The 72,089-nt window shown below is 39.2% G+C and overlaps 2 protein-coding genes across 3 annotated transcripts; both read right to left on the bottom strand.

The window, feature by feature from the left end:
- Window positions 1-17,422: 17,422 nt before the first annotated feature.
- Window positions 17,423-42,619, bottom strand: LOC122099539 (zinc finger protein 420-like). Of its 2 annotated transcripts, XM_042670083.1 has the most exons (5): window positions 42,473-42,619; window positions 40,168-40,226; window positions 22,949-23,075; window positions 22,152-22,241; window positions 17,423-21,042 (listed from the first exon to the last, which is right to left on the bottom strand). In XM_042670083.1, the coding sequence occupies exons 1-5, from the start codon at window positions 42,477-42,479 to the stop codon at window positions 18,320-18,322; spliced, it is 3,006 nt and encodes a 1,001-aa protein (XP_042526017.1). In that variant the 5' UTR covers window positions 42,480-42,619; the 3' UTR covers window positions 17,423-18,319. The 2 variants fall into 2 exon arrangements, with proteins under 2 accessions (XP_042526017.1, XP_042526019.1); XM_042670085.1 differs by lacking the exons at window positions 22,949-23,075; window positions 42,473-42,619 and having other exon boundaries at window positions 40,168-40,198.
- A 20,366-nt stretch (window positions 42,620-62,985) lies between these two features.
- Window positions 62,986-68,186, bottom strand: LOC122099540 (zinc finger protein 2 homolog). Its single transcript, XM_042670086.1, has 3 exons — window positions 68,155-68,186; window positions 65,433-66,984; window positions 62,986-65,096 (listed from the first exon to the last, which is right to left on the bottom strand). The coding sequence occupies exons 2-3, from the start codon at window positions 66,971-66,973 to the stop codon at window positions 64,688-64,690; spliced, it is 1,950 nt and encodes a 649-aa protein (XP_042526020.1). The 5' UTR covers window positions 66,974-66,984; window positions 68,155-68,186; the 3' UTR covers window positions 62,986-64,687.
- Between the last annotated feature and the right edge of the window lie 3,903 nt (window positions 68,187-72,089).

Raw genomic sequence — 72,089 nt, 5'->3', positions numbered from 1 at the left:
CCCACTTATTTATTGGACAGTTTCTTTGAAGATTTGTTGTTGGGGGATTTAATTTTTTGAGTTCCAAGTATAGTTTAGATATGAGACTCTTGTCCGTTGTATGGCTAGTGAAGATCTTCTCCCAATCTGTGTGCTTTCTATTGATCTTTCTAGCTATGTTTTGTTTTGATTTTCTATTGTGAAAATAACCTATAGAGGGGTTACAATTACATGGGCAAGATAACGCATACAATTCTTATAAAGCATTGTTGACTCCTCCTTTGTTATCCCTTCCCCCTTCCCATTTCTTCCCATCGCCCCCCACAACCCCTTTCCCGTCCCCGGACCGTCCCTGGTCAAAGTTGCAACGTTCATTTTTTGACATAACAACTTGGAAATCTTGTTGTTGCAATGGGTCCACCTGTATCCCTATTTAAATCATTTGTTTTTTCCCTTCCCCTCCACAAAATATAGGAATATCAAATACAGGGTTATACCGTGGGGGAGGGACATACAAAACAACAATGAAATCACTTATAAACATATTAGAAACAATTGCATGAAAAAAAACATTTGAATAATTACCTTGGGGTCCATTTCAAATAACTTCCACATATCAGACCTTTTCTGCTTGACTCAGACAAATACTAGTTATTGCAAATAAGGGAAACCATGGGACATAATTTTTTCCAAGCCTTTCCATTTCCTAACAAATGGGGCAATGTCATTCTTTCTGATGGAGGCACAGAATGCCATTGTTTATATATACCACATTTTCGTGATCCATTCATTTACTGAGTTGCATCTGGGTTGGTTACATATCTTCAGTATGGTAAATAATGCTGCAATAAACATAGTCGTGTGGGTAGCTTTAGTGTGATCTTGTTTGTGAACGTTTGGATAAATGCCCAAAAGTAGGATTGCTAGGTCATAGGGGAGCTCTGTGTGGAGTCTTTTGAGGAACCTCCGTATTGCTTTCCAAAGTGGTTGAACAAGTTTACACTCCCACCAACAATGCAGTAAGGTTCCCTTCTTTGCACATCCTCCCCAGCATCTGTTGTTATTAGAGTTCTTGATTTTAGCCATTCTAACTGGGGTGAGGTGGTATCTCAATGTTGTTTTGATTTGCATTTCTTTTATGGCTAGGGAGGTTGAGCATTTCTTCATACGTCTATTGGCCATCCTTCAATCCTCTTCAGAGAAGTTTCTCTTTAAATCTTTAGCCCACTTATTTATTGGACAGTTGTTTCTTTGAAGATTTGATGTTGGGGGATTTAATTTTTTGAATTTCAGGTATATTTTAGATATGAGACCCTTGTCTGTTGTATGGCTATTGAAGATCTTCTCTGCTAGCTCTGTCCTTTGCCAGGTAGGAGCTCTGCAATTTCATGCAATCTCATTTGTCCAACCTTTCTTTGATTTGTTGTTTCTGGGTCTCTATTAAGAAAATTTTGGCCTGTGCCAAGGAGACCTAAGGTTTCTTTATCCCATCCTGTAATGTTTTCAGAGTGTCTGATTTGACTCTGAGGTCTTTTATCCATTTGGAGTCGATTCTGGTGCAGGGTGATATATAAGAATATAGTTTTTGTTTTCTACAAGCAGTTTACCAGTTTTGCCAGCACCTTTTACTGAAGAGGCTGTCTGTCTTCCATTCTATTTTTTTTTTTTTAGCTCCCTTATCGAAGATTAGATGGCTATATGTCTGTAGGTTCATTTCTGGGTTTTCAATTTTTTTGGGGGTTGTGTCATGGGCCTGAACTCTGGGCCTGGGCGGTGTCCCTCAGCTCTTCAGCTCGAGGTTAGCACTCTACCTCTTGAGCCACAGTACCAGTTCTGGCTCTTTTCTTTTTGCTTATGTGGTGCTGAGAAATGGAACCCTGGGCCTCATGCATGCAAGACAAACGCTCTACCACTGAGCCATATTCCCAGCCCCTCTGGGTTTTCGATTTTATTCCATTGGTACTGAGGTCGGTTCTTGTGCCAGTACCCAGCTGTTTTGATTGCCAGGGCTTTGTAGTAGAGTTTGAAATTTGGTATTGATATTCCTCCAGCACTGTTCTTTTTGTTAAGGATCATTTTTGGTATGCGGGGTCTTGTATTGTTCCATATGAATTTTTGGATTGCCTCTTCTATTTCCTTGAAGAATGAGGTTCGTTTATTGATAGGTATGACATTAAATTTGTAGATAGTCTTGGGAAATATTGCCATTTTCACGATGTTGACCCTTTCAGTCCAAGAGCATGGGAGGTATTGCCACTTTCTAAGTTCTGTTTTGATTTCCTTTTTCAGGTTTTTAAAGTTTTCATCATAGAGGTCCTTCACTTCTTTGGTTAAGTTAAAATTACATAAATTTTTGTGTGTTTTACTTTTTAAATTTAAATTTTTTGTTTTTCCATTTTTTCTTGTTTTCTTTAACCTCTTTCTTATCATTCTGTCCTATCCATTTTCCTCTCTGACAGTAGGACTTGGTTAAATTCACTCTACTTTTACCTCTCCATATGCCTCTAATCCTATTTCCCCCCACCTTTCTCCCTAAACCTAATAATTTCTGGCTTGCCAAATTCTTCTTTGCTGTTCTTAGCTCATTAATCCATCATTGTTCAATGATGAATATATTATGTCTGCTGAACTAGATTGTATCTGCAGCCATTTTGACTGTGCAGCTACAGGACTCTGGTTGATGCTTGCTTTAAAATAGTGTTCTAGCACAAAATTGGTGTTACTTTCATACCAAATGGGCAGAACAAGCAGGAAAAACTCAAGAAAAGTGACAAGTCCAGGTATCTCAACTCCCACTCATGATAATCAGGTGTTAATGAATAATCCAAAGGAGAGTCCCCCAAAGCTCTACAAACACTACTGGTAAACATGGTGAATAGAAAGATTGAAGACCTCAAAGGACTCAGTGTAAGTGTGATAGGGAGAGAGAGGAGGCAAACCAAAGATTAATACAGGAAACTTGTGAGCATGAGGAAGGTACTCAAAGACTGATACAGGACTATGGAGAGCGAGTTGAGAACAGTCAAAGAAAAAGAGGAATTGCGTGATCAGGCTGAGAACAGTGAACGAGAAAGACAGGAATTGCCTGAACAGGCTGAGAACAGTCAAAGAGAAAGACAGGAATTGCCTGAGCAAGCTGAGAACAGTAAAAGAGAAACACAGGAATTGCTTGACCATGAGGAAGCTAATCAAAGAGTAATACAGGAATTGGGAGAGCATGGTGAGACTACACAAACAGTAATAGAGGCATTCATAGAATCTCTAAACAGACAGCTGAAAGAATTAAGGGATACCACAAAGGGACTGCTGAATGGAGCCCAACAGAAGGAATGGGAGTCCAAACAAACCATAACTAATGAACTAAGTGATTTGAGAATAAACACTGAACACCAAATTAAGGAAGCAAAGAAGTTCATATAAGATCTAAAACAAAGCTCCAACAAAGAATTTGAAGCCATCAAAGTCGACCAATTAGAAGGAAAAGAAAGAAAAACAAAGTGGAAAGCCTTGACAGTAGGTTAGACCATGCAGAAGATGGAATCTCAGGGATTGAAGACAGCCTAGACATTATGGAGAAAGAACATTCAGGAGTTCTGGGAAGATGGTGGAGGAGAAACTGGAGGCTAAACAAGCACTAGCATAGAAAGCAGTTTTAGTGTGCCATCACAGTACAGAGAATTAGGCCAGAGAGGGAAAATCCAGGCAGGGAGACATTTCTGAGCACTTGCCAGCAGCCCCGGCTGTGGTGGCAGTGGCAGTGGCCGTAGCTGCTATACCTGCAACACAGAGAGTCAGGGACAAAGGTGCTAGACACAGAGGGTGAGCGAGTTCTACTCAACACCAGCAAGAACTGACAAGGAGCAGATATCTTCATCCTGCAGATTGCAGACCAGAGACGAACCAGGAACCAAAACTCTGGCGAGAGAAGAAGCCTGACATCCTCACTCCTTCTCAGGGAACAGAGGAGGGAAGGCCACCCCTCCCCCGCCCCACTATCGGAGATCTCCATCTTTGATACTGACAAAGGCCTGGCAGAGCAGCTAGCTCCAACTCAGGCCTGGGAAGAAAACAAGAGTCATTTAGCAGGTGACAGGAACCTAACCTGACCTGCCAGGCTCAGTTCACCCAAGGAAAAGTCACCCAGCCTAGGTCTTGCAAGCTCTGCCAGACCCAGGAGTGGCTTTCTTCACTGGGTAAACAGAGCCAGAGGCTGCCCCTCCCTACAGCAGCCTGGACAATCAATTGAAATTCAGTAAACATAAACCTTGAGAATGGCTGCAGGCTGGACTCTGTGAGTCAGAAGTTAGCCCCTCAGGGAAAAGCTGCTGTTTGCTGAAAGGCCTCAAATCTACCCAGAACCTAGGCTTATCACAGCATCTCCAAACTAGAGGAAACAGCCATCTTCCTCTTTTGTGATACTCAAAGCAGATCCCCCTTCCATTGAACTAGCCTGGGTAAAGCAGAGCATTTTTCTGCCTGCTCAAACAAACTGACTTAAGAAACCAACCAAGCCAAAGTAAAATCAAATACCACGAGCAGATCAGAGACTGTAACAAGAGACTGGTTATGGACACAAGGGAGAAACAGGATCTTTCCATCACCCCCCAAAAAAATCAAAGAGCTCTTTTTTTGTACCTTGTTTAAAAAAGTTTTTTTAATTTTTTTGATTTTTAATTTTCAATTTTAAAAACATTGTTTTCTATTTACTTATATTTCGTCCTCTTATATTTTTTATTTTAGGGGTATATGTGTGTGTGCTTTTTTTTCTTTTTTTCCTTTTTTTTTTTGTTTAGCTCTATGGACATTTTGATCCTTTTTTTCTTTCTTTCTTATTCTGTTCACTTTTTCTTCTCTTTCGTTCTTCTTTGTGTGATTTGATTGCTGTTTGCTCTTCCTCAGATATACTCGTAGTCGATTATTAGACCTTATCCCCAATTGTATACACACTTAATCCAAAAATGTATTACTCAATTCAGAACCTCTTAGACTTAAATTCCTTAATAGCAGTACTACCTCTTTATACCTATATAATATTTTAAGCATTTTTATTTTTAAGTTTTTCACCTCTCCTTTCTATCCCTCCCTTTCTGTTATATTCTCCTCGTTCTTCTCTGAATATTATGTTTTTAAATTTGAATAATTTTTGTGTTTAATTTTTCAATTTTGAATGTTTGTTTTTCTATTTTTTCTTGTCTCTTTTTCTCTTTCTTTTTCGTCTTTTTTCTCTCACTCTACTATCATTCTATCCAACCTATTTTCTGCTTTGAGAATAGGACTTAGTTAACTCTCCCTCTACCTTTCCACATCCCTCTATTCCTATTTTTACCCACATCTCTCCCTAAACCTAATTTTTATTTCTGGTTTGCCAAAATCTTTGTGGTTCGTGGCCAATTAATACATAGTTGTTTGATGTTGACTAGATATATCTGTTGAACTAGATTGTGTCTGCAGACTTTTGACTGTGTAACTGCAGACTTTGGTTGATGCTTGCCAAAAGATAGTGTTCTAGCATAAAACTGGTGTTACTTCATCCCAAATGGGCAGAACAAGCCGGTAAACACAAGAAAAATGGCAAGTCTGGGTATCTCAACTCCCACTCAAGATAATCAGCTGACAGAACAGATAATGAATAATCCAGAGGGGAGTTCCCAAAAAGCTCTACAACCACTACGGGTAAACATGTAAATGAAAAGATTGAAAACCTGCAAAGGACTCTGTGTGAGCGAGATAGGGAGAGAGAGGAGGCAAACCAAAGGTCAATACAGGAATATCATGAGCATGACAAAGCTACTCAAAGATTGATACAGGAATTGCTTCAGCAGCATGAGAACACACACCGAGAAATAAAGGAATGGCATGAGCAGGCTGAGATCAGTAAAAGAGATAGACAGGAATTGTGGGAGCTGGCCGAGAACACTCAACCAGAAAGTCAGGAATGGTGTGAACAGGCTGAGAACACTCAAAGAGAACTACAGGAATTGCATGAACCTGAGGAAGCTAATCAAAGAGTATTACAGGAAGAGAGAGCAAGATGAGAACACACAAAGATCACTAAAGGCATTCATGGAATCCATAAACAGAGAGCTGAAAGAAGTCAGGGAGACCACAAAGGGAATGCTGAATGGAACCCAACAGAAGGAATGGGAGTCCAAGGAAACCATAACCAATCAACTAAGTGATTTGAGAATAAACACTGAACACCAAATTAAGGAAGTAAAGAAGTTCATACAAGATCTAAAACAAAGCTCCAACAAAGAATTTGAAGCCATTAAAGCCGATCAACAAGAAGGAAAAGAAATATAAAACAAAGTAGAAAGTCTTGTAGTAGGTTACACCATGCAGAAGATCGAATCTCAGGGATTGAAGACAGCCTAGATATTACAGAGGAAGAACATAGAACTATCCAAGACAAATCCAAGAATATGATAGATCTATTCAACACTTGGAAGACACCATCAGAAGGCCTAATCTGAGGATAATGGGTGTAGAGGAGCACCTAAAGGCAGAAGTTATTGGTCTACCAAATTTGTTTAACAGGATCATAGCAGAGAACTTCCCAACTGTGCAAAAACATAGGTCTATTCAGATACAAGAAGCTTTTAGAACTCCAAATAGACCAGACTAGAACAGGACATCCCACCGTCACACTATAATCTTCACAGGATCAATTCAGACCCAGGAAAAGATCCTTAAACCTGTCAAGGAGAAATGATCAATTACCTATAAATGGAAACCAATTAGAATCACCTCAGATTTCTCAGCAGAGACAATCAAAGCAAGAAGAGCCTGGAATGTTGCCATGCCCTAAAGACAAACAACTATCAACCAAGAATACTGTACCCAGATAAATTATCCTTCATAACCGCAGATCAAATAAAAACCTTCCATAGCAAAGAAAAATTCAGACAATATATCTCCACAAACCAGCCCTACAAAAGATTCTTAAAGATGTCCTGCACATAGAAAACCAACAAGACAACAATAAAGGCCAATAAACCACACCCAACCTGAGAATCCAAGAACCATAGGAAGAACCCAGTTGCCACAGGCCCAAAGAAGGTAGATAAAATGGCATGCACTCCCAAAAACTCTCAGTCCTATCTCTCAACATTAACGGACTTAACTCTCCAATTAAGCGACATAGACTGTCTAGTTGGATTAAAAAGCAAGATCCTTCTATATGCTGCCTTCAGGAGTCACATCTTGCCCATAATAACAAACACATTTTCAATGTGAAAGGCTGGAACAAAATCTACCAAGCAAACGGCCCCCTTAAACAGGTGGGATAAAATTTACTTCAAATTAAAATTCGTGAGAAGAGATAAAGAAAGTTACTACATACTAATTATGTGATCTCTCCTTCAGGAGGATATTACAATTCTAAATATCTATTTGCCCAACAACGGAGCACCCACCCAAATTTATCCAAGAAACACTACTTTCCCTCAAATCCCACATAGATACAAAGACATTAACTGTTGGGGACTTTAACACACACTTTCCCCACTAGATAGTTCAACTCTGCAAAAACTCAACAGAGAAACTGCAGATCTAAACAACTGCATAGATCAACTAGATTTAAGAGACATCTACCGAATATTTCACCCAGCAGCATCAGAATACATGTTTTTCTCAGCAGCACATGGAACATTTCCAAAAATAGACCACATTTAGGCCAAAGCAAACTTGTTCAAATTCAGAAACATTGAAGTAATACCTTGCATTCTCTCAGACCACAAGGGAATAAAATTAGAACTCAACCCTAAAAGCCACCAAAGAAAGTCCTGTAACACATGGAGGCTGAACAACACACTGCTGAATCACGAGTGGGTCATGGAAGAGATTAGAAAGGACATTCAAATGGTCATGATATTCAACCAAAATGAACACACAAATTACCAGCTCCTCTGGGACACAGCAAAGGCAGTACTCAGATGCAAGTTTATAGATCTGAATTCCTACATCAACAAATTGGAGAAATCTGAAACCAACAATTTAATGAGACATCTCAGCCTCCTTGAAAAAGAGCAGCAAGATAAACCCTAATCCAGTAGACAGAAAGAAATAATTAAAATTAAACCAGAGTTGAATAAATTCGAATCCAAAAAAGCCATAGAAAGAATCAACAAAATAAAGAGTTGTTTCTTTGAAAGAATTGAAAAAATTGACAGACCCTTAGCAAATCTTATCAGAAAGAGAAGAGAATACACCCAAATAAATAAATGCAGAGAAGAGAATGGATACATCAACACAGAAACAACCAAGATTCAGAACATTATAAGAGAATTCTTCTCTAAATTTTATGCTAATAAGTTTGAGAACTTGGCAGAAATGGACCTTTTCCTAGCAAATATTGCCATGCAGAAACTAAACCAAGATGAGTTAAACCATCTTTACAGGCCCATATCAAGCATTGAAATAGAAACAGCAACAAGAGACCACCCATCTAAGAAAAGCCTGAGACCAGATGGTTTTACAGCAGAATTCTACAAGGCCTTCAAAGCAGAGCTCACACCAATACTCTTCCAACTCTTCAATGAAATTGAAAGAGAAAGTTCACTACCAAACTCATTCTATGAAGCTATCATAACCCTCATTCCAAAACCAGGCAGGGACTCATCAAAGAAAGAGAACTATAGACCCAGTTCTTTGATGAACATTGATGCAAAACTTCTCAACAAATTTCTGGCCAATCGACTTCAACAATTCATCCAAAAAATCATACACCACGATCAAACAGCATTCATTTCAGGGATGAGAAACTGGTTTAATATACGCAAATCAATTAATATAATTCACCACATCAACAGGAGCAAGGATAAGAACCACATGGTTATCTCAATAGATGCAGAAAAAACATTTGACAAGATCCAACACTCCTTTATGATGAAGGTTCTGGAAAAATTTGGAATCCATGGAATATTCCTCAATGCAATAAAGGCTGTATATGATAAACCTACAGCCAGCATTATACTTAATGGTGAAAAACTAAAGCCATTTCCTCTTCACTAAGGAAAAAGACAAGGATGTCCACTCTCTCCACTTCTCTTCAATCTAGTATTAGAATGCCTAGCTACAGCAATAAGACAAGATGCAAACATAAAGGGGATCCAAAAGGAAAAGAAGTAAAACTCTCCCTCTTTGCAGATGACATGATGTTGTGTTTAAAGAATCCCATGGACTCCACTCCCAAATTACTCAAGCTGATTCAAAACTTTGGCAAAGTAGCAGGGTATGAAAATTAACCCTCAAAAATCAATGGATTTGCCGGGCGCTGGTGGCTCACGCCTGTAATCCTAGCTACTCAGGAGGCTGAGATCTGAGGATCGCGGTTCAAAGCCAGCCCGGGCAAGAAAGACCGTGAGACTCCTATCTCCAATAAACCACCAGAAAACCAGAAGTGGCGCTGTAGCTCAAGTGGTAGAGCGCTCGCCTTGAGCTGAAGAGCTGAGGGACAGCGCCCAGGCCCAGAGTTCAAGCCCCACGACCGACAAAAAAAAAAAAAAAATCAATGGATTTTCTGTGTGCTAATAATGAGAAAAGATTGGCTGAAATTAGGAAAGCAACTCCATTCGTAATAGCCCCACAAAAAATAAAGTACCTATGAATTAACTTAACCAAAGAAGTGAAGGACCTTTATGATCAAAACCCTTTTAAAAACATGAAAAAGGAAATCAAAACAGAACTTTGAAAGTGGCAAAAACTCCCACCAGTCCTGGATTGGAAATACCAACATCGTCAAAATGGCAATACTTCCCATGGCTATCTACAAATTCAATGCGATACAATCAACATTCCAAACTCATTCTTCAAGGAAATAGAAGAGGCAATCCAAAAATTCCTATGAAACAATAAAAAAACCCCGAGTAGCAAAAATGATCCTCCACAGAAAAAACAGTGCTGGAGGAATATCAATACCAAATTTCAAACTCTACTAAAAAGCCATAGTAATCACAACTTGTTACTGGTACAACAACAGACATCAGGACCAATGGAATAGAATTGAAACCCCAGAAATGAACCCATGAACCTATAGCCATCTAAACTTTGATAAGGGAGCTAAAAAAGGAGAATGGAAGAAAGGCAGCCTCTTTAGTAAATGGTGCTGGCAAAATTGGTTAACTACTTGTAGAAAACTAAAGCTAGATCCTTATATATCAACTTGCATCAGAATCAACTCCAAATGGATCAAAGACCTCAGCATCAAAGCAGACACTATGAAAACATTCCATGATGGAATAGGAGGAACCCTGGGTCTCCTTGGCACAGGCCCAGATTTTCTTAATAGAGACCCAGAAACACAACAAATCAAAGAAAGGTTGGACAAATGGGATTGCATGAAATTGCAGAGCTTCTGCCTGGCAAAGGACATAGCTAGCAAGATCAAGTGAAAGCCCATGGATTGGGAGATCTTCACTAGCCATACAACGGACAAGGGTCTCATACCTAAAATATACCTAGAACTCAAAAATTTAAATCCCCCAACAACAAATCCTCAAAGAAACAACTGCCCATTAAATAAGTGGGCTAAAGACTTAAAGAGAAACTTCTCTGAAGAGGAAAGGATGGCCAATAGAAACATGCAGAAATTCTCAACCTCCCTAGCCATAAAAGAAATGCAAATCAAAACAACATTGAGATACCACCTCACCCCAGTTAGAAAGGCTAAAATCAAGAACTCTAATAACAACAGATGCTGGAGGGGATGGGGACAGAAGGGAACCTTACTGCGTTGTTGGTGGGAGTGTAAACTTGTTCAACCACTTCGGAAACAGTATTGAGTTTCCTCAAAAGATTTCACATAGAGCTCCTCTATGACCCAGCAATCCCACTTTTGGGCATTTACCCAAATGTTCACAAACAAGACCACACTAAAGCTACCAGCAGGACTAGGTTTATTGCAGCATTATTTACCATAGCTAAGATATGTAATCAACCCAGATGCACCTCAGTCGATGAGTAGATCAAGAAAATGTGGTATATATACACAATGTAATTCTATGCCTCCATCAGAAAGAATGACATTGCCCCATTTGTTAGGAAATGGAAAGACTTGGAAAAAATGTGAAGTAAGCCAGGCCCAGAGAAACATAGGTCCCGTGGTTTCCCTTATTTGCAATATCTAGTATATGTCTGAGTCAAGCAGAAAAGGTCAGATAAGTTGATGTTAGGGAAATGAACCATAAGATATGTATTCAAATGATTTTTTTCTTTTTTTTTAATCTTTATTTTTTATTGTGAAAATACTGTACAGAGGGGTTACAATTACATGGGCAAGATAGTGAGTACATTTCTTATCAAGCATTGTAGCCGCCTCCTTTGTTTACCCTTCCCATCTCTTCCCATACTCCTACCCCCTACCCAATCCTCCCCCCCCCCAAGTTGTAAAGTTCGTTTTTGACATGACAACTTGTACTTCTCATTGTTGCAACAGGTCCACCTGAATCCTTATTTAAACGACTTGTTTTTCCCCTTCCCCTCCACAAATTATACCGACATCAAATACAGTGAAAGCAGGGGTTTTACTGTGGGGGAGGGACATACAAAGCAACAAAGAAATAATCTTATAATTGCATTATAAACAAATGCATGAAAAAAAACATTTAAAATACATATCTTAGAGTTCATTTTCCTAACATCACCTTATCTGACCTTTTCTGCTTGACTCATACATATACTAGATATTGCAAATAAGGGAAATCATGGGACCTATGTTTCTTTGGGCTTGGCTTACTTCACTTAATATAATTTTTTTCCAAGTCTTTCCATTTCCTAACAAATGGGGCAATGTCATTCTTTCTGATGGAGGCATAGAATTTCATTGTGTATATATACCACATTTTCTTGATCCATTCATCTACTGAGGGGCATCTGGGTTGGTTCCAGATCTTAGCTATGGTAATCAAATGATTTTTTTCATGCGATTGTTTCTAACACATGTATAAGATTATTTCTTTTTTGCTTTGTATGTCCTTCCCCCACGGTATAACCCCTGCTTTCACTGTATTTGATGTAGGTATAATTTGTGGAAGGGTAGGGGGAAAACAAATTGTTTAAATAGGGATACAGGTGGACCCATTGCAACAATGAGATGTTATGTTGAAAACGAACTTTAGTACTTTGGTGCGGTGGGGGGAGGAGCAATATTGGCAGGGGGGTGGGGAGAGGATGGGAAGGGGTGGGAAGGGGAAATAAGGAGGAGGCTACAATGTTTGATAAGAAATGTACTCATTATCTTGCCCATATAATTGAAAGCCCTCTGTTCAGTATCTTCAAAATGTAAAAAACAAAACAAAACAAATTCGTTCTGATGTAGGCCCATGAGTAATAGTGCTGGATCCTATGATACTTCTACTTTTAGCTTTTTGGGAGACATTTATACCATTTTCCCTAGTTGATACACTAATTTAAACTCACACAAACATCGTCACCAGCAGTTACTCCTTTATGTGTACTTGCTGATTTCCACTCTGATGGAAATGAGATGAAACTTTATGTCATTTCAATTTGCATTTCTGTTCTGGCCTGGGATGCAAAACATTGCTTCATCTACAAATGTTCTCAGTTGTACATCTTGGGAGTTAAGTACACTCATTTGTCCTGCCAGTTCATTTATGTATTTATTAATTGGATTACTGGTTTTTTGGGAGGTTAGATATTTGAGTTCCCTTTCTGTATCTTGGTCATTAGTCTGTTTTCCAATATATTGCTGGCAAATATGTTTTGCCATTCTGCACTCTATTATGCAGTGTTTTAATCTACTTCTCAAAATCTGTGATGTGTTGAGAATGAGGCTCCATGATAGCATGCTTGCCATGCATGCATGAAAACCATGTTTGATTCTCCATACCACATAAACAGAAAAAGCTGGAAATAGCATTGTGGCTCAAGTGGTAGAATGGTAGTCTTGAGTAAAAGAAATTCATGGACAGTGCCAAGGCCCTGAGTTCAAACCCCAGAACTGGCCAAAAAAAAATACAATCTGTCATAAAATCATTCAAAGAACTAAAGTCCATATACTGTTACTTAATACACAATTGCTGGAGGATTTCTATGATACTAAGGCCTATACACTCTTTGTTCTCTAGATAGCTGATTTGTATGTTGAATTGGCTCATGCCTCTTTTATTTTTTTGCCAGTACCTGAGCTAGCACTCAGGTTTTGTGCTTCTTCACTTTCCTCTCTCCTAGGTCAAGGACATGTTAGCCATGCCTCCCACTCAGCTTTTTGCTGGTTAATTGAAGCTAATGTCTTGTCACCTTTTCGGTCTGTTCTTGCTCTACTCCTTGATCCTCAGATCTCGGCTTCCTGAGCATGTAGGCTTACAGGCAAAATCCATCAATACCTTGCGTACACAAACCACCAGAGCCTATATGGGTTTTTCCTTTTATGGCTGTTGCCATTTAAAATAAGATGAATTTTCAAATACTATAAAGTATGTCCCAATCTTTTGGACCATACATATATTCTAATTATATATTAACTATATATATTACAGAAAGTATATTATATATATATCGTTTTAGTTGGAGACACGCACAAATACACACAGATACATATATGAGAAAACTGCACACTGTCTGTTGTTTGACATCATCAGCAGATAAACCATGGCCATGAATATTCCTTACAAAAAACTAAAGTACTTTATGTTTATATGTATGCACCTATGTTTGTATATTAATATATAAACATATACACACATGCATATATACACACTTGCACACTCATGTATATATTATATGGTATATATTAATATATATTTATATACAAATGAGACAGAGACTTGCTATGTAGCCTATGTTGCTCTCAAAGAGGTGAAAATCCTGTCTTTCTTCACTATGTTTTGCATTTTAAACCTGCCGAAACATACCTATCTTATCCTTTATTTCAGATGAATACACTACTGTGCTCAAATGAGTTCCTAATTAGAAAGGAGGGAAAATGTTTAGAGGAACTAATAAATGAGCTAGCTTCATAACCCTATCATAGAAACCTATTTTTCTGTTTTAAGAGGATTCCTTAAAAGTGCATTATTACAAAATGAAGTTCAATTACTACAATGGCATTGATTTCTGTACATCAGTCAAACATGCAAATGTTAGCACTTGATCTCATTTCCTAGGTGCTGTTCTTGCTCTTCTTTGCTTAAGGCTAGTCCTGTACCACTTGAGCCACATATTTCTTACTTATGACCTTTATGGTGGTTAATTGGGGAGAAGAGTCCCTTGCTCATTTTGCCTAGTCAAGCTTCAAAGATTGATCTTCAGTTTTCAGAATTGCAAGCATGAGCGGCCTAAGCCCAGCAGCTTTACATATTGGTATTTACATGCCTTGATTTATTTCTGGTACTGAATAAGGGCTTCGATGTTTGTTTGCTTTTCTGCTGGTCCTGGGGCTTGAACTCAGGGCCTAGGTGCTGTCTCTACACTTGATTGCACATGACTAGTACTGTATCACTTGAGCCACATGTTCCCTTCAAACCTTTGGGTGAATTGGATATAGTAATTTCAATGACTTCTGCAGCTGGGCTGGTTTTGAACTATGATCCTCAGATCTCAGCCTTCTGAGTAGATAGGAGTACATGTGTGAACCACAGGTGCCCAGCTGCTTCATAAGTGTTCTGAGACTTCTTAAAATCAGCCAAATACTTTACACTGACCCAACAGTTTTCATCAGGTGAGTTTCAGACACTCCTCAGGGTGAAAGGGAGAAAAAAGCTGAGCTGGGGAACTAGGAATATTCTCAGGTGCTAATGTGTCAGAGAAACTATTCATGGGGAGATGAAATGTGTTTTTCTTTTATTAAGGAGGTGCCACGGACCGGCTCTGTCGGGACGACGGAGGACACCTAGTGGAGGTAACTGGAATAGGTGGGGAGATGGCCAACAGACAACTCACACACAAGAGGAGTGAATGCTGAATGCGATTTATTGCAGAGGATAGCAAGCTTTTATAGAAAAAGTCTCCATGAGAAAGGGCAAAAGGTTACACAATCTTGCTGCAAGGCTTCGTTCTTGGGTGGTCACCAGCTGCTCGCCGGATCTTGCTTTTTGCATGATGAGCTATGACAATAGGCACTTGTTTTCGGCTTTACCTCTATTTTTAAGAAACACAATTGGTTTCGAGATGTTTATCACCTATTAGCCATTAACCAGAGCATATGGGCAAGGTGCTGGACAGAAAGGCATGAACTCTAGTACTTTATTGTTACTTTTGTTTAGTTTTGTCCTTTATCCGTTTCAGATCTTTTCTAAGCCATTGTACTTCTTTGTCATTCTTTAGAGGGTCCCCAATTGGTGGCCAAAAATCATGATATTCAGTATACTTAGTTAAATCTGGCCATATATCTAATTCAAGCTCATAGTGTCTTTTCTGTAACCCTTTCACATAATCGTTTACTCTTTTCCATAGAGGCCTTAACTGTCTCATAAGATCTTTTTTGTTCCTTTTTTGTTAGTAAGCAACAAGGAGGCCTATATCTAGCAAGTCTCTCAGTAAATGCAAGAGAGTAATAGGAAGTTCTTTCTCCTAAGTAGTTTTCCCAACGGTTGCCATCCTTATCATACACACCTATAAAAGTTTATGGATCTGCGGGAAGTCTCTGGGGTCCTCTAGAAATTGGAGGATCCCACCATTTTCCTCTGATAACCTGTTGCCACCTTCCATCTACCAACCTTTTAGGAATCTTATTTAGCTTTTTGTCTAAATATCCTTCTACATCTTTCTTATCTACAGGATATCTATATGAGTCTATTGTATATGCTCCAGGATTAAAGGGAAGTCTCCAATAGCCATACACTCTGCTCTAGCAGTGCCTACAGCTTCTTGTAAATTTCTTACAAACAATTCCTTCTGCTGAAGTGATGTCATGAAACCACCAATACTTTTATACTTGCTTATGACTTGTCTAATAGCCTCCATAAGAGGGGCTTTCAGGGTAGCACTTAACTCTGGTGAGTTAGTCATATTCTCAGGACACTCATCAGTTGTTGGAGTCGTCAACACTTCCAAGAAAGAGCCCTGAATAAGGGAAAGTTGAGCATGAGTAAGTAGAGCAAGCAACAGGAGCAGTAAAAGATTAATAGGCACTCCTATACAGCGAAAAAAAGAAAAACAGGAACACATCTTTCCCAGGGGCTTGCCAGCCTTTTTGGGAGGTAGGCCTCTTTGAAGCCCCATTCTCTGAGGTAGACTTCTGTGAAGTCCCATTCTCAGAGGTAGGCTTCTGTTAAGCCCATTCTCTGAGGTAGACTTCTGTGAAGTCCCATTCTCAGAGGTAGGCTTCTGTGAGGCCCATTCTCTGAGGTAGACTTCTGGGGAGTCCCACTCTCAGATCTAAAAGCTGGTGTTCCATGATAAGCAGACTCCCCCAGAGTAGGCGTGGCAAGGAGGCTATTTTTATTTTTTTTGGATCCGGTCGTGGGGACTGAACTCTGGGCCTGGGCGCTGTCCCTCAGCTCTTTAGCTCAAGGCTAGTGCTCTACCACTTGAACCACAGCGCCACTTCTGGCTTTTTCCTTTTTGCTTATATGGTGCTGGGGAATCAAACCCAGGGCCTCATGCATGTAAGGCAAGCGCTCTACCACTGAGCCATCTTCCCAGCCCTGCTTTTATTTTCAATCAATGAAATTACTTTCCCTTTATTCCTCTTCTTTGTAAGTCTTCATTTCTTGGGTTTTGAATTCCAAATAATTTAAATAACCTTACTGCTATCCCTTGAGGACTTGATCATACAGTAAAGGAGTTTCCTCCTTTATGTGCCTGTATTTAGGTCCTGATATGGGTCTGTGTTCTGTTGCACCATGACTGCACCTGAGATAAGCTGGTTAGTAGAGCCAATGATTGTGGAAAAGATCTGACAAAATGAATAGTGCTATGGAGGGTTATGGATGGATTCAGGTGACTGGATGAATTTGTAGTGACATATATGTATATTTACATACATAGATATGCATACACACACACACACAAACAACGTAATCACCCGGTGACCTGCTGATGCATGCCTTCCCTTGTAATCTGTCACTCAAAGCCAAGAGGTTCACATTCATGAATCATTGGGACATTCTCAAGTATGTCTCTAAAATCCTCATAAGCTGTTGCTATGGAGACATGTTCATGTGGGGCTTCTGAATTCTGTTTTTACACATGGGATTGTGGAATGTTAAGTGTATATTCTTTTTTTTAAGCTCCAAGAATGGGGACTCAAAGCCAGTACATGATACTTTTGCTCACTTGCTAATGCTCTAAAAACTAAGCCATACCTCTATCCCTTAAAGTATGTATTTTGTCTATTCTGTTGTGAAAGACTATATGAATATATGACAAATTCTACCAGCTCTATAAAAATTATAGAACTGTTCATTTCCAGGGGTGGAAGAGACTGATGTTATAGAAGGTATTCTAGGTTTACAGAAAAATTTGAAAATTGCTTTCCACATAAAATCTGAATGGACTCTATGTCACTTTTATTGAATTTCACCACATATAAGTATTTACTAAATCAACTTTATTACTCATCCATAATTCTCAAATATTTCTCATTTTCAAATGTTACAAAATTCCATTAAATCACTCAATTTCTTTATAGATTCTATGAAACTACTTATTTTCCTAATTTATAACATTTCAGTTTTACTTACATAAGTTTTGTAAACACCTTTCAAGAAAGTAGACTGCTTCCCAATGATAGGAGTCATGATACTAAATACAACAACCTCAAAATTAGAGATGTGGCACAAAAGGTAGAGTGCTAAGCTTGAGAATAAAAGCCAAAGGGAAGTAAAGGGCCATGAGTTCAAATGAAACTAACAGCAAAGAAAAAGGAAAAAGGTAAATACCATCCTAGAATTTCATGAAACAGGAAATTAGACATAATCATCTTCTTGTAGATCTCCCAATAGAGAATGTTAGAAATGGAACTTGAGAAATTTTAGAAGATGGACATTCAGGGAAGAATGACAGAGTACTGAGAACATTTTTGAAAAACTTTCTACATGTTTTACATTGCTATGATTTCTCATGTGTGTGTGTGTTCAATGATGTACCCTGAGCTGTGCCTTCTGGTTGAAGAATTCCACATTTCTACCTTGATAAGGTTTGTATCCTGTGTGGGTTGTTCTCTATTGCAAACTGACTTCTCTTCCAAATGAAAGACTTTCCTTACTTGTTACATTCTAGAGATTTATCATTTGGGTGAATTTTCTTATATGCTAGGCTGTGGCCTCCTGTGGACGGTTCTTTCCACATTTGTTGCATTCATAAGGCTTCTCTCCTGTGTTGTGCTCTCTGATGAAAAATAAGGGTTGACTTCTGTGTGAAACTCTTTCCACAGCTGTTACATTCCTAAAGTTTTACTCCTGTGTGTTCTCCGATGGACAGTAAGGTTTCCCCTGTGGCTGAATGACTTTCCACACAGGTCACATTCAAAAGGTTTCTCTCCTGTGTGTGTTCTCTGATGGTCAGTAAGGTATACCTTCCTGGTGAAAGACTTTCCACAGCTGTTACATTCATAAGGTTTCTCTCCTGTGTGCATTATCTGATGGATGTTAAGGGCTGCCTTCCACCTGAAAGACTTTCCACACTCCATACATTCATAAGGTTTCTCTCCTGTGTGTATTATCTGATGTGATTTAAGGATCGACTTCTGCATGAAAGACTTTCCACACCAGCTACATCCATAAGGTTTTTCTCCCGTGTGTTTTCTCTCATGGAAAGTAAGGCCGATTTTCTTGGTGAAAGACTTTCCACACCTCCTACATTCATAAGGTCTCTCTCCTGTATGTGTTGCCTGATGGGCAGTAAGTTGTGACTTCATGGTGAAAGACTTTCTACACACATTACATTCATAAGGTTTCTCTCCTGCATGTATTGTCTCATGGATAGTAAGGTATGTTTTCCGGGCGAAAGCCTTTCCACACGTGCTACATTCATAAGGTCTCTCTCCTGTATGTGTTGTCTGATGGATCCTAAGGTTTCCTTTCTGGGTGAAAGACTTTCTACACACATCACATTGATAAGGTTTCTCTCCTGTGTGTGTTGTCTGATGGATTTTAATTTGTGCCTTCTGGGTGAAAGACTTTCCACATATATTACATTTGTATGGTTTCTCTCCTGTGTGTGTTGTCTGATGGACATTAAGGGTTGTCTTCTGGGTGAAAGACTTCCCACATTTGTTACATTCATAAGGTTTCTCTCCTGTGTGTGTTCTCTGATGGACAGTAAGGTATGCCTTCAAGTGAAAAGATTTTCCACACTTGTTACATTCATAAAGTGTCTTTCTTGTGTGAATTTTCTGATGAAAAGTAAGGTTTGCCTTCCGGATGAAAGACTTTCCACACACATTACATTCATAAGGTTTCTCTCTTGTGTGTGTTGTCTGATGGACAGTAAGGTGTGCCTTCTGGATGAAAGACTTTCCACACACATTACATTCGTAAGGTTTATCTCCTATGTGTATTCGGTGATGATATGTAAGTTTTGACTTCCGCATGAAAGACTTTCCACACAGGTTACATTCATAAGGTTTCTCACCTGTGTGTGTTCTCTCGTGAGCAGTAAGGTTTGCCTTCTGGGTGAAAGACTTCCCACACTGGATACATTCAAAAGGCTTCTCTCCTGTGTGTGTTCTCTGATGGACAGTGAGGTATGACTTCAGGCTGAATGACTTTCCACACAGGTTACATTCATAAGGTTTCTCTCCTGTGTGTGTTGTCAGATGGACAGTAAGGTGTGCCTTCTGGCTGAAAGACTTTCCACACACACTACATTCATAAGGTTTCTCTCCTGTGTGTGTTAGCTGATGGACAGTAACCTGTGCCTTCCGAGTGAAAGACTTTCCACACAGGTTACATTCATAAGGTTTCTCTCCTGTGTGTGTTGTCAGATGGACATTAAGGGTTGTCTTCCGGCTGAAAGACTTTCCACACACATTACATTCATAAGGTTTCTCTCCTGTGTGTGTCGTCAGATGGACAGTAAGGTGTGTCTTCCGGCTGAAAGACTTTCCACACACATTACATTCATAAGGTTTCTCTCCTGTGTGTGTTGTCAGATGGACAGTAAGGTGTGTCTTCCGGCTGAAAGACTTTCCACACACATTACATTCATAAGGTTTCTCTCCTGTGTGTGTTAGCTGATGGACAGTAAGCTGTGCCTTCTGAGTGAAAGACTTTCCACACAGGTTACATTCATAAGGTTTCTCTCCTGTGTGTGTTGTCTGATGGACATTAAGGGTTTTCTTCTGGGTGAAAGACTTCCCACATTTGTTACATTCATAAGGTTTCTCATCTGTGTGTGTTCTCTGATGGACAGTAAGATATGCCTTCAAGTGAAAAGAGTTTCCACATTTGTTACATTCATAAAGTGACTTTCTTGTGTGAATTTTCTGATGAAAAGTAAGGTTTCCCTGCCGGATGAAAGACTTTCCACACACGTTACATTCATAAGGTTTCTCTCTTGTGTGTGTTGTCTGATGGACAGTAAGTTGTACCTTCTGGCTGAAAGACTTTCCACACACATTACATTCATAAGGTTTCTCTCCTGTGTGTGTTAGCTGATGGACAGTAAGCTGTGCCTTCCGAGTGAAAGACTTTCCACACACATTACATTCATAAGGTTTCTCTCCTGTGTGTGTTAGCTGATGGACAGTAAGCTGTGCCTTCCGAGTGAAAGACTTTCCACACAGGTTACATTCATAAGGTTTCTCTCCTGTGTGTGTTCTCTGATGGACAGTAAGGTGTGTCTTCCTGGTGACAGAATGTCCATATTGGTTAGATTCTTTAAGTACAGGAGATACTCCAGGACTGTAAGCAGCACATATACCGTCAGGCTCGCCATGGAGAAGCATGTTCTGACACTGCATGAACTCCTCTGTCCTTATTCCTAAGGAGTTCCTATTATTCCTAATCAGCTCTGATTTAGGTTTTGATCTCAAATTAAAAGTTGTTATTAATTTCACATTTTTCTCCCCTGTGTTAGTATTCATGACTCCCACTTCAGACAGACAATCGTAGGGACTCTGCTGACAGGTCTTAGTCCTGTACTCCTTTTCTTGGATATCTACAATGAGATATAGAAAGACAGAGAAAAACAGAAATGAGACCTCAAGATTCCTTAATGTAACAGTAAAGGCATTTCCGTGCATCCTAACTTATGAGATTTATAAGATCAAAGCAGGAACTCTTTGATGCAGAATATAAGCTTTTCTCTGTAATGTATTAGTTAAGAAAGTAGTACTGACATTTTACAATGGTAAATAATGTTTTCCTGTTTCAGTTTTTTTCTGTTTTTCTCAAGGAATTAATTACTCAAATGATTCAACTACACACTATTAGTTATAAGCTGAGTACTAAACATTTGTCTTTAATACCCTCGAGGTTTGGTCATAAGGGAATAGCTATTATTTTTCTTTTAATTTGTGGAAATAATTTATATATTTTGCTGCTTTGCTTCTCAACCATTAGGTGAGGAACAGAAATACTGTCTAGATTTAGGGACCATTAGGGTGTTTGATACATCCCTACATCCCTTGGCCTTTCCGCTAAGCATGGAAGGTTCCTGAGAGTAAGGATTTATACCTCCATCTCTTCAGTTCTAACTTCTCACTAAGAATTACTTTAGGGATTGGTAGCATTGTTAAAATTGGTTTCCCTCACCCTTAGTCAAATTCTCATCAAATTTCCTTTTCTAACACTCCTGCTCCTTCACAACCATTAAAGACCAAAGGTACTGCAGCTCACCACCCAGGTAGTCATCCCCTATGAACCAAAAGCTTTGCTTCTGAATCTCACTCACTTCCACCATCACCAAGAAGCAATCTCCCTCATCACAGGATAGCAGTCCTGGCATACTCCTTATTTCCTCATACCTGCATAGGCCTTGTTTCAATGAAAATGAGACCTCATTTTCTACATTTCTCATTTCCTTTTTCTGTTTAAGAATGATTTCTACAAAGAAAAAGAAAATTGCTCACTTTAACTATACTAGGACACCGAAATCAGTTTGTCTCCATGTAAGTTCTTGATTGTCCTGTCCTTGAGACAAAGGATCACCTAGTTCTCTGCCACACATGACTCAGGGAACTAGGAACATTATTGCTCAGTACAGCTCATTAAACTTACCAAGTGGACTCTGGCTACAAAACCACCATGCAAGATGCTTTATCTCACCTGTGAGATTCTTGTCTGAGGCTTCTCTTATCCATGGTTCTGCACCTTGCTCCAGCTTGGCAATCAATTTAGGCTTAGGAACACAGTGTCCTGTTATTAACAAGTAGAGAAGAACTATTGGTATGCTGGGTCATCATTACTGTAAGGTCTTAGACATCATGTTCACAAAGTTGCTCCTAAACCTTGTTTCTCATTTCTTACCAACTTCCTGGTTGATATTCCCCAGCTTTCAACTTATTTTGCCAATTGGGTGGCTTGAACTCAGCTCTTTCGCTCAAAGCTAGCATTCTGCTAGTTTCAGTCCCAGCTACATTTGTGAGGGGATTTGGAGATAAAAGCCTCATGGTCACTTTTCTGCAGTTGCTGGCTTCAAACCAAAATCCTCACATTTCAGCCTCCAGAGAAGCTAAGATTACAGGTGTTAGCCACTGCACCCAGGATCAGGGTTGATTACAAATAACCACTTTCAACTAGTGATTTTCAGATCATACCTCAAATAGTGAGGTACTTTCTATTCTAGACTATATTTGCACCTACAAAAATCATCGCAAGTTTAGGAAGACAGTCTTCTTTCTATTAGTGGAATGCAGTTTAGATCTTGGGTCCAAGTGCTGGTTGGGTTTCTTGAAGACAGGGAATAAAATTGTCTCCAGTTACATAATCAAGTGGAAAAAATGGACAGGAATTTTATATTCCCACGGACTAGAATCCTCTACTGAAACAACATAAATATTTATATGACTACTTAGAAAAGAAAACAGCCTTTGATCTCGCATGTTCAAATGACTTTTGCTCACCTAAGGACAAGAGGTTGCTGTAGGTCTCCAGCATTACATCTCTATGCAGGGTCCTCTGAGCATGATCCAGGTCTTGCCACTCCTCCCAGCTGAAGTCCACAGCCACATCATCAAATGACACCAGCTTCTGTAATGGCACATTTGAATCAAGTAATTAGCCCAAGTCAGGAAGGTCTGTGGGACTCATCCCCAATTAATCACCAGGAGAAAAGCAGAACTGGTGCTATGGCTCATGTGGTATAGCACTAGCCTTGAGGGGAAGAATTCAGGGACAGTGCTCAGGTCCAGAAATCAAACCTCACAACCAACCAACCAACCAACCAACCAACCAACACACACACACACACACACACACACACACACACACACACACACACATGGTATGTCATAAGCAATCACAACACATTTAGGACATCACATAGAATACATAGCACATTATTGATTCATGAAAAGTAAGTGTCCACACAAATGTTAAAGGCAGTAACAGTACTTAAGAACGTAGCTAATGATGGATTGGCCCTTATAAGATCTGATTTACTTCCCATATATAAATATCCTATGTTAACTATTTTGTACTTTAAGTGTTAAATACTGAAGTATGGTCATAGATACCCTGATATTTCTTTCCTATGTAAAATAGAACTGCTAGAAGGAAGTTTTGTGAACTTGGCCTACCTTCTACAATCCACAATATAGTTGTGAGGGGCATACAATGTTCCCTGACTATATTTTCATTTAAATATGCCTTCATGGAAGGATGGAGGATGGATAGAGGCTTAAGGAACATTCAAGATGACAAAAAATGAAAAAAAGGACCACGACAAGCAAGACAGAGAAAAATTAGAAGAGGGATGTGATCTAAAAATACAGAAGAAAATTTACAAGTTGGAAGGAAAGAAGAGTGCTAATTTGTGTGCAGAGGCTAAGAGGAGAGGTTTTGGACTCCCACACGGAACCCTATTACAAATGATGAATGGCTAAGCCAGCCATGCTTGCCAATACCAGAGGTGAATGCTGACTAACACACAAAAGGGAAATATATATGTGAAGAATTGAAAGAAAATAACATTCAATTCACAATCCACTGGGCAGAGGATCTCTTCTAAAAATGTAGATTGAAGATACCATCAGGGAAAGAGAATTGATTAATTACACATCTGAATTATAAGAGTGTTACAAGAGAAGTGCTTCAAGAGAAGAGCAAAAGGAGTCCACATACATATACACATAGGACAAAGAAACTAAAATGGTAAATGTGTACGTAAGTATAAAGGAATATATTGGTCATCTATTTTATGTAATATCTGTAATAGTTTGTTGAAATAAAACTTATAGCACCATATGAATCACAATGCATGAAGATCCAATATATAAACTCATCACTTTATTAAAAGAAATGTATGTAGAATACTCATATGCATCAATAAATATTGCAATTACCAGGCAAATCGGAAGGCCTCAGTTCAAAGAATTAATTGTACCAAAAAAGAGGGGACTAGATTTAGGGCTGGGAATGTGGCTTACTCCAGAGTGCTTGTCTAGCATGCACGGGTTCAATTCATCAGTGCCATGTGAACAGAAAAACTAGAAATGGAGATGTGACTCAGGTGGTAGAGTGCTAGACTTGAGCAGAAGAAGTTCAAGGAAAGTGTGCTGGCCCTGAGTAAACTATAGAACAACACATAAGTAGAGATGGAAGAGAGTGATTGAGGGTGAGTAAGGGAATGGAACACTCTGAAAGAGAAGGAATGTACTTATTACCTGACTCATGGAATTTTATCTCTCTGTATAAAAACAGTAAATTAATTATAAAACTATTGCTACATGGAGTTGTGCTAGCATAATCCATTTGCTGAGTGAACAAAATCTCCCATAGTTAAAAGAACACTACAATTATTAGAAATAAAATGCAACACTTAATTTGAAACTGAAGTATTTGAGTTTAAGTTGAACATTAGTTCTACATGATCATCTTGTTTCATTGTAGTATATACTTAGTTGTTAATGTTAAATGTTCCAGACAAGAAAAATAAAACAAACCAGGGCTTCAGGCACAAGACTGTTCTCCTTCCCCAGCTGTGAAGGATCTGAGGTCTGGAAGCCAGCCGGGGTAGACAACTCTAATTAAGCATTTAGACAACAGGTGGGAGCTGGCTCAAGTGACAGCACCAACAGTGACTGAGGAAGCAGACCTGGAGTTCAAGCTCCAGCACTACACAACAAAAGCATGGTGGAGGCTAAAGTAGATGTGGCACATGAGTTTCTAAGATAGACACCAATTGTGGCAACACAGCAAGTCCTCATCTGACACATAAAGAGAAAAGAGAATGAGTGGAGGGCCGAGAGAAGGGGAACAAAAGGGCAGGGAAAAGAAGGAAGAAGAAAGGACAAGAGAGGAGGGGAGGAGAGGGAAAAAGAGGGAAAGGGAAAGGAGGAGGAGAAGAGTGGAGGGCAGGAAAGCTTCATGACATTAGACTTGACAGTTACTACTTGGATAGGACACAAAAAGTCCTGATGTAAAACCAAACAAGATTAAGTCCATCAAAAGGCATGATCAACAAAGAAGCAAAAGCATGGAATGAGTGAAAATATTTCCAAAGATCACTAACAATTGGAATGATTTCTAAAATATGAAGCAAAATTGTACAACAAATTGCCATACACAAAATCTGATTTTAAAATGGGGAAAACGATTGAAGACACTTTTAGAATAATCTACAAATAATTCATTGAAATATACAAAGCTCAGTATCAATAGTCAAGAGAAGAATTCAAATCAAAATTCTACAGAAATAACTACTCTATATATGTTACTATGGACAGAGTTTTAAATAAAAACAACAAATATCCTTCCAAAGTCTAACAAAGGCTGGGAAGGATGTGAATTCAATTTGAACCTTGGTGCATGTCTGACAGAAATGTAAAACAATCAAAAATGGTATGGACAGCGCTAAAAAGAACTAAATACAGAATTACATAGGAATATGGTCCAGCACTTCTATTTCTAGATTTGTACCCAGCAGAAGAGAAAGCAGGGATGAGAAGTAGTATTAGAGAATCACTTCACAGCAAATACTGACAAGAACCAAACGACAGACACAGGTAAAAGAATAGATAAAGACATTGAAAAGGAAGACAATTTTGCTACATTTTACAGCAGGTTGATCTTTGAATACATTAAGCTAAGTAAAATACAGCAGTCATAAAAGCACAGCCATGGTATGATTTCCCTTACTGAGCTTTCAAGGATCAACAAAGTCATAGAGCCAAAAAGTAAGATGGTTCCAGAGACTGGGGTAGAGAGGAAAAGGAGCTGCCTATTAATGATTATACAGCTTCATACATGGAAAATGAAACATGCTGTACATGGATGGAAGAGATGGCTGCACAACAATGCAGCCATATGAACTATCAGTGAACTCTGAATTGAAAATGGTTAATGTAGCCACACAGGATGGAACATACCTATGCACCCTGAATTTGGGAAATTCAAAAAGGATGACCAGCCAGGCTAGGTTCCATAACAATTTCAAGAGCATGCTGGACTACATATCAAGACCTGTCTTCAAAAGGAATAGGGAATGATTTGTATTGACCAAGCTCATAAAATTCACAAACTTTATAGACCATGACAATGACAATTTGCCTTCTTAAGGTGAAAATGTGTTTTTGACTTCAACTAAGCATCTCTGTCCCACAATACTGTGACATATGTGAAATTTATATAATCACTTACTCTCAATTTAAACAACAAAAAAAGAAAAGTTAGAGAAGGGGTGGTTAGGAGCAATGGGTGATAATGTTGTCAGACATCTTCTATTCACATATTGTTTTGTAGAATGGCAACTTCTTTGTACAAGCACTTCAACCTAATAATAAAATAAATTGTTTGAAAAAAGGAATATGGAAAAATCAAATTTTAGACTCTCTGAATTGGATCAGAGATATAAGTGCCATGTGTTTATTTTTCCAGTTGAAATAACAATTAAACTTTTAAGCCACATTTTAGCTGGAAACATACAACTACAAATAGCATTAATAACAAACACACATAGACCAAAAATGCAAAGTATTCTTTTTTTTTTTTTTTTGTCGGTTGTGTGGCTTGAACTCTAGGCTTGGGCACTGTCCCTCAGGTCTTCAACTAAAGGCTAATGCTCTACCACTTGAGCCACTGTGCCACTTCCGGTGTCCTGAGTGGTTTATTGGAGATAAGTGTCTCATGGACTTTCCTGTCCAGGCTGGCTTTGAACCAGGATCCTCAGCTCTCAGCCTCTGAGTAGCTAGAATGAGAGGTGTGGGCCACCGGAGCCTGAACAAAAATGCAAATTACTCTAATCTGTGCATCTTATTTTTAGTTTTTGTATATCTTTTCACTGACTATTTTTCAAGTGTATTTCATATTATTGAATCAGTTCTCTAGGTAGCTTCCCAAGGATATTTTGCCAAATATATTATCTAGTAGCGAGTTCCTCAGAGATCAAAGTCTATCACTGAGCAGATCTTGGTCACGTTTTGCTACCAGTGATATTTCAAATCTAAAATAACCTGGACACTGTATTGTTTATTATAAAAACCAGGTTCTATCTTATACTGGCAGTGAATGAAAATATTCAAATGGAGCAAGAAGAAAATATAAAACTACACTACCACATCAAATGAAGTTAGATCAGATAAACACAATAGGATCAGGCTCATCAATTTTTTTTGCTGTGAATTGATAGGTAGAAGGTTTTAATTATCTGTAGGGAATGCTGAAGCTGAGCTGAAAGTGGAAAAGGTTTGAGAGGTTGAACTCCACCCACACTGCACTTAGTACACTGAGAGCTGGCCTTGGAAAACTTAAAACAGACAACTCTGGAGCTGGTTAAGAGACTGGAGTGCCAACCCCCTGCCTCAGGGCTAGAAAGATTGGAGCTGAATGAACTTTGGATGCTGTTGACCTTGAAGGCTAGGTAAGATGGACTTCATGCCTAGAATATTCTGAGAAGCAGTCTCCTATCTCAAAAGTATAACACAGAAAAGGAGGAGGTAATGCTTCATAAGAAATACTTATTATGTACTGTAACCACTCTGTACAGTATTTTCACAATAAAAACCTTGTAAAAAAAATAGAAGTGTGGAGGAGAGTTCTGGGAAGATGGCAGAGGAGAACGTGGAGGCTAAAACAGCTCTCGCATACAAAGCAGTTTTAGTGCTCCAGTGAACAGTCCTAAGCCAGAGAATCACACCAAGTGTGCCATCACAGTACAGAGAGTTAGGCCAGAGAGGGAAAATCCAAGCAAGGAGACAGATCTGAGCATTAGCCAGCAGCTGGTGCTGCAGCAGTGGAGGCGGAGGCCTTAGCCACGATACCTGCAAAACAGAGAGTCTGAGACAAAGGCGCCAGTTGCAGTGGACATGCAGATTCTACTCAACACCAGTAAGAACTGACAAGGAGCAGACATCTCCATCTTGCAGTGCGCAGACCAGAGATGACCCAGGAACCAAGACTCCAGTGTGAGTAGAAACCTGACCTCCTCACTCCTTCTCAGGGAGCAGAGGAGGGAAGGCCACCCCTACCCCCCACTACCAGAGATCTCCATATTTGATACTGACAAAGGCCTGGCTGAGCTGCTAGCTCCAACTCAGGCCTTCGAAGAAAACAAACCTTACATATGTTTGTGCAAATGGAACAAAGGAATGTGTTCATATTGTTTTGAGAAAGGAGATGAGGAAAGGAATGTCTTGAAAATCCATCAAAACACAGTTAAAGGTGACAAAGGAACGCTCTTTACACTACTTACACCAGAAAGGGGGCCTGCGACTACTTTGTGCATGGCTGGGTACCCAGAACCAAGAGCAGGCTCAACCTCCAAGCCTCCAATGGGCAGCTCTGACCTTACTAGTTGGACTGCAAACCTCCTATTAGTCAATCTGAAAGTCTCCAAAGCTCCAATGCTGCAAATGGGGAGGCTTTTCCTTTTGCTTCCTTCCTCCTTCTCTGCGGGCCTCTCCACTCCACAGGCCTCTTTGCAGGCCTCAAGCCTTGCCACTTTCCTCTCCAGACACCTCACCAGAGGCTCCAGGCTTCTCCACAGGCCCTGATCTGCTGCAATAGGCTCCTCTTACTGTCCTTTTCTCTGCCATCTCAATCTCCACCCCAGCTAATGGGAACAAGCAGCTTATATATAGGCTGTGCCCCCTCCCCGCCTCAAACAAATTCATCTGCTATTCACCTCCTCCCCCAAGCCACCCACTCACAACCATTTTGCACACCTTACCCTTTCAGTGGCCCAGACCCTTAGGCGATGACTTCACCGCGGGTCTTGGCCTTCCCCCACATTGGTTGTTAAAGGAAGAGTATGAGTGTGCATTCACATACATAATGGAAATAGCACAATGAACCTCCTTTGTTCAACAAATATACGCTAATTAAATGTAAGGGAAATCATAGTTTCCCTTATATGCAAAAACTAATCTATGTCTAGGACAAGCAGAAGAGGTTAAAAGCTACGTATACATGACCATATAAGCTGATGCTAAGTGAAATGAAGCCCAAGACAGGGACACAAGAGATTTTATTTTTCTTGCTGTTCTTTTTGATGGGCTTATAATGTACTTTATGTTTTTTTTTGTTTCTTTGTATGTTCTTCTGCCATGACATAAACCTTGTTGTCACTGTCTTTGATTCTGGGGTCTTGCATCTTGTATATACATTTTTCTAATTGAGGAGGGGAACGGAAATAATAAAATGCTGATATAAGAATATAGGATGGCCCATTGTAACAATGACTTGTACAAGGAACTATGTTGAAAAGGAAGTTTACAACATGGGTGGGGTGGTAAGACTTGTGGAGGTGGGGAGTAACATGATGGTAGGGGAAAAACAAAGGAGGGGGAAACAAATGCTCTATAAGAAATGGACTCATTACCTTGCTCATATAACTGCAATCCCTCTGGACACTATCATATATATATATATATATATATATATATATATATATATATTTGTGTGTGTGTGTGCGTGTGTGTGTGTGTGTGTATGTATATACATAAATATGTCTGTGTGTGTTTCTGTATGTGGTAAATAACATATTCAAGATATTTTTTACAATGTTCAGTCAGCCAGGTGCTGGTGACTCATGCCTCTCATCCTAACTACTCCGGAGGCTAGGATCCAAGGATAATACTTCCAAATTATTTCTATTAGAAAAGCCTAGGCGACTCATATCTCCAGTTGATTATGAAAGGACACAAGACAAACAAAAAAGGTGAATGTTGAGCTATGACTTATCGAGTAGAGCACTAGTCTTGAGCAAAAAAAAAAAAAATCTCTGGACAGCTCTCAAGCACTGTAGGCCAAGCACACACAAAAATAACATTCAACATATTATAAAAATACCTGTCTCCCAGCCTCTTCAGTAAATGGTGCTGGCAAAACTGGTTAACTACATGTAGAAAACTAAAGCTAGATCCTTATATATCACCCTGCACCAGAATCAACTCCAAATGGATCAAAGACCTTGAAGTCAAAGCAGACACTCTGAAAACATTACAGGATGGAATAGGAGAAACCCTGGGTCTCCTTGGCTCAGGCCGAAATTTTCTGAATAGAGACCCGGAAACACAACAAATCAAAGAAAGGCTGGACAAATGGGATTGTATAAGGTTGCAGAGCTTCTGCAGGGCAAAGGACATAGCTAACAAGATCAATAGAAAGCCCACGGACTGGGAGAAGATCTTTACTAGCCATACAACGGACAAGGGTCTCATATCTAAAATATACTTGGAACTCAAAAAATTAAACCACCCAACAACAAATCCTCAAAGAAACAACTGCCCAATAAGTAAGTGGGCGAAAGACTTAAAGAGAAGCTTCTCTGAAGAAGAAAGAAGGATGGCCAATAGACACATGAAGAAATGTTCAACATCCCTAGCCATAAAAGAAATGCAAATCAAAACAACATTGAGATATCACCCACTCCAGTTAGAACAGCAAAAATCAAGAACTCTAACAACAACAGATGCTGGAGGGGATGTGGACAGAAAGGAACCTTACTTCATTGTTGGTGGGAATGTAAACTTGTTCAACCACTTTGGAAAGCAGTATGGAGGTTCCTCAAAAGACTCCACATAGAGCTCCCCAATGACCCAGCAATCCCACTTTTGGGCATTTACCCAAATGATCACAAACAAGGCCACACTAAAGCTACCAGCACAACTATGTTTATTGCAGCATTATTTACCATAGCTAAGACATGGAACCAACCCAGATGCCCCTCAGTAGATGAATGGATCAAGAAGATGTGGTATATATACACAATGGAATTCTATGCCTCTATCAGAAAGAATGACATTTCCCCATTTGTTAGGAAATGGAAAGACTTGGAAAAAATTATATTAAGTGAAGTAAGCCAGGCCCAAAGAAACATAGGTCCCATGGTTTCCCTTATTTGCAATATCTAGTATAGGTATGAGTCAAGCGGAAAAAGTCAGATAATGTGATGTTAGGAAAACGAAACCTCAAATATGTATTTTAATGTTTTTGTTTCTTTCATGCATGTGTTTCTAACGCATTTATAAGATTATTTCTTTGTTGCTTTGTATGTCCCTCCCCCACAGTGTAACCCCCGCTTTCACTATATTTGATGTCAGTATAACATGTGGAGGAGATGGGGACAAACAAGTCGTTTAAGGATTCAGGTGGACCTGTTGCAACAATGAGAAGTACAAAATGTCATGTCAAAACCAGCTTTACAATGTCGGTGGGGGGGGGGGTGGGGGGGTATGATTGGGTGGGAGGGAGGGGGGAGGCTGGGAAGGGAGGTGAAGGGTAAACAAAGGAGGAGGCTGCAATGCTTGGTAAGAAATGTATGCATTATCCTGCCCATGTAATTGTAACCCCTCTGTACAGTATGTTCTCAAATAAAATAAAATAAAATTAAAAAAAAAAATAAGCATCAAAAAAAAAAAAAAAAAAATACCTGTCTCCTATGAGACAGATGAGGATGGTGGATTGGTGTGAAGTCTTTGCTCTGCATGTGTGAGGCTCAAGTTTTGAAATTTATTGACACAAATACAAATATTGTAAGACAAGAATGAAGTCTTATCAATATGTAAATAATAGTGATTCATGCTTAACAATATCAACCTGAAATTTCAAAAATGAATTTGATATCATAGTTCATGATGTTACTTCATTAAAAAGGAACTGATGGAAGTTCCAGGAAGATGGCGGAGAAGTTGGAGGCTAAACAAGGTTTCGCATGGAAAGCACTTGTAGTGTTTCAGTGAACAGTCCTAAGCCAAAGAATCACACCAGGTGTGCCATCACAGTACAGAGAGTTAGGTCAGAGAGGGAAAATCCAGGCAAGGAGACAGATCTGAGCACTTGCAAGCAGCAGTGACTGGGGTGGTAGCGGAGGCCGTAGCCATCATACCTGCAACAAAGGCCCCATATGTGGTGTGTGAGTCAATTCTACTCAACACCAGCAAGAACTGAAAAGGAGCAGACATCTTCATCCTGAAGTTAGCAGACCAGAGAAGACTCAGGAACCAAGACTCCAGTGTGAGTAGAAGCCTGAAATCCTCAGTCCATCTCAGGGAGCAGAGAAGGGAAGGCTACCCCTCCCCCCACTACCAGAGATCTCCATCTTTGATAGTGACAAAGGCCTGGCTGAGCAGCTAGCTCTAACTCAGGCCTTGGAAGAAAACAAGAGTCATTTAGCAGGTCACAGGAACCTAACCTGACCTGCTAGGCTCAGCTCCACCTAAGGGGAAGTCACCCAGCCAGGGCCCGGCCCCAGCCCCAGGAGTGGCTTTCTTCACTGGGTAAACAGAGACAGAGGCTGCCCCTCCCTATAGCAGCCTTGACAATCAATTGAAATTCAGTAAACATAAACCCTGAGAATGGCTCCAGGTTGGGCTCTGTGAATCTCTCAGAAGCTAGCCCCTCAGGGAAAAGCTACTGTTTGCTGAAAGGCCTCAACTCTATCCAGAACCTAGCCTCTACATAGCATCTCCAAACTAGAGAAAACAGCCAACTCCATCTTTTGTGATACTCAAAGCAGATCTCCCTCCCATTAAATTACCCTGGGAGAAGGATCACAAACTCCTGGGTAAAGCAGAGCATTTTTCTGCCTGCCCAAACAAACTGACCTAAGAAACCAATCAAGCAACAGGAAAATCAAATACTGCAAGCGGATCAGAGACTGTAACAAGAGACTGGTTAAGGACACAAGGGATCTTCCCATAAGACTCCCCCCCCCCCAAAAAAAATCAAATAGTCTTTTTTTGTACCTTTCATAAAAGTTCTTTTTTCTAAAACTCTATTTTTATTTTTTTATTGTGAAAATACTGTACAGAGGGGTTACAACTACATGGGCAAGATAATGAGTACATTTCTTATCAAGCACTGCAGCTTCCTCCTTTGTTTCCCCTTCCCATCCTTTCCGAGCCTCCCCCCACTCCCTCACCCAGTCCTCCCCCCCCACCAAAGTTGTAAAGTTCGTCTAAAACTTTTTTTAATTTTTAACTTAAAAAATTGTTTTGTATTAACTTTTTTTTCCCTCCTCTTATAATTTTTATTTTAGGGGTATATGTGTATGTGCTTTTTTTTTCTTTAAAAAAAAATTTTTTTTTAGCTCTCCTGACCTTTTGATCCTTTTTTTTCTTTCATTCACATTCTTTTCACCTTTTCTTCTCTTTCATTCTTCTTTGCGTGACAATTGCTGTTCTGCTCATCCTGATATACCCTTAGTTGATTATTAGACCTAATTCCCCATTGTGTACAACTTAATCCAGAAATTTATTACTGAATTCCAAACCTCTTAGACTTGAATTCTTTAATAGCAGTACTCTTTATGCCTATATAATATTTTAAGCATTTTTATTTTTAATTTTTCACGTCTCTTTAGCCCTCCACTTCTCTCATTCTATCCACGTTCTTCTTGGAAATTATGTTTTTATATTTGCATAATTCAATGTTGCACTGTTTAATTTTTAATATTTATTTTTCTATTTTTTTCTTATCTCTTTGTTTCTTTCTTTCTCCTTTTTTAAGCCCTCTCTACTTTCATTCTATCCAATCTATTTCCCGCTTTGAGATTAGGACTTAGTTAATTCTCCCTCTGCCTTTCCACATCCCTCTATTCCTATTTTTACCCACATCTCTCAATAAACCTAATAATTTCTGGTTTGTCAAATTCTTCTTTGTGGTTCATAGCCCAAATACACAGTTGTTTGATGTTGAATAGTATATCTGTTGAACTAGATTGTATCTGCAGAATTTTGACTGTGCAACTACAGACTTTGGATGATGCTGGCCTTAAGATAGTGTTCTAGCATAAAACTGGTATTACTTTCATCCCTAATGGGCAGAGCAAGCCGGAAAAACACAAGAAAAATGGCAAGTCCAGGCATCTCAACTCCCACTAAGGATAATCAGCTGACAGAACAGATAATGAATAATCCAGAGGGGAGTTCCCAAATAGCTCTACAAACACTGCTTGTAAACATTGTAAATGAAAAGAATGAAAACCTGCAAAGGACTCTGTGAGCATGATACGGAGAGAGAGGAGGCAAACCAAAGGTGAATACAAGAATATCATGAGCGTGAGGAAGCTACTCAAAAATTGATACAGGAATTGCATGAGCACCTTGAGAACACTCAAAGAGAAATAAAGGAATCCATGAGCAGGCAGAGATCAGTCAAAGAGAAAGTGAGGAATGGCGTGAGCAGGCTGAGAACACTCAAGGAGAACTACAGGAATTGCGTGAACATGAGGAAGCTAAGCAGAGAGTAATACAGGAATTGAGAGACAAGGATGAGCATACACAAAGATCACTAAAGGCATTCATGGAATCCATTAACAGAGATCTGAAAGAAGTCAGGGAGACCACAAAGGGAATGCTGAATGGAACCAAACAGAAGGAATGGGAGCCCAAGTAAACCATAACCAATCAACTAAGTGATTTGAGAATAAACACTGAATACCAAATTAAGGAAGTCAAGTGGTTCATACAAGATCTAAAACAAAGTTCCAACAAAGAATTTGAAGCCATCAAAGCTGACCAATTAGAAGGAAAAGAAATAAAAAAACAAAGTAGATAAATCTTGACAGTAGGTTAGACCATTCAGAAGATCAAATCTTAGGGATTGAAGACAACCTAGATATTACAGAGAAAGAACATACAACCATCCAAGACAAATCCAAGAAATATGATAGATCTAACTTCCCAAACATGCAAAAAGATAGGCCTATTCACATACAAGAAGGAAATGGCCCCCATAAACAGGCGGGAGTTGCAAACCTAATACCAGGTAAAATAGACTTCAAGATAAAATTTGTGAGAAGAGATAAAGAAGGTCGCTACATACTAATTAAGGGATCTCTCCTTCAGGAGGATATTACAATTCTAAATATCTATTCACCAAACAACGGAGCACCCAAATTTATCCAAGAAATATTACTTTCCCTCAAATCCCACATAGATCCAAAGACATTAATTGTTGGGGACTTTAACACACCACTTTCCCCACTGGATAGATCAACTCGGCAAAAACTCAACAGAGAAACCTCAGATCCTAACAACTGCATAGATCAACTAGATTTAACAGACATCTACCAAATATTTCACACAGCAGCATCAGAAACACGTTTTCCTCAGAAGCACATAGAACATTTTCCAAAATAGACCACGTTTTAGGCCACAAAGCAAACTTGTCCAATTTCAGAAACATTGAAGTAATACCTTGCATTCTCTCAGACCAGAACGGAATAAAATTAGAATTCAACGCCAAAAGCCACCAAAGAAAGTCCTGTAATACATGGAGGCAGAACAACACACTGCTGAATCACGAGTGGGTCATGGAAGAGATTAGAAAGGACATTCAAATGGTCATGATATTCAACCAAAATGAACACACAAATTACCAGCTCCTCTGGGACACAGCAAAGGCAGTACTCAGGGGCAAGTTTATAGATCTGAGTTCCTACATCAACAAATTGCAGAGATCTGAAATCAACAATTTAATGAGACATCTGAGCCTCCTTGAAAAAGAGCAGCAAGATGAACCCCAACCCAGTAGACAGAAAGAAATAATTAAAATTAAATCAGAATTACATGAATTACAATCTAAACAAACTATAGAAAGAATCAACAAAACAAAGAGTTGGTTCTTCGAAAAAATTAACAAAATTGACAGACACTTAGCAAATCTTCTCAGAAAAAGAAGAGAACACACCCAAATAAATAAACTGAGATGAGAATGGAAACCACCACAGAAACAACCAAGATTCAGAACATTACAAAGGAATACTTCTTAAACATTTAAGATAAGTTTGAGAACTTGGCAGAAATGGACCTTTTCCTAGCAAATATTGACTTGCGGAAACTAAACCAAGATGAGTTAAACCATCTAAACAGGCCCATAACAAGCATTAAAATAGAAACATCTAAGAAAAGTCCAGGACCAGATGATTTTACAGCAGAATTCTATAAGGCCTTCTAAGCAGAGCTCACACCAATACCCCTCCAACTCTTCAATGAAATTGAAAGAGAATGTTCACTACCGAACTCATCCTATGAAGCCATCATAACCCTCATCTCAAAACCAGGCAGGGACTCATCAAAGAAAGAGAACTATAAACCCAGTTCTTTGATGAACATTGATTCAAAACTTCTGAACAAAATTTTGGCCAATCGACTTCAACAATTCATCCAAAAAATCATACAACACAATCAAACAGGACTCCTTTCAGGGATGCAAAGCTGGTTCAATATATGCAAATCAATTAATATTATTCATCACATCAACAGGAGCAAGAATAAGAACCACATGGTTATCTCAATAGATGCAGAAAAAGCATTTGACAAGATCCAACACCCCTTTATGATGAAGTTTCTGTAAAAATTAGGAATCCATGGAACATTCCTCAATACAATAAAGGGTGTATATGACGAACCTACAGCCAGCATTATACTTAATGGTGAAAAACTACAGCCATTTCTTCTTAACACAGGAACAAGACAAGGATGTCTACTCTCTCCACTTCTCTTCAATCTAGTATTAGAATGCCTAGCTACAGCAATAAGACAAGATGCAGACATAAAGGGGATCCAAATAGGGAATGAAGAAATAAAACTCTCCCTCTTTGCAGATGACATGATCTTATATTTAAAGAATCCCACAGACTACACTCCCAAATTACTCAAGTTGATTCAAAACTTTGGCAAACTAGCAGGGTATAAAATTAACCCCCCAAAATCAGTGGCTTTTCTGTATGCCAACAATGAGAAAAGTGTGGCTGAATTTAGGAAAGCAACTCTATTCATAATAGCCTTCCAAAAATAAAATACCTAGGAATTAACTTAACCAAAGAAATGAAGGACCTCTATGATGAAAACTTTAAAAACTTCAAAAAGGAAATCAAAACAGAACTTAGAAAGTGGCAAAAACTCCCATGCTCCTGGATTGGAAAGATCAACATGGTGAAAATGGAAATACTTCCCGAGGCGATCTACAAATTCAATGTGATACCAATCAATATTCCAACCTCATTCTTCAAGGAAATAGAAGAGGCAATCCAAAAATTCGTATGCAACAATAAAACACCCCGAATAGCAAAAATGATCCTCAACAGAAAGAACACAGCTGGAGGAATAACAATACCAAATTTCAAACCCCTCTACAAAGCTATAGTAATCACAACAGCTTGTTACTGGCACAAGAACAGATTTCAGGACCAATGGAATAGATTGGAAATCCAGAAATGAACCGACAGACCTATAGCCATCTAATCTTGAATAAGGGAGCAAAAAAAAAAAAAAAAAAAAAAAAGGAGGAAAGACAGCCTCTTCAGTAAATGGTGCTGGCAAAATTGGTTAACTACTTGTAGAAAACTAAAGCTAGATCCTTATATATTACCCTGCACCAGAAGCAACTCCAAATGAATCAAAGACCTCAGCGTCAAGGCAGACACTCTGTAAACACTACAGGATGGAATAGGAGAAACCCTAGGTCTCCTTGGCAGAGGCCAAAATTTTATTAATAGAAATCCAGAAACAAAACAAATCATAGAAAGGTTGGATAAATGGGATTGCATGAAATTGCAGCACTTCTGCATGGCAAAGGCCATAGCTAGCAAGATCAATTTAAAGCACACGGATTGGGAGAAGACCTTCACTAGCCATACAATGGACAAGAGTCTCATATCTAAAATATACCTGGAGCTCAAAAAATTAAATCCCCCAACCACAAATCTTCATAGAAACAACTGCCCAATAAATAAGTGGGCTAAAGACTTAAAGAGAAACTTCTCTGAAGAGGAAAGAAGGATGGCCAATAGACACATGAAGAAATGCTCAAATTCTCTAGCCATAAAAGAAATGCAAATCAAGAAGAAATGCTCCTCTTCTCTAGCCAAAAAAGAAGTCCAAATCAAAACAACATTGAGATAGCACCTCACCCTAGTTAGAATGGCTAAAATCAAGAACTCTAATAACAACAGATGCTGGAGGGGATGTGGACAGAAGGGAACATTACTGCATTGGTGGTGAGAGTGTAAACTTGTTCAACCACTTTGGAAAGCAGTATGGAGGTTCCTCAAAGAACTCCACATAGAGCTCCCCTATGACCCAGCAATCCCACTTTTGGGCATTTACCCAAATGTTCACAAACAAGACCACACTAAAACTACCCTCACGACTATGTTTCTTGCAGCCTTATTCACCATAGATAGGATATGGAACCAACCCTGATGCCCCTCAGTAGATTATAGATCAAGAAAATGTGGTAAACATGGGTGGGGAGAGGATGGGAAGGGGAAACAAAGGAGGAGGCTATAATGCTTGATAAGAAATGTACCCATTATTTTGCCCATGTAATTGTAACCCCTCTGTACAGTATTTTCACACACACAAAAAAGAATAACACAGGAAACGTCTCTCACAAACTCTGTTTGGCTCTAAATGTAATATTAATAGAGATTTTTAACTTTTTTTTTTGGATGTACTCATGGTAATCTTCCTTGTGTGAACCCAAATAAAGATGCTTAGTTGAAGGAATTCGGGGCACAACTGGCAGTGAACTTTAGGACCCCTGCTTCCTCCCTACCTCTCTGTCTGTGTTTTTGTGTTTTACTAATTTTCTTTAGCTCTGGACTCTTCATAGAAGTACCTCGGCTTACATTTCGCAACAAGTTTCCTTTATAATGGGTAAAAACATGTTATTTCTAAGAGTCATGTCAATAAAGGAAAAGTGATCAGTAAGAAAACATAGTTCTAGTTGGGCACTGGTGACTCATGCCTGGAATCCTAGCTACTGAGGAGGCTGAGATCTTAGGATCATGGTTCAAAGCCACCTCAGACAGAGAAGTCCGTTAGACGCATAGTTCTAATAAGGAACCACAAAACTGGACAAGGCACTGTGACTCAAGTGGTAGAGTACTCGTCTTGAGCTGAAGAGCTGAGAGACAGTACCCAGGCCCAAGACTTCAAGCCCTACAATGGACAAAAAAACAAAGAAAATAGAAATACTGCCTCCCAGATACAGCATTTGAAGCAAGGAAAAAAGCAAGAGACAAATGGAGGGAGGAGGGTCTGAGAAACAATGAGAAAGAGAGAGAAAAAAAGATGAAATGAAAGAGAAGAGAGAAAGAAAGCTAGAGAGCAAGAAACACAAAATGAATAGACAAAATTCAGAAAAAAAATCTAGTCAGGAATTCTTTGATAAACATGGAGGGATTTCTAGAAAGGATATAGACTATATGGTGAAATATAGCCTAAGTTTCAAGTAGAAAAAGCCTATGAAGCAGTTGGAGAACTAGTAATTTAAGTACATATATCTTACTCAGTACTCTTCAATAGTTGAAGGTATAAGTGACAACAGTTTTCAGCAAGTATAGTAAAATTTCATTAGGACAGTTTAATGTTATTCATGGGGATGTGATTTCTGACCAGTTGCTTCCATGAGAAGTCACCTCCTCTGTGTCAGTGAATCCCTTAACAAGTTTGACTACTTCTTCCAACATCAGAAAAACTAGAAACAAACTGAAGCAAATCTGTACTCATTTTAGCCAGAATGTCAGATTTATAATGTGCAAAACCTACAAGCCATCTTTATCTGATTCAGGAGCATGTTCCTGAAGTTGAATCTGTTTTTTCTGTTTTTCAATCTTGTCCACTATTAGGTTCACAAAATGCAATGTAAAACAGAGAAATCAAAAGCAACTCACCAGAGATCCTTTCATTCTTTCTTGCTGTTGACAATGGACAGAAGATTCTGGAAGCATGGCTGGGAGACAAGGCAAATGAGGTAGTCAAGAAAGAACCTGTGTGATTTTGCCCCAGATTATCCTGCTTAAAACATTACACATGGGCCGGAAAAGCATAAAGCCTTCTTATGGGAAAACAAGTATCATTTATGTCTGAAGTAGTGCATTAATCAAACACTCCACTAAAGATGAAGCCATAGTCTATTAACTGGTAGATATATAGTATAAAAGCAATTCATTTCTAGGTTAATATACATGTAGTACTAAAAAAATTAACATCCCACAAAAATAATTTTAAGAAAAACATACCACATTTCATTAAAACTAGTGTTTACTGAAATATACTTAGGAATGCATGAACTATTTTTTCTTTTAATGCAAAAGGATAATAGCACTCCACTGGGCATTTGTACTCCAACTCATTCATTTCCATATTCACACACCAGGGAAATCATGTATAGCATAGCTCAGCATTTTTCACAAAGGTTATACAGAAAACACATATGCAATGCATGTTTCTAGTGGTATAATGTTTCAGTAATGGTTGTGAAATGGCACATTTCCTTGTATCCAAATACTCAGAGCACCCTTATGCAAGGACTTGCAATTTGCCATTTAAGCTACTTTGGCCAAATGGACATCACTAAAGATATTATGTCAGTTATACTCACTTTCCTGAACAGTCATATGAAGAACCTTGGCCATAATGCTGAAGGTACAGGGCCTAATAAGATGAACATAAAATACTGGGTCATAGGAGAGACACAATTCCAATCAACCATCCTCAGGGAAGGAATTAGAAGATTAAAGTCTTATATGTGATTTAAACAATATTAACACAAAATAGCAAGTTGAGGGCTCCCCAAAATGTAGATCCATAAAACTTAAATAGGTATGAGAATTGTTTGGTACTTGTTGGTTGGTTTCTTACACAGGAAATGCTGTTATCCACTGATCATTTGTTTCTTTGCACAATTATGTAGAATTGCGTTTAAATTATATTATTAGATTATATATTAATTTAATTTTCTATATCATTAAATGATCTATCAAGTGTTTGGGAATGCATGTTTAAGCAGTCTCTCTCATTTTAAGTAATGTAAAATAGCCTCATTAGTATATGGAGAAATTGCTGTTTCTCAGAAACAAATATAGTGGAGAATATCCCTAAATTTTAAAGTTGCAGAAGCCATAGGACGTGAAGAGGATGAAAATAGGATCAATCTGTATCTATATGATATTTTAAAGGACTGTTTATGATTCACTGACTTCAAATGCCAAAAAGAATTTTCTATGTAAAATAATACTTCTTTGAGCAGATTTTGACAAAACGGGTAACACTAGCTAAAACTTTAGGACAGGTTACATGTATGCATCATATATCCTTGAGCAATATACACTACCTCCAACTTTTTTCTATATATTTTTCATAGAAGTCCAAAGTTTCTAGATCAACACTTCCTGAACGGCCAGGAAAAACTTAACATGTTACAAGTAGAGTCAGGAAATCCACTGATGAGACATCTGGATTAAGTCTGAGGGATCCCATACTAGAAATGAGAGTGGGAAGAGGTTGAATCAATCAGTGAGAATAGGATTAGGGATGTAGTACGTAGAGAGACACTTTCAGATGTGACACTTATCCCTCCAGCCCAAACCACAGTCTCATGCCCCCTCTGATTACTAGGCTTCGGCTTAATCCTCAGGCCAGATGCGGTCCCCTCCTGAAAGAGGGTCTAAACCTTCCAACAGAACCAAGTGATTTGAGAAGAGTTGGCGGAAAGAGTATCTCGTGAATCTTGTGCTCTGGGAAGGAGATTCCACAAGGTGGATTCCAAACACGTGTCAACTCCAGCCCAGAGTGCTAAGAAGGCTACCAAGCAGGGGCAGAGCAGAGACACCTCTAGCGGAAACAACACAGAAGCCCAAAAGGCAACTGCCATGGAAAGAGACTCAACCCTGGCACACACTTCACAAGTTCACGACAACCGTTTCCGTGCTCAGCTTACAGCTGGGCAAAGTGAATCAGGTCGCGTGGGTGCCGGCGGCATCTCTCAGTCGTGGCGTTCACACGCACAGCTCCCGGCTCTCCTAGTCTGGAGAGCCACCCAGCTTGCTCTTGGGGCTCCGGGAGCCAGGGTCCGGCTTCTGGAGGCTCGCGGGCCAATGGCAGCACAAGCACCCGAACCCCAAACAAATCACCAAGCCCAGACAGGAGGCACTCGTGGGGCCGACTCCGGTCCTGCACCCAGCTTGCCGTTCATACCTGACATCGGTTCCGCAGCCTGAGATTCCTTCAAGTTGCAGCTCCCAAGGTCCCCTGAAGAGCGGCTGGGCGCCTGCCTCGGGGCTTGGACCTCGGGAAAGCAACACCGAACTTCCCAGAACTTCTAGCAGAGGGGGAAAGGAAAGAACACGGAATTACTGGACAGAAAAAATCAACAGTGGGCGGGCAGACGCATGCGCAGAAAGAACTTCCCGCCCCCTTCCCCAAACCATCACTTTCCAAGGTCTGTGCCTCAACTAAGACTACAATTCCCACAATGCACGGCGCCCGGCGCCACCTGGACCAGGTTGGGCTTGGCCCTGGGATTCCGACCATGCCACACCTCAGGTCCCAGAATTGTATGGAGGTCTGCAGATCTTGCTCTCCTGGCAGTGGGAGCAAAGGCGAGTTTCTTCCTGAAAATTATTGTGTGGCTCCTGAAATATTCAACGACTAACCCGAAGATGGAAATGTGTTAGGAGCATTGCATAAGTTGGCTTTTTAATTCTTAGTTCTAATCATGCAATTGAGGTGATGAGACTGGCATGTTGTTTTCAGTTTTGTTCAGCTCTTATGTTCTCCTGAATATAAGTTACATCTCCGTTTTGCCTTCAATTTTTGAATATCTCTCCTCTCACTTTAAAACGGTATTCGCAGCCCCTAACATTTTCCACTGCTGTAATGTAGACGTTGGAATAAAATAGGTAGTTAGGCAGCATAATCCTTTTCTCAATTTAGATTTCTCAAAATCGATTTCCCTGAAACTCCCAAATTCCACCTATGAAATCTTAAGGAGTTTTTAGTTGTTTGTTTCTGAATTTTGTCTTTCCGCTTAGAAATTTTTATTTTCTTTTCCTTTATTTGCTGTTTGTCCTGTTGCTTGAACTCAGAGCTTGGGCACCATCTGTGAGTTTTTTCTGTGCTCCATTTGCGAGTTCTTTAATAATTTCTTCATTTAATTCGTGACACGTTCCCTCACAGGGCTTTCTTAGACCATGGATCATCACCTCCCTTGCTCTTCAAAGAGATGGTGGTTTGGGGGATCAGGAAGAATGTGGGTTTGGGTAGAGGAGTGAAGTTTAGGGTAGGTCTGTGTTGATGTGAAGTTTGATCATTTCCCCCATCCAGTCTGTTTTTGTGTTTCAATCCTTTGTTTTGAATTCCTATCTCTTCTGTGATCCTAAATGTTCCTTCCTCTCGGTAACTCAAGGCTACATACCCAGGAAACCTCAGACTGGTCTTCCCAGACCTTATCCATTAGACTGTGGAATACATCTGCTGTCTCCTTCCCTCACATCTGAGATCCTGTTCGTCTCTCTTAAAGGTTTACTGTGATATTTGCTGAACCTGTACATTGGTTCCGGCAAGGTTTAGGGAGGGAAACTTTTGTGCCTCCTATTCAGTCCTCCAGTGTGGGTTCTCCAGGACTCTTCCGTGGACCTCAGTTATTCCTCATGAAAGTGGAGATCATAGAACATAGATGGGTATATAGACTTCAACCTAAGTGCACATATAAAAATACAAAGAAAAAAACAATAAATATATTCTGTAAAAGTCAATAGGTTCAGAGGCAAGGAAATAAGGATCAAATAAAAACTGGAGTGCTTCCAAGACTAGCTTTGTTGTGTACTTTTCATTGTTCAAGATTACATTTGTCATCAATTTCTCTTTTATTCTCTTTCTTTTTTTCCTTCATTTTCCTTTACCAGTCATAGGACTTCAACTTAGGGCCTAGGCACTGTCTGTGAGCTGCTTTAGCTCAAGACTAGCACCTTACGCCGGGCGCTGGTGGCTCACGCCTGTAATCCTAGCTACTCAGGAGGCTGAGATCTGAGGATCGCGGTTCAAAGCCAGCCCGGACAGGAGAGACCATGAGACTCCTATCTCCAATAAACCACCAGAAAACCGGAAGTGGTGCTGTAGCTCAAGTGGTAGAGCACTCGCCTTGAGCTGAAGAGCTGAGGGACACCTCCCGGGCCCAGAGTTCAAGCCCCATGACCAACAACAACAAAAAAAAGCCTAGCACCTTACTATTTCAAGTCATAGCAGTGCTTTCTGCTTTTTCTGTGGATGTTGTACTGAGGAATTGAACCCAGGGCTTCATGTATGCTAAGCAAGCACCCTAACTCTAGCCACAGTCCCAACCCATATACGTATTTTTCATTTCTTTAAAGTAGTATAAATAGTCTTGACTTCCTACATTAATTTAAAATTGTTCATTGCTCACATATATGTCCAATTATTTTTATCCAAAAATTATATCCTGTTAGTGCATTGGACTCCACTAGTAACTATAATAACTTTCAGTGTATCCTTGTGATTTTCTTTTTTTTTTTTTTTTTTTAGGTAAGGGGTAGGTTTTTTCAGTAGACCTGCTGGGACCAGGCAAGGTTGGCACTCCACGTGGCTGGGAAAGGCCTGGGAAAGAGCAAGAGCTGGGAAAGAGAGGAAAGAGAGAGAAAAGAGCTAGAAAAGAGCACAGAGAGAGCGTGTCTGGGAAAGGTGGGAAAGAGAGAGAGCTAGGAAAGAGAAGGGAGCTAGAAAAAAAGAGGAAAGAGCTAGAAAAGAGCAGAGACAGCATCCTTGTGATTTTCTAATTAAAAATAATGTCAGCTTTGGGAGTCAGTGGCTGCTACCTGTCACCCTAGCTACTCAGCAGTCTGACTTCACAGCTTTGGTCTTGGAAGCCAGCCTGGGCCTGGAAGTATATGGGAGTCTTATTGCCAGTTAACCATCAGAAAGCCAGAAGTGGAGCTGCAGCTCTAGTGGTAGAGCTCTAGCATTGAGTGAAAAAGCACAGGGATAGCACACAGTCCCTGAGTTAAAGCCCCAGGATGGCACAAATAGAAAGTTAATGTTACCTGCACATAAAGATAATAACACCCCTTCCTATTTACATAGATACTTGTGTTTGTATTGCCAAATTGACCTTGCTAGCAACTGCAGTACAGTGCAACTTAAAAGTGGTGAGGGTAGATGTATTTATCTTTTTGCTGATCTTATGCTATAAGTATATATGATTTCACCGTTAAGTAGAATACTGGCTATCAGCTGCTCATGTAAAACCAAGTATTTTTATTAACATATTTTAGTTGCATAGAGGAGATTCATCTTGACATTTTAATAGAATACAATTTTACTTCATTGAACTCACTCAATTATTCTTCCTCATTCCCCCTCTTTCTTAAAATAATTTCAATAGTTTTTATTGATCTACTTATCTATATGCTTATATAGTACTTTGACGGAAGAAAAGAAACAGTTGATATTGATCATTTGAATATATGAAAACAATGAATCATATTAAAACTACCATATGATGTAGGGAATGTGACATTGGGGTGATGGTGAATAGAATCTATTACAAACATATATGGAAATATCACAGTGCAATCCGAAGTATAGTAGAATGTATACATTTTCTTGTGTTCTAGTCTCGGCAGTATTTCTGAACTGTTTATCTCCCGCAAGTCTTGCTGCCTACCACTTTGATCTCATCTCCACCTCCAGCATTTAGATTTGTTAATTGAAGACTAGGGTGTCATAGATTTCTGTGTAGACTGGCTATAATCCCTAATCCTCAGAACTCAGCCTCTTTGAGAGCTAGAATTACGGCATGAGCCACCAGAACATGGGTATGTATACAATTTAAATATATATACATTTTACACTCAATCACCCTCAACATTTTCCCTACTTCTACCACTGAGCTCATCTTCCAACTGAGACTATGTTGCCTGTATGTGATTATTATTGTCTTCTCTTTTCTTTGAAATCTTTCTTTTAAATATGATGTCTGGATCCACTCACAACAGCTACCTTTTCCCCTGGTTGTCATGCTAAGTGAAAATTTACATATCTCATACTTTTTAATAAAAATGAAATAACATAGTGTAGCAACTGTGGATAGGACTTGTTTATTTCTCTGCTTAATCAAGACCCTTGGAGAATTCTGCTTTGGTACAGAGCTGTTCCAAGGGCCAAACCTGAACATGTACACAGGCTCTTCAGGGTTTACCAGGCAAGCTGCTGCTTCTATTGCCCTCAGCACACTGAGAAGTTCCCCTAACACTAGCTGATTATTGTTTGTGAGAGGAAATGGGGGCCTAGGAAGGTGAGAGATGCCTGTTCCCACTCTTGGCAGGCAGACATCCCTACAATTACAGCTATGTGGAGGACTGCCCTGTGGAATTTCTGAATTGGGAGGATATAAGTGGTTATTTATGGTGCATAAATGATTTTTTTTTTATTTTCACCTATGTTCTTTAAATGCTCTCAAACAACTCAGGAGTACTTACCAACCTTTCGTGTTTTCTTCTTTTACTGTATGTCCTTAGGTTACTCCCTGTCAATAAATGGTATTTCTGGAATTGTATAAATATTGTGGTATGGCACATGTATTTCATAAACACCACAACCACCACTACTACCCTACTGATTCTTTCTACCACAACTGGGAAATGCAGCTCTGAGTCATTTCAGGGGGAACAAGTCCCTTATCTTGGACCTTCATAAGCCAGAGGAGGTATAATGGTTGCTTAATTATTGCTACTCTGAGATAAGCTCCCTGGTCTATTTCTTTTTTTTTTTTTTATTGTGAAAATACTGTACAGACGGGTTACAATTACATAGGCAAGATAATGAGTACATTTCTTATCAAGCATTGTAGCCTTCTCCTTTGTTTCCCCTTCCCATCCCTTCCCAACCTCCTCCCGCCTCCCCACCCAATCCTCCCCAACTCTCTCCCCCCCCCCACCAAAGTTGTAAAGTTCGTTTTCGACATAACGACTTGTACACCTGTATACACCTGTATCCCAATTTAAACGACTTGTTTTTCCCCTTCCCCGCCACAAATTATACCAACATCAAATACAGTGAAAGCAGGGGTTATAATGTAGGGGAGGGACATACAAAGCAACAAAGAAATAATCTTATAAATGTGTTAGAAACAATCGTATGGAAGAAAAAAACATTTGGATACATATCTTAGGGTTCATTTACCTAGCATCACCTTATCTGACCTTTTCTGCTTGATTCAGACATATACTAGATGTTGCAAATAAGGGAAACCATGGGACCTATGTTTCTTTGGGCTTGGCTTACTTCACTCAATATAATTTTTTCCACGCCTTTCCATTTCCTAACAAATGGGGCAATGCCATTCTTTCTGATGGAGGCATAGAATTCCGTTGTGTATATATACCACATTTTCTTGTTCCATTCATCTACTGAGGGGCATCTGGGTTGGGTCCATATCTTAGCTATAGTACATAATACTGCAATAAACATAGTGGTGCTGGTTGCTTTAGTGTGGTCTTGATTGTAAACATATGGGTAAATGCCCAAAAGTGGGATTGCTGGGTCATAGGGGAGCACTATGTGGAGTCTTTTGAGGAACCTTCATACTGCTTTCCCTGGTCTATTTCTTAAATGTGTCATTTTGTCTTCTAGGCTCAGACTAGTACCTGGCATTGAATGGTATATGTATCCATAATTGTTGAGTAAATGTTTGAAATGATAGTGCTTGACTGTAAATACAGGGAGTACAGTGAAAACAGAGAGACTGGACTGGAATATCCTAGACACATTATATTTTACTAGTGAGGGGAACCCTGCACCCAGTGTTTCTTTGGGTCTGGCTTGCTTCTCTTAGTATAATTGTTTTCAAGTCGTTCCATTTCCTTATGAATGAGCAATGTCATTTTTTCTGATGCAAGCACAGAAATTTATTGTGTATATATACCACATTTATTAATCCACTCATCTAATGAGAGACATCTGCATTTATCCATATCTTAGCTATGATAGGTAATGCTGTAACGATCATGGTTCTACTGTAGCTTTAGTATGTCTTAGGTTGTGGTCATTTGTATCAATGCTCAGGAGTGGGATTGTTGGGTTATAGGAAAGCTCTATATTTAGCCTTTTGAGGAATTCCCATGCTGCTTTTCAGAGTGGTTGAATAAGTTTACATTCCCAAAAGAATGTAGTAGTTTTCCAGTCTGAGCATACCCCCACTAGCATATGTTATTTGTTTTCCTGATAATGGCCATTGTAACTATTGTGAGGTGGAATCTCAGGGTTTGATTTCTGTTTTTTGTTTGTTTATTTTTTGTTTTTGTTTTTTGCCATTCCTGGCCACTGTTACTAAGCTTTTTGAGCAGTCTAGCACTCTATCACTTTAGCCAAAGTGCCAATTCTGAATTTTTCTGTTTATGTGGTATTGATCAATTTAACAGGGCTTCATGCATGCTAGGCAAGCACTCTACCAGTAAGCCACATTTTCAGCCCCATGTTGTTTGGTTTAAATTTCATTTATGGTCATCGATGTGGTACATTTCTTCCTATGTTTTCTCTTAGCTCTTTCATTAATGTGGTTGTTGAATATTGAGGACATGTTTTTGGGAGGGGATAATTTTTTTCATTTTTTTTGTTTTTTATTGTGAAAATAATGTACAGAGAGGTTACAATTACATGGGCAAGATAAAGAGATCATTTCTTATCTAGCATTGTAGCCTCCTCCTTTGTTTCCCCTTCCCATCCCTTCCAGCCTCGTCCCGACCCTCATCCAAACCTCCCCACACCCCCACCAAAGTTGTCAAGTCCGTTTTCGACATGACAACTTGTAATTCTCATTGTTGCAACGGGTCCACATGTATACTTATTTAAACGACTTGTTTTTCCCCTTTCCCTGCACAAATTATACTGACATCAAATGCAGTGAAAACAGGGGTTATACTGTGGGGGAGGGACATACAAACCACAAGGAAATAATCTTATCAATGCATTAGACACAAACCCATGAAAGAAAAAAAACATTTAAATACATATCTTAGGGTTCATTTTCCTAGCATCACCTTATCTGACCTTTTCTGCTTGACTCATACATATACTAGATATAGCAAATAAGGGAAACCATGGGACCTATCTTTCTTTGGACTTGGCTTACTTCACTCAATATAATTTTTTCCACGTCTTTCCATTTCCTAACAAATGGGGCTATCGTTCTTTCTGATGGAGGCATAAAATTCCATTGTGTATATATACTACATTTTCTTGATCCATTCGTCTACTGAGACACATCTGGGTTGGTTCCGTATCTTAGCTAAAGTAAATAATGCTGCAATAAACATAGTTCTGCTGGTAGCTTTAGAGTGGTCTTGTTTATAAACATTTGGGTAAATGCCCAAAAGTGGGATTGCTGGGTCATCGGGGAGCTCTATGTGGAGTCTTTTGTGGAACCTCCATACTACATTCCAAAGTGGTTGAACAAGTTTACACTCCCACCAACAATGAAGTAAGGTTCCTTTCTGTCCACATCTCTTCCAGCATCTGTTGTTATTAGAGTTCTTGATTTTTGCCATTCTAACTGTGGTGAGGTGGTGTCTTAATGTTGTTTTGATTTGTATTTCTTTTATGGCTAGGGAATTTGAGCATTTCTTCATGTGTCTATTGGCCATCCTTCTTTCTTCTTCAGAGAAGTTTCTCTTTAAGTCTTTAGCCCACTTATTTATTGGGCAGTTGTTTCTTTTAGGATTTGTTGTTGGGGATTTAACTTTTTGAGTTCCAAGTAGATTTTAGATATGAGACCCTTGTCCTTTGTATGGCTAGTGAAGATCTTCTCCCAATCTGTAGGCTTTCTATTGATCTTGCTAGCTATGTCCTTTGCCATACAGAAGCTCTGCAACTTCATGCAATCCCATTTGTCCAACCTTTCTTTGATTTGTTGTCTTTCAGCCCATGTTGTTTGGTTTGAATTTCATTTATGGTCATCGATGTGGTGCGTTTCTTCCTATGTTTTCTCTTAGCACTTTTATTAATGTGGTTGTTGAATATTGAGGACATGTTTTGGGGAGGGGATAATTTTTTGAGCTCTAAGTATATTTTAAATATGAGGCTCTTTTCTCTTGTACCTAGAAATACCACAAATCAATGAAAGTTTGGATACATGGGATGGCATTAAACCAGAGAATTGCTGAAGGCAAAAGACATAGCTAGCCGTATTAAGAGAAACCACACAGATTGGGACTAGATTTTCACTAGCCATGCAACATAGACATTATAGCTAAAATATACTTAGAGTTCCAAATTTAAATTCCTCCCCCTCAAAGAAACAGCCAACCAGTTAATAAGTGGGCTAAAGACTTAAAGAGAGACTTCTCTGAAGACTAAATAAGCATGGCCAATCGACACATGAAGAAATGTTCAACATCTCTGGCCACAAAAGAAATGCAAATCAAAACAGCATTGAGATTCCACTTCACCCCCATAAGAATAGCTATACTCAAGGATTCTAGTAACAACATATCCTGGAGGGTTGTGGCCACAAAGGAACACCATTACACTGTTGGTGGGAGTGGAAACTTGTTCAACCACTCTGGAAAGCAGTATGGAGGTTCTTCAAAAGACTACACATAAAGTTCTCTTATGATCCAGCAATCCCACACCTGGGCATTTACCCAAATGACTACAGACAAGGACATACTAAAGCTACTAGCACAACAATGTTCCTTGCAGCACTATTTACCAAATTGAAGATTTAACTAAAGCAGATGTGTCTCAAGAGATGAATGGATCAAGAAGATGTTGTCTCATTTGTAAGGAAATGGAAACATCTGGAAAAAATATATTAAGTGAAACAAACAAGTCCTACAGAAACATAGGTTTCATGATGTCCCTTATTTGTAATAACCAGAACATGTCTATGATATTCTTAGCAGGGGATCACAATAGCCCAATCCTTAAGTGCATAGGACCATATATATAAAGCATATGAAAATGAACTCCAGGAATTGGAAGCAAGAGGTTCTTATTATGTCCTGTATACAGATGTTTCTGTTTTTCCTTTTGTTTTAGTTTTCTATAGGTATCTGATCTATGGAAGAGAAAGGCAATCACAGAAACAGCAGGACAAAGGATGAACTAATGCAACAATGATACTCACTAGACACTATGTTGGAAATGAAGTTGACAATGTGGTGGAAGGGGAGTGGGGAGAGGGGAGAAAATGAGGGAGGGGTAACATCTTTGAAAAGAAATGTTCTCATTACCGTACTTATGTAACTGTAACCCTCTGTTCACAATAAATTTTATAATAAATTTTAATAAATAAATAAATTTACATAAAAGGAGTTGGTTGTGGATGTCCCATGTAGTAACCTTGACAAAGTGTTGAGAGGTCTGCAATGTAGACTTCATACAAAGAGTCTGATTTTACTTTTGGGGGTGGTCTGGTCATGGGCCTGAGCTCTGGGCCTAGGTGCTGTCACTCATATCTTCACCTCAAGGCTAGTGCTCTACCACTTGAACCACTGCGCCACTTCCGGTTTTTTTTTCTGCTTATGTGGTGCTGAGGATTCGAACCCAAGGCCTCATGCATTCAAGGCAAGCACTCTACCACTGAGCCACCTTCCCAGCCTGAGTCTGAGATCCAGAATACTGAACAAAATAATTTAAATGAACTTTAAAATTCATAGAAATTTAAGAAAAGAGAAGTTAAAAGTTAGACGCGGAAAAAAATGAACAGATAACATTGTGATAATTATGGGGCAGACAGATGGCCAACAGGTTGTCAAAACAAAGATAATGAGAATCCTGAAGGTAGTGCAGAGGGGCTTTGGGTGGTCCCTGAGGGTCTACAAAAAATACCATGATAAGAGACTTGTTCATTTTCCACTGAGATTAACATCCTCATTTCCAACCCTCCCAGAGACTCTGGGGTATATCATGTCAGGTGAATGTCATGAAGACAGGATTCCCCTACCTTTCTAGTGGGTGAAGATTGCCTGGGAACTGGAGCTCCTTGGTTGAATGCTTAGATCTCTGGAGAGCAGACCCTTCAGGCTCAGGACTTTGCATGGTATTAGGTGTCCCAGGTGAGGATGGCCCTCCAAAGATAACAATATCTTCTTTATCACCGACCAATGTAAGTGTCTGTTCATATGCTTTATCTTGTAACATTCATTAAATGATTGTTAGAGATCTGGAAATAATCTAGTATATAATTTGAATCTTTAATTCAAAGGCTGAAATATACTAAAGCTTACTGTTGGAAATTACTACAGGTTAAACTTTTGGTAGGCCCTTTGGCTTTCTGTAAATTACAGAACTCACACCAGTGTTAGTCTAGGTTAGTCTAGTGTTAGTGTAAGGTGCAGGTGTATCCAAGCTATAGTTCACGCGTTCCCTTCCTAGGATACAGGAGCTTTCACAATGAGCTAAAACTACATCTCCTGTCATTTACCCCTGCAAGTGGCCTTCAACTGAAGCGTGATCAGTAAGGGGAGAACAAAAACGTGCTATTCCACATCTGGAAAGATCAGAGTGAGAGGAGTGTTTCTCCTATATCTATGTGCCCACACCAGAAGAACATTGTCTCCAATGTTCAAATATATGCCAGAAAAGTTGTGACTAGCAGATTAGTCCCCAAAACTGAACATGAAACTTCTGATTTGAAGCATGTACCACCTCATAGTGACATATCTCATCATGGAGGACAGGCATGGGTAAGGGACTAATGTTTTTGAACCTAATGTATGACACTTGCAAAAGTAATGTGGAAATTATTGTAAGAAAAATACTGAAGTCTTACTTATTGTTTTCTGTGGTCTTAAATGATCACAGTTTGAGCCTTTCATTTATATGCTGTCATTTTAAAGTATACTGAAATATTGAGCCAGATTTTATGTGTTAGGATCTCTCTTCTAGGTCATCATTCCAGAACTTCTTGCTGTGGGCCACATTGTCCTCCATAGTAAGTTGCCCCTCTGCAAGGACTTCTGAACTGGTCGGTAATATAAAGCCATATTTATGTGTATTCACAGCAATGAAGCTACCAAACTCGTTGTGAAAATCTATCATAATCCTGGCTTACATGTCACTAGAGAAGCAACTTCAGTTTAGTGACGGTGATGCTATAGGATGGAATAACATAGAAATGTTAACTTCTCTGCAGGCATAGGCATACTCACGTGGGCCCTTGTTTTGTCTTTGAATTTACAACTTTGGTATGGTGGTTGTAAGTATCAATGTGTGAGCTTCACTTATTGATAAACTGAGACAACAAGCCAACCCCCAGGTGTATCTCTGGTGCTGGCTGGATGATATAATATATGTGCAGTATGTGCACAGTATGTTGATGATGGTGCATTTTATCTTAGGAAGATATTGAGGCACTTTTTCTGTATAGGATTCAAGTATATCCTAAGAAAAATAGATATCACAAATACACACAGGCATACACACACACATACACACACACACACACACACACAAACACACACATATATATATGTTTACAATGATCACACATACAATTACATCAATGTCCCCGTGGTCTTCAGGTATACAACCTCAAATAAACACTGATCCAACAAACAAGGAAATCATAATAAGTCTTTATCCAAACAATGAGCTTTTGTTCAAGATCTATACTATATCTGTAACTTCTGGTAAGCTAGAATTTGTGTTGCATTTCAAAAGATAAGCTATTAGTTTTACCGCATGCATCTTAGCATGTATACTGTTTTCCTCATTTAGTAAATCCAGAGCACTTACCATATTCCACTTGTTCTAGGGGGCCAGAAACTATAGCTATAATGTCATCATAATGATATTGTTGTGTTGTGACTTATTTGTCCATGGTTTAAATTTTTCTCATGAGTGTTGAAAACTATGAGAAACATTGGCAAGATAAAGTTCCCAAAGTAAAGAAAATGGCACATTTATTGAAAACTCATGAGCTTTCTTGGAGTTCTTATTCTTTAACTCAAGTTTGATCAAGTTTTTTGTTTTTGTGGCATTCATCCAGCTTTTACTCAGGGACTGGATAATGTCCCTGAGATTTTGTGCTAAAGGAACACAAGTGACAGCATTCTATCACTTGAATCACAGCTCCAATTTTTGCAAATTTGGTGGTGCTTAAGTGCAAATAATAGTCTTACAGTATTTTGTACCTGGTTGTGCTTTCAACTATGAACTTTAGCTCTCAGACTGGTACATATCAGCAGTGCTCTGTTAGATCATGAATTCTTAATTCCTTGTTCTAGCAGGACTCATTGTTTCAAGAGAATAGGACAGAAACATAACGCTTATACCACCATGGTGGCATTTGCAAAGGTCATTTTGCAATTAGTTGTAAAGGTGTATTTTTCTATCATTCAATAAACCATATTCAAATGCCCACATAGAATATTTTCAAGACTTCATTGTTTCTATTGTTCATGTTAGGGGTCCTCAGGTTTGAAATCAGGGGCCCACATTTTTCTGTTGGTCGTGGAAACTGAACTCTGGGCCTGGGCACTGTCTCTGAGCTCTTCAGCTCAAGGCTACCACTCTACCACTTGAGCCACAGCACCACTTCCAGCTTTTTCTGCTTATGTGGTGCTGAGACTCAAACCCAGGCGTCATGTGTACAAGGCAAGCACTCTACCATTGAGCCCCCTTTCTAGCCCCAGGGGCTCACATTTGTGAGGCTCCTTTTACCAATTAAAGACATACCAGAAGCCCTTCTGTATCACTCATATTTCCAATTAATGTCTTGCTTCTTCACTTGGGCTTTTCTGGACACTAATGACATAGGTAGCTGACACCAGATCCATGCTTTTATTTACATGAGATGGCTTAGAAACAGTGTTCTTATTATAGCTAACGAGTAGCTAAGATTATACACATGAGCTAGTGTAATTGGCTCTTTTTTGCCAGTCCTGGGGCCTCAACTCATGGCCTGGGCACTATTCCTGAGCTTCTTTTGCTCAAGGCTAGCACTCTACCACTTGAGACACAGGGCCACTTTTGGCTTCTTCTGTTTATTTGGTCCTGAGGATTTGAACCCAGGGCTTTATGCATAGTAGGCAAGCACTCTAAAATGAAGCCCCATTCCCAAGCCACTAATTGACTCATTTTAAATTGCTACTCTTAAGAGAAGGAAAGGGTACTTTTTCATTTCAGAGAGCAATCATTCCTCAAGGACTTTCCCAAATTTTCATTGACGACACAGAAATAGAAGTGGCACTGTCCAGTAACATGATCTGTGGTACCATCCCAAGTAGAGGAGAAAGGAAGTCTTTCTAAAAGACTGAAAAATGCTCTGGAGGATAAGTTCTAAGGATCACAGTTCACAACTAGCCAGGAGTGAACATTCAAGAAGTCTCCCCAAGTTCTCATTAGTTCTCCACGAAAAAGCAAGAAGTGGACCTGTGTCTCAAGGTGCAGAGAACCAACATTGAGTGTTTGTGTGTGTATATGTATCTGTGTCCATGTGTGTGTTTCTGTGTGTCTGTGGTGTGAAAGTAGAGGAGCCAAGGCTACATGTGACTGCTAATTCCCCTATTTTTGCTAAGGCTCAGTAGAAGGACAGTGGGGTGAACAGGGTACCTCGCGGGGATAAGCTAGCACCACAGCCAACTCTTGAAATGTAATATCACTGTCTTTTCCTTGTAAATGTAGATGTGACCAGGACTTAAAAGGCCCAGATGGAAACATTAAAATACACATTGGAATTATGGTAGGCCCAGGAAGCCTGAGGTGACACTCAGAATTAAACCATTTTTCCTGGTGAGAAAAGATTCCTCTAGCCTGAACCTGGAGCTCATGCTTTTATTCCTAGCTCCTCTGGAAACCAAGATCTGAAAATTGTGGTTTGAAAGCAGTCCTGGCAGAAAAAAATCAGTACTCATATCTCCAATTAACCACCAAAAAATCATAAAGTGGAGTTGGGCTTATGTGGTAGATTGATAGCTTTGGTTAAAAAAAGACAAAAGGTCAAGGATGACACTCATATCTGATTTCAAGACCTAGGATTGGCATGAGAAAAAAAGTACATGAAAGTGTGAGAGTAGTTTTTATTTCAAGCAAACAGTTCAGGCCCTTAAAGCCTTGGGCGTCCTGATCTTTATTTTTACTAGCTAAGCACTTGCTGAGATAACTCAGACAGGATGTATTTAATTACTTAACTATATAATGGCATCCACCTTGGTTCTAGAAATTCTAAACTTACGTCAATCTTTCTGTGTCTATGTAGATGACATAGACATTCTATACAACATTCTATACAATATCTGAACCTGTCCTTTATTTTCAAAATGATAAAAGAATTTCCTTCTTATAAGTGCCATTTTTCTTGAGCCCTACCTCTACAAACAATTCTCAGATTCACCAAAAATTAAGCATTCTTCTTTTGAATATTGTGTGCACCTACTGCTTTCTTTCTTTCTTTCTCTCTCTTTTTCTTTCTTTCTTAAAATATGGAATAATACCCCAGAGCCTGAGATCTGAGGATCACAGTTCAAAATGACCCATTGTAGTAACATCAGACAGTATTTCAAGCTTATATTTAATTCCTAAATAGGCAAAACTGGAGCTGGGTCTTCAGAATTAAAGCACCAACGTTGATTGTAAAACTGCAAAAAAAAACCCAACCCAAAACAAACAAACAAACAAAATACCTCTCAGGCTCTGAGCTCACTAATATACGCTCAGGAAAAAAGACAAAAATGAAATATTTTGCCAGTATATCTATTTATCTTCAATAAATGAAATATTATGGTTCTCGACTGTTATTCTAGGTCTAAGTAAGAGGCCTGCAGTCTCTGAAGCATCCTTTAGGCTTAACTAATGATTACCTGATTTGAAAAAATTATCTAAAGTATCTGAAAATATTTAGGGCCTTTACCTGTGCCTCAAGTTTAATGTATCTTTGTGTCCCCTGGGTGCTAAAGGGAAAATGAACAGGCTGTCAGAGAGAACTCAAATTACAAGAGTGAGAAACTTAAGTCTATAGCAAGATCGAATGGTTACAATCATATTAAATGAGGGAAAAGAAATGATTTTATGCACTTATTCTTATCTAGCCTACCAAATCCCATTGTGTTCAAAATACTAAGAACAAAATGTATGTGATGATGCTAGGTTGTGGGCAGGTGAAGTGTACAATAGCAAATTTCTAAGGAACAGCTGATGAATTGGGCCATCTCTCTGTGTGGTTACTGCCCTCAAGGGGACAGTGTGCTGTTGAAAGTGATCAAAGGAAACTTGTAAGTTTATATAGTGAATGGTAGGGAAAACGTTGAAAAAAATCAACTGGCAGACTTTTTATGTTCAATGAAGAAAGAAGCCTTGCAGCTGTGATTCATTGCTGTAATCCTATCTACTTAGGAGGCTGAGATTTGAGAATTTCCATTTAAAGCCAGACTAGGCCGGAAAGTCTATGAGACTCTTATCTCCAATACACTATTCAGAAAAATCCAGAAATTGTGCAGTGGCTGAAGTGGTTGACTGCTTGCCTTGAGCCAAAGATAGCACCCAGGCTCAGCAAAAGAAAAAATTATAAGAACAAGAACCAGATGAAGAGCAGGATGGTACTTAGTTCTGTTTTCCTTGTACAAGTCCCAAGGTTTTATGCCCAAAGGTGAAGAGGAAGGAGCGCGGAAATGGAATGGCATGAAATATTCAGTTACAACTAGAAAAGGAGAAAAAAGTGAAGGGAAAATAGATCAAGAAGAAGCCAGATTTGCATTTTTTTCAGTTTTGGGATTTGAAATCGGGGCCTGGGAATAGTCCCTGGGCTTTTTCACCAAAGGCAAGCACTCAACCACTTTGAGACACAGCGCCATTTCCATTTTTCTGGTTTTGAACTGGTGATTAGTCTCAGGGATTTCCTTCCCAAGCTAGGTTCAAACCACAATCTTCAGATGTCTGCCTCCTGAGTCACTAGGATTACAGCTGTGAGCCACTGCACCTGACTAGAATTGTTTTATATTTGATCTCTACTAAACCACCTATTTCAGTAATCAGTTCATTTTTAATGAAGTAACATCATGAACTATGGTATAAAAATGCATCTTTGAAAATTTGAAGATAATATTGTAAATCATGAATCACTATTATGTTTACATATTGATAAGACTACATTCTTTTCTTAAGATATTTGCAATAGTAAATTTCAAACCCTGGGCCTCATACATACAGTGCACAGACTTCACCTCCAGCCAACATACCCATCTGTCTTGTAGTAGACAGGTATTTTTGTATTATGGTTGAATGATGTTTTTGGGTGTGCTTGGCCTACAGCTTGAATTCAGGGCTTGAGAGCTGTCCCTGAGCTTTTTTTTGTTTTTGGTCAAGGCTAGAGTTCTACTCCTTAAGCCACAGCTCAACATTCAGTTTTTTTGTCTGTCTTGTATCCTTTCACGATCAATTGGAGATAAGAGTCTTCAAGGCTTTTCTAACAGGGATAATTTGGAACTATGATCCTCAGATCTCAGCCTCCTGAGTAGTTAAGATGAAAGGCATGAGTCACCAGCACCTGGCTGACTGAATATTTTCATAAAAAACCTTTAATATGTTATTTTCCTTACATTTTTGTATATACATATATGTGTATATATATATATATGTGTGTGTGTGTGTATATATATATATATATAAGTATATATATATATATATAGAGAGAGAGAGAGAGAGCAAAGTTACTGTCCAGAGGAATTAGTTACAGGAGCAAGGTAATGAATCCATTTATTTCCTATCAAGCATTTGTTTCCCCCTCCTTTGTTTGTACCCTACCATCCCTTTCCTCCCCACCTCCCCAAGTCTTCCCCCACCCCAAAGTTGTAAAGTTCGTTTTCAACAGAGTGTCTTCTACACCTCATTGTTACAATGAGTCATCCTGTATCCTTATTTCAGCATTTTGTTATTTCCCTTCCCCTCTTTAATTAGAAAAATGTATATACAAGATGCAAAACACCGGAATCAAATATAGTGACAACAAGGGTTATACCATGGGAGAACATACAAAGAAAGAAAAAATATCATATAGTACATTATAAGCAGATCAAAAAGAACAGCAAGAAAAATAAAATCTCGTGTCCCTATCTTGGGGTTCATTTTGCTTAGCATCAACTTATATGGTCATATGTACATAGCTTTTGAACTCTTCTGCTTGTCCTAGACATAGTTATTGCATATAAGGGAAACTATGATTTCCCTTACATTTAATTAGCGTATATTAGTTGAACATAGGAGATTCATTGTGCTACTTCCATTATGTATATGAATGCACCCTCATTCTCTTCCTTCAATAACCAGTGGGGTGGGAAAGCCCACCCCCAGGGTCTGGGCCGCTGGAAGGGCCAGGGTGTCAAGAGTGGTTGTGAGTGGGTGGCTTGGGGGAGGGTGAGTGGCAGTTGAAACTGTTAGAGGCAGGGAGGGAACACAGCCTATATATAAGCTACATATTCCCAGGAGCAGGGGTGGAGATTGAGATGGCAGAGAGAAAGACAGTGAGAGGAGCCTATTGTTGCAGAGCAGGGCCTGTTGAGAATCCTGGAGCCTCTGGAGAGGTGTCTGGAGAGGCCAGTGGCAAGGCATGAGGCCTGCAAAGAGGCCTGTGTGGAGTGGAGAGGCCTGCAGAGAAGGAGGAAGCAAAAGGAAAAGCCTTCCCCTTTGGAGCATTGGAGCTTTGAAGATTTGTAGATTGACTAATAGGAGGTTTGCAGTCCAACTAGTAAAGGTCGGGGCTGCCCATTGGTGGCTTGGAGGTTGAGGCTGCTCTTGGTTCTGGGTAGCCAGCCAAGCACAAGGTAGTCGCAAGCCCCCTTTCTGGTGTAAGTAGTGTAAATAACGTTCCTTTGTCACCTTTAACTGTGCCTTGATGGATTGTCATCACATTCCCTTCCTCATCCTCAAAACAGTATGAACACATTCCATTGTTACATTTGCACAAACATATACAAGGTTTGTTTCATCATACGGCCTTCCTTATTCTATCTTCCCTGATCCTACTGGGACTCAGATCCTCAACAGAACCTGTTTTATGTTCCTGTTACTTGTTTATTCTTTTTAATTTTTACCATAAAGGTGATGTACAGAGGGGTCATAGTTCTACAGTCACGCATTGAATACATTTCTTTTTGAACTGTGCTATTATTTGTTTTTTATTTATGTTAGTTGTGCAAGTTGCTTTCACCTAGTGATTTCAGAATACATGTTTACTTTAATCCGATGAACTTATTCCAGGGTCCTCTATTAACTTGTCCACTCCCACTTCCCCACTTCTATTATTCACCTACTTTCAGCCAGTTCCTGTGTGCAGTGCTCATAGTTCACATCTTCTTTATCAGTATTATTGTGTCTGTCCATCCTGTTCCCTCAACCACTCCTCCTTCAAATCCCCAAGTAGACCACATATTACAATTTGGGCTTAAGGATGTGATTAGACACATATACGCACACAGGTATATCTTTTAGGACTCCATTTCATTCCATTATGTAAGAGAAAAAAAATGTAACATTTGCCTGTATTAACCAATTTAGTTCAAATAACAAGTCGCTATTCAGTTACATCATTTTGCCAGTGAATGCTGCATTATCTTGTTTGTAGCTGAATAATGGTACCTTGATTATGCATGCCACATTTTCTTTTTATTTATCTTGAAGGAGTTTATGTTGCTGTTCACTCAGCAAGACCTAGGAATACACAACTGGTAGGCAGAAAGTGGACTACACCATGTGGACATAGACAAAGTTTATTGAAATATCACATGCTTATATACAGCATACAGGCAGGAAAGTAAATCTTCAGCAAGGGGAAAGAAAGTTGATCTTAAACAGTTTTATGGGAATACAGACAATGAAAATTAACTTTAAGTCAGTTAGCAGGAAGAATAATCCCTGACAATAAATGTGAGGTAGCTCCAGTGATCAAAGGTTACTGAAAAGGCACAGGTGAGCTTCCTTAGATACACAAAGGAAGTCTGAGGTCTTGTTCTATGGGATGAATAGGAGAGGCAAGAATGGCACTTCCTGAAAACCTTCACTGAGACTTGTGGTTGGGCGTGGGACATTTGCCCTGACTTGGAAGTGGCGTTCCCCTGTTCCCTGCCCGAGGGAATGCATGGGGACATATGCATACTCATGGTACTCAAGACCTCAGATAGGGTCACACACGTCAGTGCCTTACAGAGTTATACAAAGGACTTCTTTATCCAAGCAATTATAAATACAATGTCTCTTGATCAATGTCACTCAGTTCAACATTTCCACTCATCCTTCCCCTACCTATCCTTTCTCTCTGTTAATTTTGTAAGATATACATTTGATACCTGACTGCATTTTCCTCTTCTTCATTTGTTTTCCAATTTCCCCATAACCTCACCTCATCCCTTTCAATTACCCACTTCCCTGTGAAAATTTTGCAAATCTAATTTTCAACCACCTGTTGATCCCCTTATGCTTAATTTTTTGTTATTTAGTCCTTCTGCCTACCAGAAGTATCATAATGCCCTAATACCAAGATGGAAGTTGAGTTGTGTTTTTTTTTGCATTAAATTGACTGACGCAAGCTGAGATATCCTAATCCATAAGTGTGTAACTCCTTAAACTGTGGGACAGAGATCAGGTACATATTCCTGAATTCAAGAAATAAGAACCCACTCATTCAATCATGGAACAAACACACCACTGATTGCTTGGGATTTCATGAAATGTTCTAGAGTTCTCAATCATTTCCACATTCTTTAACATCTTCACAGACTACCCTGTCATTAGCTGACTGTGTCGATTACAGTTTACTGAGGCAAGATGACTGTTTTTGTAACTAACACTGAGGCTCAGGCATAGAAAAAACCCTTTGGACCTTCATTTCCCTTCTATACAATGACAGAAATAAGTCCATGCCACTGTAATCTGGAGGTTGATAGTTCTGACAGGATAGCATTGTAAGCAGAAGGGAAGGATATCATATAGACACTGCCTAGATCTTGGCATGTGTAAGTCCCATTTTCTTTGTCTGTTCTTTAACTGTAGTGCTTCTAGAGTGCTTCCAGTTTGGCTCTTGGGAATAGAGGTGCAATAAAGATAGGTGTAAACATGACCCTGTTCTCTACGGACACAAATTCTTTCAGATGTATGCCCATGGGTAGTATTGCTGGATCCTATGGTACTTCTAGTTTTAGCTTTTTGAGAGACATCTATACCATTTTCCCTTGTTGGTACACTAATTTAAACTCACACAAACATCCTCACCAGCAGTTACTCCTTTATGTGTACTTGCTGATGTCCACTCTGATGGAAATGAAATTTATATGTTATTTCAATTTGCATTTCCTTTATGGCCAAGGATGCTGAACATTGCTTCATCTACAGATGTTCTCAGTTGTATATCTTGGGAGTTAAGTACACTCATTTGTCCTGCCAGTTCATTTATGTATTTATTAATTGGATTATTGGTTCTTTGGGAGTTTAGATATTTGAGCTCTCTCTGTATCTTGGTCATTAGTCTGTTTTCAGATGTATTGCAGGCAAATATGTTTTCCCATGCTGCAGTCTATTATGCCATGTTTTAATTCTATTTATCAAAATCTGTGATATGTTGAGAACGAGGTTCAGTGGTAGAGTGCTTGCCAAGCATGCATGAAAACCATGGTTTGATTCCTCTGTACCACATAAGCAGAAAAAGCTAGAAATGGCACTGTGGCTCAAGTGGTAGAGTGCTAGCCTTGAGCAAAAGAAGTTCACAGGCAGTGCCGAAGCCCTGAGTTCAAACCCCAGGACTGGCAAAAAAAAAAATAGAATCTGTCATAAAATTATTCAAATAACTTAAGGCCATACACTGTTCCTTAATCCACAACTGCTAGAGAATTTCTATGATAATAAGACCTATACATTCTGTGTTCTCCAGATAGCTGATTTTATATTATATAGGCTAATGCCTATTTGTTTGTTTTTGCCAGTACCTGACCTAGAACTCAGGTTTTGTGCTTGTTCGGTTTTCTCTCTCATAGGTGAAGGAAATATGAGCCACGCCTCCCACTCAGCTTTTTGCTGGTTAATTGAAGCTAATAATGTATTGTAGTCTGTGCTTGCTCTATTCCTTGATCCTCAGATCTTGGCTTCCTGAGTATCTAGGCTTATAGGCAAAATCCATTAATACCTTGCAGGCACAAACCATGAGTGCTTACATGTTTTTTTTTTCTTTTATGGCTGTTGCCATACAAAATAAGATGAATTTTCAAATGCTCAGTGTTATAAAAGTATGTCCAATTCTATTTGGACCACACTTATTTATGAATTATATATTAACTATATAATAAATGAAGTATATATATACATTTAATATATATTCAGTTTTAGTTAGGGACATGCACATATACACATACACACACACATATGAGAAACCTACACACTGTTTGTGGTTTGATATCAGTAGAGAAACCATGGCCATTAATATTCCTCACAAAAAACTATTTTGTTTATATGTATGCATGTATGTTTGTATATGAATATACAGAAACATATATACACACATGCATATATATATACATACACACTTGCACACTCATATACATGGTATATGTTAATAATATGACATATTTTATATATACAAATGAGGCAGAACATCACTGTATAGCTTGAGTTGCTCTCAAACTAGTGAAAATCCTGTCTTCCTTTCCTACCTTTTGAATTATAAGCCTGCCAAAACACACCTAGATTACTAACTTTATTTCAAATGAATACACTGCTGTCCTCAAATCAAATGAGTTCCTAATTATTAAGGAAGGATAATATTTAGAGGAACTACTAAATTATGAACTAGCTTCACATAGAAACCCATTTTTCTGTTTCTAAGAGGATTCCTTAAAAGTGTGCATTATTACAAAATGAAGTTCAATTACTACAACTGGTATTGATTTCTGTACACCAGTCAAACATGCCAACGTTAGCACTTGATCTCACTGCCTAGGTGCTGTTCCTGAGCTTCTTTGCTGAAGGCTAGTCCTCTATCGCTTGAGGCACATATCTACTACTTTTGACCTTTATGGTGGCTAATTGGAGATAAGTCTCATGTTCATTTTACCCAGGCAAGCTCCAAAGATTGATCTTCAGATTTCAAAATTGCAAGCATGAGCGATTTGAGCCCATTAGCTTTACATATTGTTACTTACCTGTCTTGTGTTATTTCTGGTACTAAATAAGGGCTTCGATCTATCCTGTGTAGGTTCTCTGCTGCAAACTGCCTTTTCTTCCAGATGAAAGACTTTCCCCATTTGTTACATTCCAGAGGTTTCTCATTTGAGTGAATTTTCTTATGTGTGCTGAGCTGTCACTTCCACTTGAAGCTCTTTGCACATGTGTTGCATTCAAAAGGCTTCTCTCCTGTGAGTGCTCTTTGATGCAAAAGGGTTTACTTCTGTGTGGAACTTTTCCACAGCTGTTACATTTTTAAGGTTTTTCTCCTCTGTGTGTTATCTGGTGGACACTAAGGTGTGCCTTCTTGATGCAAGATTTTCCACATTTGTTACATTCACAAGGTTTCTGTCCAGTGTGTGTTCTCTGATGGACAGTAACCTTTCCCTTCTGGACAAATGACTTTCCACACAGGTTACTTTCAAAATGTTTCTCTCCTGTGTGTCTTCTCTGATGGATATTAAGGTGTGCCTTCCAGGTGAAAGACTTTCCACATTTGTTACATTCATAAGGTTTCTCTCCTGTGTGTATTCTGTGATGATCAGTAAGTTTTGTTTTCCGGGCGAAAGACTTTCCACACAGGTTACATTCAAAAGGTTTCTCTCCTGTGTGTGTTCTCTGATGGGCAGTAAGGTATTCCTTCCTGGTGAAAGACTTTCCACAGCTGTTACATTCATAAGGTTTCTCCCCTGTGTGTGTTCTCTGATGGACAGTAAGCTGTCCCTTCTGGGCGAACGACTTTCCACACAAATTACATTCAAAAGGTTTCTCTCCTGTGTGTGTCCTCTGATGGATGTCAAGGTGTGCCTTCCAGGTGAAAGATTTTCCACATGTGATACATTTATAAGGTTTGTCTCCTGTATGCATTCTCTGATGGATATTAAGGACTGCCTTCCTTGTGAAAGACTTTCCACACTTCATACATTCATAAGTTTTCTCTCCTGTGTGTTTTCTCTGATGTATGTTAAGGTGTGTCTTCCGGATGAAAGATTTTCCACACTTGCTACATTCATAAGGTTTGTCTCCTGTGTGCATTCTCTGATGGATATTAAGGCGTGCTTTCCATGTGAAAGACTTTCCACACAGGTTACATTCATAAAGTTTCTCTCCTGTGTGTGTTCTCTCATGTGTGTTAAGGTCAGCCTTCCGGGTGAAAGACTTTCCACACCTGCTACATTCATAAGGTTTCTCTCCTGTGTGCATTCTCTGATGGATGTTAAGGCCTGCTTTCCACATGAAAGACTTTCCACACACATTACATTCATAAGGTTTCTCTCCTGTGTGTCTTCTCTGATGTGTTTTAAGGTCTGCTTTCCGGATAAAAGACTTTCCACACCAGCTACATCCATAAGGTTTGTCTCCTGTGTGTATTCTCTCATGGACAGTAAGATGTATTTTCCGGGAGAAAGACTTTCCACACCTGCTACATTCATAAGGTGTCTCTCCTGTGTGGATTCTGTGATGATCATTAAGTTCTGCCTTCCGGATGAAAGACTTTCCACACACCTTACATTCATAAGGTTTCTCTCCTGTGTGTGTTCTCTGATGGACAGTGAGGTGTGCCTTCCGGGTGAAAGACTTTCTACACACGTTACATTCATAAGGTTTCTCTCCTGTATGTGTTGTCTGATGGACAGTAAGTTGTGACTTCTGGGTGAAACACCTTCCACACACGTTACATTCAAAAGGTTTCTCTCCTGTGTGAGTTCTCTGGTGCACAATAAGGTTTGCTTTCCGGATGAAAGACTTTCCACACTCCATACATTCATAAGGTTTCTGCCCTGTGTGGGTTGTCTGATGGATGGTAAGGTGTGCCTTCCAGGTAAAAGATTTTCCACATATATTACATCCATACAGTTTCTTTCCTGTGTGTGTTGTCTGATGAAAAGTAAGGTGTGCCGTCTGGGCGAAAGACTTTCCACACACGTTACATTTAAAAGGTTTCTCTCCTGTGTGTATTCTCTGATGGACAGTGAGGTGTGCCTTCCGGGTGAAAGACTTTCCACACACCTTACATTCATAAGGTTTCACTCCTGTGTGTGTTGTCAGATGGACAGTAAGGTGTGCCTTCTGGGTGAAAGACTTTCCACACACGTTACATTCATAAGGTTTCTCTCCTGTGTGTGTTGTCAGATGGACAGTAAGGTGTGCCTTCTGGGTGAAAGACTTTCCACACACGTTACATTCATAAGGTTTCTCTCCTGTGTGTGTTGTCTGTTGGACAGTAAGGTGTGCCTTCTGGGTAAAAGGCTGTCCACATTGGTTATATTCTAAAACTACAGGAGACACACCAGGAGTATAGGCAGCACATATCAAATCAGGTTCACCATAGAGAAGCATGTTCTGACACCGCATAAACTCCTTTGTCCTCATCCCCAAGGAGTTCCCATTATTTCTAATCAGCTCCGACTTAGGTTTTGATCTCAAATTAAAAGTTGTTATTAATCTTACTTTTTCCTCTCCTGTGTTACTATTCATGACTGCTACTTCAGACAGATAATCATAGGGACTCTCCTGACAGGTCTTAATCCTGTACTCCATTTCTTGGACATCTAAAATGAGATATAGAAAGACAGATAAAAACATAAATGAGACCGCAAGATTCCTTAATGTCAAAGTAAAGACATTTTCTCCCACCTTAACTGTTACAAGATTTTAAACTTTCAAAGCAGGAACTGTTTGATGCAGAATATATGCTTTTCTCCGTAATGTATTAACAAAGTAGTACTGACATTTTACAATGGTAAATAATATTTTCCTGTTTCAGACTTTTTGTGTTTTTCTCAGGGAATTACTCAAATGATTCAACTACACACTGCTAGTTTTAAGACGAGTACTTAACATCTGCCTTTATTACCCTTTGGGTTTGGTCATAAGGGAATACCTGTTATTTTTATTTTAACTTATGAAAGTATTTTATATATTTTCTGCTTTGCTCTCAACCATTATGTGAGGTACAGAAATACTGACTAGATTTAGAGACCATTCGGGTGTTTTATACATCCGTTTGCCTTTCCACTAAGCGTGGAAGGTTCCTGAGAGTAAGGATTTATACCTCTATCTCTTCAGTTCTAACTTCTAAGAATTACTTTAGGGATTGGTGGCAGTTTTTAAATTTGTTTCTCTCCTTCTTAGTCAAATTCTCATCAAATTTCCTTTTCTGAGACTCCTGCTCCTTCACAACCATTAAAGACCAAAGATACTCCAGCTCACCACCCCGGTAATCATCCCCTGTGAACCAAAAGCTTTGCTTCTGAATCTCATTCACTGTCCACCATCACCAAGCAGCAATTTTCCTCATCAGAGGATAGCAGTCCTGGCATGCTCCTTATTTCCTCATATCTGCATAACTGCTAGTTTCAAAGAAAATGAGACCTCATTTTCTACATTTCTCATTTCCTTTTTCTGTTTAAGAATGATTTCTACAAAGAGAAAGAATTGTTCACTTTAACTATACTGGGACACCGAAATCAGTTTGTCTCCATGTAAATTCTTTTTTTTTTTTTTCATTTTATTTTATTTTTTTTTGTGAACATACTGTACAGAGGGGTTACAATTACTCCATGTAAATTCTTGATTGACAAGTTCTTGAGACAAAGGATCACCTAGTTCTCTGCCACACATGACGCAGGGAACTAGGAACATTATTGCTCAGTAAAGCTCATTAAACTTACCAAGTGGGCTCTGGCTACAAAACCACCATGCAAGATGCTTTATCTCACCTGTGAGATTCTTGTCTGAGGCTTCTCTTATCCATGGTTCTGCACCTTGCTCCAGCTTGGCAATCAATTTAGGTTTAGGAACACAGTACCCTGTGATTAAGAAGTAGAGAAGAACTATTGGTAGTCTGGGTCATCATTACTGTAAGGTCTTAGACATCGTGTTCAAAGTTGCTCCTAAACCTTGTTTCTCATTTCTTACCCACTCCCTGGTTGACATTCCCCATCTTTGGACTTATTTTGCCAATTGTGTGGCTTGAATTCAGCTCTTTTGCTCAAAGCTAGCATTCTGCTAGTTTCAGTCCCAGCTACATTTGCAGTTTGTGAGGGGAATTGGAGATAAAAGCCTCATGGTCACTTTTCTGCAGTTGTTGGCTTCAAACCAAAATCCACACATTTCAGCCTCCTGAGGAGCTAGGATTACAGGTGTTAGCCACTGCACCCAGTGTCAGGTTTGATTACAAATAACCACTTTCAACTAGTGATTTTCAGATCATACTGCAAATAGTGATGTACATTCTATTCTAGACTGTATTTGCACCTACAAAAACCACCCCAAGTTTAGGAAGACAGTCTTCTATTAGTGGAACATAGTTTAGAACTTGGGTCCTACTGCTGACTGGGCTTCTTAAAGAATGGGAATAAAATTGTCTCGAGTTTCATAATCAAGTGGATGTTTCCCTTGGAAAACAAAATGATACTTCCTGTGGCTGGGAATATGGCTCTGTGGTAGAGTGCTTGCATTACATGCATGAGGCCCTGGGTTTGATTCCTCAGCACCACATTAGCAGAAAAAGCCATAAGTGCCACTGTGGCTCAAGGGTTGAGTGCTCAGCTTGAGCTGAATTGCTGAGGGACAGTGCTAGGACCCACAATCAACTGCTGCCACCCCCACCCCCCAAAATACAAAGAAAAAAGAAAAAAATGATACTTCCCATGGACTGGAATCTTATGCCTGAATAACATCAATATTTATGTATCAACTAAAAAGAAACCGCACTTGATCTCGCAAGTTAAAATGACTTTTGCTCACCTACAGACAAGAGGTTGCTGTAGGTCTCCAGCATTACATCTCTATGCAGGGTCCTCTGAGCAAGATCCAGGTCCTGCCACTCCTCCCAGCTGAAGTCCACAGCCACATCATCAAATGACACCAGCTTCTGTAATGGAACATTTCCATCAAGTATTTAGCCTTGAGTCATGAGAACACTAAATGTGGAATTTCATTCTTCTACATGTATGCTTTTGTCTTACATAACTGTTTGGAGCTTGCTATGTTACCTGTACACTAGGAGAATTGAAAATCAAAGTACAAATATTTGGTACCATAGTAACTTTGTACAAAGTTTCCCTGATACATGAGAACAATTTCTGCTGCTAGCTCCTGAGACAGGTAGAAATTCTAAGGAGATAATGTTCTGGCATGACAACATTAAAGTCTCAGTAGGTGTCTGAAAGAGTGTGTTTAGCTCATTTTGGTAAAGTTTACTAAGATCAGAAATAATTTTTTTCTGTATTTTCATATTCTGCCTCACTGAAATCCCCGAGTTCAAGCCCCACAACACGCACACACACACACACACACACACACAGACACACACACACACGCTGTCATAAGCAATTAGAACACATTTAGGACATCACATGAAATATACAGAACATTAGTAGATTCATGAAAAGTACAGTGTCCATATGAATGTTAATGGCAGTACTTAAGAACATAATTAATGATGAATTTGGCCCTTATAAGATCTGATTTACTTCCCACAAATAAATATCCTATGTTGACCATTGTTTGTTGAAGCCCTAAATATTGAAGTGTGGTCATGGATACCCTGATATTTCCTTCCTATGTGAAAAAGACCTGCTAGAAGGAAGTTTTGTGAACTTGGCCTACCTTCTACAATACAGAATATAGCTGGGAGGGGAATAAAATGTTCCTTGACCACACTTTCATTTTAATAAGTCTTCATGGAAGGATGGAGGATGGATAGAGGCTTAAGGAACATTCAAGATGACAAAAAATGAAAAATAGGACCACGACAAGAAAGACAGAGAAAAATTAGAAGAGGGATGCGATCTAAAATTACAGAAGAAAAATTTATAAGTTGGAAGGAAATAAGAGTGCTAATTTGTGTGCAGAGGCTAAATGGGGAGGTTTTGGACTCCCACACTGAACCCTATTACAAATGATGAATGGCCAAGCCAGTCATGCTTGGCAATACCAGAGGTGAATGCTGACTAACACACAAAAGGGAAATATATATGTGAAGAATTGAAAGAAAATAACATTCAGCTCACAATCCACTGGGCAGAGGAACTCTTCTAAAAATGTAGATTGAAGATATTGTCAGGAAAGATAATTCATTAACAGTATATCTGCATTTTAAGAGAGTTAAAAAAATTATCCTGCTTCAAGAGAAGAGCAAAAGGGCTGGGAAGGTGGCTCAGTGGTAGAGCGCGTGCCTTGCATGCATGAGGCCCTGGGTTTGATTCCTCAGCACCACAGAAGCAAAAAGAAAAAACCTGGAAGTGGCGCTGTGGCTCAAGGTGTAGAGCACTAGCCTTGAGCTGAAGAGCTGAGGGACAGCGCCCAGGCCCAGAGTTCAGGCCCCACAACCGGACCCCCCCCTCCAAAAAAAAAAAGAAGAGCAAAAGGTATCAACCTAGATATACTCATAGGACAAAGAAATTAAAATGGTAAATGTGTAGGTAAGTATAAAGGAATATATTGGTCATATATTTTATGTAATTTTTCTGTAATGATTTGTGGAAATAAAACTTATAGCACCATATTCATGATTCACAATGCATGAAGATTCAATATATAAACTCATCACTTTATTAAAAATATGTGGAATAGTTATATGTGTCAATAAATATTGCAATTGCCAGGCAAATAGGAGGGCCTCAGTTCAAAGAATTAATTGTACCAAAAAACAGGGTACTAGATTTAGGGCTGGGAATGTGGCTTACTCAAGAGTGCTTGGCTATGCACTGGTTCAATTCCTCAGTGCCATGTGAACAGAAAAAGTAGAAATGGATCTGTGGCTCAAGTGGTGGAGTGCTAGATTTGAGCAGAAGTTCAAGGAGAGTGCACAGGCCCTGAGTTCTAGCCCCAGGACTGTCCTAGAAAAAAGGCCTAGAATTCTAATTTTTTAATCCACCATTATCACTGGAGAAGTCATACACCTCTTACTAACTGATAGAACAACCAGACCAAAAATTAGCAGGGACACACACATCAATAGCATTATCTTAACCTAAATGCTGTGTATAAAACAATGTCATTACATTTACCAAGACAGAGACATTGAGAATAAAATCTCAAGACAAACTATTTAGAAATCAATATGACAAATAAAGCTGTATGTTATAAATAAAGTTAAATAGTGTATTTCTAGTAATCTGTAAGTGAAATAAACACAGGATAATTAGAATGGATTTGGAAGAAATGACCCGATTTATTGTGATTTTTCTTTTTTTTGGTCATGGGGCTTGAACTCTGGGCATGGGCACTGTGGCTGAGCTATTCAGCTCAAGGCCAGCGCTCTACCACTTGAGCCACAGCACAATTTCCAGTTTTCGGGTGGTTTATTGGAGATTAGATTCTCATGGACTTTTCTGCCTGGGCTGGCTTTGAACCACGATCTTTAGATCTCAGCCTCCTGAAGTGCTAAGATTACAAATGTGAGGCACCGGCGCCTGGCATTAACACTGTAATTTATAGAATATTAAAGGGAACCAGTTTCTTACTTCACCTTTGAAATAAAAATAAATATTTTAAATTCTGTATGCTGTATTCACATGTACATCTTGTAGAGACTGGGCAAAAGTCAGAGAATTGGAGGGAAATGGTAAAAAAGTGCAGCAGAGGATGGTTATGAGAAACTGATTAAAAGTCAACTATAGAACAACACATGAGTAGAGATGGAAGG

The sequence above is a fragment of the Dipodomys spectabilis genome, unplaced genomic scaffold, assembly GCF_019054845.1.
Source record: "Dipodomys spectabilis isolate Male_0828 unplaced genomic scaffold, ASM1905484v1 ptg000517l, whole genome shotgun sequence".
NCBI classification, from domain to species: domain Eukaryota; kingdom Metazoa; phylum Chordata; class Mammalia; order Rodentia; family Heteromyidae; genus Dipodomys; species Dipodomys spectabilis.
The sequence above is the reverse complement of the archived record's forward strand: the minus strand, read 5'-3'. Positions and strand labels throughout refer to the sequence as shown.

Excerpts from the sequence above, each read along its gene's own strand:
- LOC122099540 (XM_042670086.1), bottom strand. The coding sequence starts at position 66,973 with ATGGAGTACAGGATTAAGACCTGTCAGGAGAGTCCCTATGATTATCTG. Across the intron at positions 65,097-65,432 it reads AAACCTTATGAATGTAGCAA|CTGTGGAAAGTCTTTCACCA; the intron begins GTGTGGAAAATC and ends TGAATGTAACAG.
- LOC122099539 (XM_042670083.1), bottom strand. Across the intron at positions 22,242-22,948 it reads CAGCAACCTCTTGTCCTTAG|GACACTGTGTTCCTAAGCCT; the intron begins GTGAGCAAAAGT and ends TGTTAATAACAG. Across the intron at positions 21,043-22,151 it reads CTCAGACAAGAATCTCACAG|ATATCCAAGAAAAGGAGTAC; the intron begins GTGAGATAAAGC and ends ATCTCATTGTAG.